Source organism: Salvia miltiorrhiza, chromosome 8 (assembly GCF_028751815.1).
Source record: "Salvia miltiorrhiza cultivar Shanhuang (shh) chromosome 8, IMPLAD_Smil_shh, whole genome shotgun sequence".
Classification (NCBI taxonomy): Eukaryota; Viridiplantae; Streptophyta; class Magnoliopsida; order Lamiales; family Lamiaceae; genus Salvia; species Salvia miltiorrhiza.
Window position 1 is genome coordinate 51,620,080 of NC_080394.1, and position 71,637 is coordinate 51,691,716.

Here is a 71,637-nt window from a genome sequence, read left to right on the forward strand (position 1 = left end):
TAATTACTCTAGGATTATGTTTACAACAATTCATAAATTCGTCGAAAAAAAATAATAAAATTTCGGAAATAAGTAAATAAATAACAATTCGAAAAAAAATCATAAAATTTTCAGAAAAAAAAAAAAAAACAATTTTTGAAAAAATGGAAAAATAGGGAAAAAAACGAAAATACAAAATAAATAGGATAAGATTAAAAATAGTTGAGGAATTTAAGGAAATGATATTTAAAAAAAATCGAAAAAAATAAATAAAATACAATTCGATAAAAAAAATTGCAAAAAAAATGAAAAAAATAGGGAAAAAACGAAAATACAAAATAAATAGGATAAGATTAAAAGTAGTTGAAGAATTTAAGGAAATAATATTTTAGTAAATCCACAAATTAGCAAAAAAAACACAAAAACTTGGGTGAGGTCAACCTCATACCATGAGACGGGTCGGGTCGGGTCGGGGCGCGGGTTTGACGGGTCGGGTGGGTTTTGGGCGCGGGTCTGGGATACCAGAAATAAAGTACACATTCTCATTAATAAAAGTAATAATTATTATGAACAAATGTAATAATTTAGAAACATTACATTTCATCATATCAATAGTTACTTTTCCTCAAGACAATGATTATTTGAATTATTATTTGATTATTTCATCATATCAATAGTTATTTTTCCTCAAGATAATGATTACTTAAATTATTATTTAATTTTTTTTTTCTATATTCTATTTATTTTCTCCGTTATTCAAAGTAATTGTTATTATAATGAAAAGTAATTATTGACATGAAGAAATGTAATGTTTTTAAATTATTACATTTGTTCACAATAATTGTTACTTTTATTAATGATAATGTGTACTTTATCCCAGACCCACGTCCAAACCCGACCCGACCCGCGCCCCCGACTCGAACCGACCCGTCTCATGCTATGAGGTCAACCTCACCCAAGACCTACTCCAAAAAAAATGATCCAATCAAATTAATCCTAAAAGCCAATATGTAACCTAGACACCTAAGTGGCTAAAAATCACTTTTCTTATCATAAATGTGCATCCAAACTATATAGATATGGATCAGCAATTACGTAATGTTGGATTTTACGGAAGTGCCTTTTGGGCTCCCTCCAAGGCCCAAACCCCTTAAAATCCAATGGGAATTTTTTTAGCCTAATGAGTAGTTGAGTACCACTCAAAAAACTTTTTCTTCAAAGAAGATAAATAAAAACTTTTTCTAAAGTAGGAACTGAAATAAATTTGAGTCATTGATCTTTTTACGATTTATTATTTTCTTGAAAATCAGGACCAACTCATATATTATGAATAGTCCTCCGGAAGCAAATCATGGAGCCAACAAGGAAAATCAAAACAATCCAACAGACAGATTATTGACATAAGCGCGCAAACTGCGCGAGACTGTGAGCTACAGTATTCGCCTCTCTATACATATGATCAACACTAATAAGCATAAATGACCGAGCTAAAATAAGGATGTATTGTCATGAAAAGAAATATTAATAAAGTATATAAAAAATATTATTGTATATATAAAGAATCATCATCGTAATAAGGCATAAATGACCGAGCTAAAATAAGGATGTATTGTCATGAAAAGAAATATTAATAAAGTATATAAAAAAATATTATTGTATATATAAAGAATCATCATCGTAAAAGGTCTTATTGTATATAAATGAAAAAAACATGTTTCTAATCTACGTTTTCACTCTAGGAATTGGTTGAAACTTATTCTCCTAAGGGAAACTAGTAACTTTACTTTTTCAAGTAGGAGTTGGTTATTTTGACAATTATATTTTTCATGAAAATATGATGATAATATATTGTTATAATACAATTAATGTATTGACAGTTAAATTTAATGTATTAAAAATAATGAAATTGTCGCTCCTTATGAGATTTGATCTCATATGATACATTCATCCAACAAAATGATGCATCCACCATAAAACTTAATAATCGAAAGATTGGGAATGATTCTCCCTTCTTACAATAATTAAGAAATGAGAATGAATTGTAACATTAGATTTTCAAATCGTATGACTAATATTATCTAAAAGAGGTACGTGAATTTTTATCTAGGTTCGAATCCTGGAGGGAGCGAAAATTTTATTAATTAATTGAATATTGTTATTCAATTATTACAAAAATAGTTTATGCAACACTATATACTGACTTTTTCATTATTTTCATTTCTTACTAAAAATAACATAATATATATATAGAGAGAGAGAGGATCATATAAAAAATATTTTTTAATATAGGAATTAGAAACCAATCTGAATCACAATGTATGAATATGATTGTCATGAAAAGAAGCATGAATATTATACAAAACAACATAATCATATAAAAGATGTTATAGAAATATTATTGTATATATATAACAAACAATTATCCAGAAAACAATTCTAAAATATATAAAACGAAAATTTTTAGTTTTCATGGTATGAAAATTTTCTACATGCAATGCATGGTAAAATAAGGAGAATAAGCTAAGGGGCGAAATTTAAAGTGCCCTTTCTCTTATGAATAATTTGAAAAATGTCCACTCTTATCATGCAAAGCACTACATGCCCTAAATAAGTGAAGAACCGAAAATGCCCTTTGAATGTGATGGATGTGCATTGTTTTCCGCAAAAGTTCTTACACATCTATGACAAAAGTAGTTAAAGTGTAAGAAAAACATCAATTCATCAATTTAAAGATTGAAATCGGTCAAATAAGTGTTGGAACATGTGAAAGACTGACAGAAAAATTAATATTTATTTATTTTTGAATTAAAATCGAAGGTTTTACAAGTAAATCGTAGGCTAATTAATCAATGGAAAATAAATATTAAAAATTAACACAATCGATATTAGCACTCAAAACACATATTGGAAAAAAAAAGAGCGTCCGACCGGAAAAACAAAGTGTCCGACCGGACATAAGGTTTCATCGGTCGGACGCATATATGTTTCGGTCGGATAGATGTTTTTTTGGTTCCGATGTGTGTTTTGAGTGCTAATATGGATTGTGTTAATTTTTTGTATTTATATTCCATCGATTAATTAGCCTTCAATTAAGGGACATAATTTTTTTTTTTTAATTGATGATAAACGACAAATATGATGTGAAATAGCCTTGTCAGTAAAGTATTCATGTCAAACACTCTAATTTCATTGAAATTCACGTGAAATGAAGGAATCTTTGTTTATATATGAGTGAATTCTCTCATCCTCTCATCCGAGCACTCAAAGTGAAAAAACACTCAAACTCATTAGAAATTCTAATATTTTCCAAGTGGTGAAGCTATTATTTGTGAATTCTCACATCCGAACGTTTAAAGGTATGTCATTTTACGTTTGAAATGTAATTTAAGTTGGTTATTGTTTATTTTCAATGTTTTGTTTGATCCTATATGCTTATGTGAATTATTAGCATATTATAGCATACTATGATTTAAAGCCACGTTTGAAGGAAATACATGTGAATTAGAGCACATTCTATCATGTTTTAAAGTATTAATTAGTAATTATTAGTTGCATTTTAGTTCTATACATATATATTGCTACATAACTCATGTTAATATGCTCGAAAATCATGTATCCGCCCGGACAAGTGGCCTTGAAAATGTGTCCGGCCGTGTGTAAATATGTATCATGTAATACACGGCCGGACACATTTCCTCGAAAACTTCCCCGGGCGGATAGATGTTTTTCGAGTGTATTAACATGTTATATGTTGTATTTTAACATTTTATTCCCTTTACATCATATATTTATTTATTTATTATTTTTTCTGTAGATGAATGAATATGGGAGATACTTTGTGGTTAATTATGGAGGTGCCTTCAATGGTTATGAGTACATCAGCGGCTCTTCTAAGAATTTGCATATTTTCGGAGACACAATGGCCAGTACGGTGTACATGATAAATCACCTGATGTTGGAGAATTCATTGAGCACTAATTACAGCTTGTATTATTTGACGAAGAGATTAAATGGGTGGGTATACAGTAAAAATATTCTTGCCGATGACAATGATTTGCTTCAGTTGCTGGCGTCCCAGCCACATTTTCCTGAGATTTATGTTGTCGAAGACGATTACAGTGGAGGAGTGTATGTTCCTTCGTTCGATCTCCCTCAATCTTCCGGGTATGGAGGTGAATCCAGTGCAACATTCGAAGGTGGGGACGGATTGGAAGCAATCCAAAGATATGCTTATTTAGACCTATCAGCCGGAGATTCACCGGCGCAACAAAGTGTTGAACCGTCGGTCACTTGGGGTAATGATCAGTCAACGGGTTGGCCTTCATGGGATGAGCCAAATCCGTACCAGTACGATCGCCCAACAACTGATCGTTGTTGGGGTCCAGCTGATGATCAATATACGTACGAGCCTCAGTTTGTGGAGGATGGTGGTAATGTAGATGAAGATTATGTTCCATCGTCTGAAGCCGAGACTGATACAAGCGCCTCTGAAGACTTGTCGGAGCCAGAGAACGTGAGAAGGGCGGGGATTGAATATGCAGGTTGGCAGAATTTGCAGATCGACGAGGATGATGACGAACAGGTTCCTGGAGCAGATGAACTAACTAATTGGTTAGTTCCGGTGATACCGTTGGACGCCGCAGCAGCGCTTGTGGATATTGAAGATTATCAGCTACTGCCTCGGGAGTTGTCAAAGAATATGTATTTCAATAGCAAAGATGATCTTATCGTTGCAATCGGTCTGTGGAACATGAAGCAGGGCAAGGAATTTTCTGTCAGCAAATCAGACAGCAGACGAGTCTACTTCAAATGCAAGCATTCAGATACGTGCCCCTTCAAGCTCCATGCATCGTCACAAGATGGAGCCATTTGGGGAGTGTATAAGTTCACCAATGAGCACTCATGCGACGGTGAGCTAGGGCGCGTAGCGCGAATAAAGGCCCCCGCAAAAGTCGTCGCAACATATTTAGCACAGAAAATACACAACGATTGCGAGATCTTGAAACCGAAGGCCATCCAGCTGGAGCTGCGACGTGAGTTTGGCGTACAGATCAAGTACGATGTTGCATTGCGAGCCCGTAATCGAGCCACTGAGATGGTTTATGGTCGACATGATCAGTCCTTCGAGATGCTGCCCAAGTACTTATACATGTTGAGACAATCCAATCCCGGTTCGATGGTGGAGTGGGAAGTTGACGATGATGGCCGATTCAAACACTTATTTGTTGCTCTTGCAGCTTCGGCTACCCCTTTCATGTTCAGCTTACGGCCAGTGATTGTCGTCGACGGCACACACTTGAAGGGCAAGAATAGGGGTATTTTGTTTGTTGCAGTGACGAAGGACGGCAACGAGAGTTTGTTCCCACTCGCATATGGTGTTGGCCCGAAAGAAAACGATGAATCGTAGACTTATTTCATGTCACGCATTCGACGTGTTTATGGCCAAGCCGATCCACTTTTGATTGTCTCTGATCAGCATATCTCCATTGCCAATGCTATCAGGAATGAGTTACCAAATGCAACCTATGGCCTATGCTACTACCATTTGCAAAATAACCTGAAGCATTACGGTAAGGCAGTGGTCGAGGTGTATCGACAAGCTGCATTTGCGTACGAGAAGTCCGAGCTCAATAGGGCTATGAACGCCCTGAAGTTTATGAAGAGAGCCGCACACAAGCAGATGAGTCTTCTAGTATCAGGCGTCGTAAACCAAAGAAGTGCAGCATCTGCCATGAAGAAGGCCACAGCAAGAGAACGTGCGCTGGCAGGGCGACTGAGCCCAGGGAGTAGTGGGATGTATTTGTGTGCTGTAACAGTTAATGATATTGATTGAATTATCTTATTATTCGATAAGCTGGAATGATTTACTGGAAATAAATCTCGTTGAATAACCAAATAGAAGCACTCATTAATGTAACAATATAAAACACTATGCAAAACCAAGTCTAGTGGTACGGGCCCTCCAAGTTTCACACAACGAAAATATAGATCTAGCAATCTTGCTCCTATATGCCGCCACGTTGTGGTTACCCCACTCAATGGATGGAGAGCCAGATATCAGTCGTTCTGCATACATGCAGACGAAAGGCCCGCAGCTGACAGAGTCCTGCTGGTGAAACTGAACCTCCGCTGGAGCAAACTCCGACGTCATAAGTGGGTACTTGGCCTTTGCCACTGTCGAATCAATGGATGTGTCGTCTATCCACCTCGACAACTGAAGGACAACTGGCAACAATCTCAGTAAAGGTAGTAGTTCACCAACTCGAGCATCCTGCTGTCGAGGTGATAGCTTGTGGAATACTGGGTCATAGACCTCGCAAACCAATTCTCCTAACCGAATCCGACATAGGATAAAATGGTGGCCAATTATGACTGGTACGAGAACCTATGAAAAACCACAATGAATTGATAAGAAACATCGATAAAGCACAAATGACAAGTAACAATAATTGTTTAACTGATAACCTGTGTGGCATCCATCCATCCTATATGACCAGGAGGAAGTTCATGGCCCCTAACGGATTTTCCACGTACTTGGCAGAGCCAGTCTATCTCAGGCTCCCAACCATCAGCTATTGCTCCATGCGTCAATATATGATACTCCTCTGGAGTAAACTCACTTCCTGCCCACTTCTCCAATAGAGCGTCCCACTCTTTCTTGAGGTATATCTACATATCAAATAAGTAATTAATAATTTATATCCACACCAATGAAAACATATAAATAATGAAAGTTTACTTACAAACCAATCCGTGTCTACTATGATTGTGTTATTCATATCTACGTCATCCAGTAAATCCAGGGAATCTCGAAGTCTATTTCTCAAGGTCAAGAAATACAAGTCAATATCCTGCAACAAAGTTAAAATCAATAAGTTAGTAGAAAGTAATTTAACAATGTTAAAATCAATAGATTATTTACCCCAGTTGTGAATTCCTGGCTGACATTATCCACGCGCGCGAAGTCGTCGTACTCCCGCAAACCACCACTTGCCTTGACATAAATCTCACCACCCCTACCCTCTCGACACCTAGCCATCCACTTCTCATAATGGTCACTGCAGTATTGTGTCACTGGACGTGGCATTCGGCTATTAACCCAAGGCGATCTCTGAAAGTTAGACGGACGCCTCACCCTCTGACTGCGACGCGGGGGCTCTGCTGGTGGCTGCTCTGCCGGCGGCTGCTCTGGCTGCTGCAGCAGCAGTACCTGTGGCTGCTCTGCCTGTGGCTCAGGCTCCTCCGTCTGAGCCTGCCCTGCCGAACTGGACTGTCCCCACTCATGTGGTGCAATAGAAGTGAGCGGTTCAGCAAAGAATATCGGGGTCTCTGTGCTATACTGCGGCTTCAGGAATGGGGAAGACCAATGAGGGTAGACCTGGGTCGACCAGTCGAAAGTCTGCTCTGCCGGTGTGTAGTCGCCCTGAACAGACTGATTCATGGCCCGCCACTGCTCGTTGTAATCCGGGGTCTCTGCTGGGCGGGAATGGGCATAATCTGAAGGGCGTGATGGGTAGACCTGGGTCTCTGGATGGCGTGGTTCCTCATCGCGGGGGTCGTCGTCGCAGGGACGTGAAACGCTTGGCCCTGAAGCGTCGGGCCCTGAAGCACTGGGTGGAGGAGACCGTCGCTGTGGAGGAGCCCGTGGCTGGTAATCATCAGGGGACCGTCGCTGGTCATCATCATCAGGGGAGTCGGGCACTCGGAAATGTTTGCTCTTCTTGCACCTATCCTTTTTACCCTTGCCCTTCAGTTTATCCACGAATTTGCCGAAGGCCAACTTAATCTCCTGACGGATCGTCTTCTTCACCCACTTACGGTCCACCTCACCCTCGCTGGGACTGGATACAGTCCGAGATCCGCTCGACGATGAAGAAGTAAGCGGCGCTGGGCGCTTGCCCGGATCTACTAAATGACGAGCCGGCTCGTAGGGTCGAGCATCCCTCACAGGGCCCCGAACACTGTGACTGCGAGTCATACGAGGTTGTCTAGGTACATCCTCCTCGTCCCCGCGCTCCTCCACAACACGGGCTCCGGTCTGCTGTGGAAATTGGACACCCCGAGCTAATGGGTTGTCGGGGGGCCTGAAGCTCACCGAGAGTTCGCCCGGTGTCAGCGCTGATATGAAGTAGTGACTCGACAGATCGTCACCATCGGGCTCCAGGGGCAGGACACCACCCTAGAAAGCAACAAAGATAATATATTAGAACATAAGTAAAACCAGTAACGGTGAAACACTAAATCTTAAATAACTGATTACCTGTCCCTCGAATAGATCGCGCAGACCGTGAAGCCGGGGCTTACCCCTGAAAGTCCATCTCAAACACCGAGGGTGCGCTGTCGGATCACCGCTAGATGCTGCGACCATGTGTCCGAAGCCCGGGACGCGCTCCAATGCCCAGACATATAAAGCCCACGAAGGACCGTAGAAGTGATACTTCTCGCCGGTTCCTATCTCATGCGTATAATAGTATAACATCTTATACGAATACGCGCCCCAGGAGAATCTATCAAATGTAGCCAGATCATCCACCAAGACCCAAAGCCACGGCTGTACCCGCGTATCCAACCCAAGAACAAGGGTGTGAGCCACACACACGAGGACAGCACGAAGGTACAGGCTCTCATCCTCATCATCCACTCGACGATCCAAATCGCACACGCGTTTGATGAGCGACTGTATGGTCATGCTTCGCGTACCGCAGAATCGTCGGTATGCCTCCACGCGACTGCAGTCGTGCTGTAATGTCGCATCGAACATCGATCCCCCGAAATTGAGCCCAGTCACTAATGCGTAGTCCGCAGGAGAAAATCTGACTCGTGCTCCGCACAGAAAGAAGCACATCTCATCATCTTCTGACACAATCTGCCTCGATACAATCTGGTGTAATGCTTTATTGCTCTTCGGGCCGGGCCTCCAATCAGTGAAATGCCCAAAACATGATGCTCTAAATCTTCCCAATAAATCTGAATTGCACTGTTCGCCGACCACATTTAAAGTTTCAACCAGCTCCGGAAAATGTGAATCCCTATAGTAGGTGCTGATAGCAACCTCCGTCTGGTCTATAGTGTCGCGACGAAGATATGGGACATTCGCCTATTCATTTACAAAATGAAAACATATTAAATTCAGTAAAATATTAAAAAATAATACAAATAGGCATAATTAAAAAAGAATATTAAATTTCAGTAATTCAGTAAAATAGTAAAATTCGAGTAAAATAGTAAAATTCAGTAAAATATTAAAACATTTCCTCTGAGTAATATTAAAATATTAAAATTAAGTAAAATTCAGTAATATTAAACTGCAATTAAATTCAGTAAAATTCAGCAATTTAATATTAAATTCAGTAAAATTCGAGTAATTCAGCAATTTAATATTAAATTCAGTAAAAATTCAGTAAACAATATTAAACTGCAATTAATACCAAGCAATTTAATTAAATTCAGTAATATATGAAAAAACTGCAATTTAATTAATACCAAGCAATAACAGTTTCAATAATTAATAATTAAACAATTATAATGAAATTAAATTCAGTAAAATAGTAATAATTAACGTAAACATACAAATAGATTTAGTAAAGTATTTTATGCCTAAAAAGAAACTATCCGGCCGGTGAAGTGTCCGGTAAAATGTATCCGGCCGGGTACATTTCAGATTGAAACTGTTCCGGCCGGACGCATTATTCCGGGCATAGTGCCGGCCGGATAGTTTCTCTATAGGCATAAAATACTTTATTTTATTAAATTACACAAAAACCACACAAACAATGCAATGTAATACCCAGCAAAACTCGCAATAATAATTCAATAATGATTACTTAAACAAATATAATTAAATTAAATTCAGTAAATTTCTAATGATTAATATAAACATACAACTAATTAAAATGGAATAATTTATGCTAAAACACGCTCGGTCCGGCTGGTGAAGTGGCCGGATAAATCGATCCGGCCGTATGTTTCATTTAAATAATGTTTTCGGCCGGATCGATTTATCCGGCCACTTCACCGGCCGGACCGATCGTGTTTTAGCATACATTATTCTATTATATTCAATTTCGTGAAAATTAAAAATAAATACCTGTGAAGAAGATGCCATGGATGAGTCCGAGGGTGCTTCAATCTTTTGAACTCTCTCTCTCGGTGGGTAAAAGTGAAGAAGCCGATAGAGGTGTGTGGTAAAGTAAAAAGTGTTAAAAAACCCTAGTATTTTAAAGTAAGTGAACGGACCGATACAATCGGCTTTATGTCTATCAAAAGGGAATCAAATTTTGAAGAAAGATATTTTTTACCTTTATGTATCGGTAACATGCATGATTTTTTTGGGTAACAAGCATGCATTTATTTGGGACAGATATTGAGTATATATATATATATATATGTGTGTTAATATATATATTTTAGATTTAAAGATATCAATTGATTTACACGATATATATAGTGTTATATAGTACTATATATCAACATTCAAGAATAACACAATATATATAGAGGTATATATATACAAATAATTTCAAAGAATATATGTATTGAAATTAAGATATTAAAGGGAAAAAAAATAAAAAATTTAAGATAGATACGAATGGATATATATTATTAGCGTCTTGATTTTTTTTTTTTTTTATGAAATTGAATAAAATAGAATATTTTATGCCTAAATAATATCGATCCGGCCGGTAATTGTCAAGGAAAAATGTATCCGGCCGGGTCATTTTTAACCTGAAATGTACCCGGTCGGATACATTTCTCTGGCCATTTTACCGGCCGGATCGATGATATATCGACATAAAAGTTTGTATTCTATCTATTTGTATTTTTATATTAATTTTTACTATTTTGCTGAATTTAATTTAATATATTGTTTAAGTGTTAATTAGTGTCCGGTCTATAATATTTTCAATTTAAACATATGAACACTATATATATATATACAGTTTAAAAAAATCATTTCGGACACTCAATGTGTAATCATTTCGGTCAACATCACAAATTATTGTACAAAAATGCATGGGAACTTAAAAATGTGTAAGATTGTGTAAGAAGACCGAAATGATTACTTAAGATGTTGACCCACTGAAGAGTTAATTAGTAATTTAGGGCATGGATAGCTTTGCATGATAATGGTGGGCATTTTTCAAAATATGAATAAGGAATGGGGCACTTTTGCCTATTAACACATAAGCTAATTCCACTAGATAATTTATTTGAGATGATCGATTATAACTAACTTAGTAACGAACACATCTATTTTACTGTGGATGCGTGTAGTTTGATGAATAAATTTATCATGAAAAAAGAAAGAATAACAAAATTTTATGCTTGTAAAGTAGTACTATCTTTTTTCTTTTATCACATTTTACATAAAAGAGAAGTTCCACAATTTTTCCTTTCTTATTTTCACTTTAAGGATGGATAATATTATCTATTCTTAAAGTGAAAATAAGGAAGGATAATACTATCTTACGCTTGATTAAACGCACCCTGTTAGGTTAGCTTCAAAAGTGTCTCTCATTTTTTATTTTCCACAATAAGATCTGAAGATGAATTGTTAATATAACCTTTTTCTTAGAGCCGAATTATTATATTACCGATAAATACCACTAGGTTAAGGAATTGAAATTAATATTACTGATCAACAACAAACTTTGCAACAATATGTTTTAACTTTTCTTCTTCAATATTCAACTAATTATGTGAAGTACACTAATTCGATTAGGTTAACTTCTCACTGTAATAGCCTTTATTGTGACTCATGTCCAAAGAGAAGTATCAACAACAAACTTTATTTATTAACTTCTCTTCCTCAATTCGCAAGTAATTATTTTTGAAGTACGTACACTAATTCAATTAGGTTAATTTATAACTATAAGTATCATTTATTGTGACATGTGGCTTGTTATTTACTAATATTAATGTTTATAGAAGCTTTATTTTGTTCCTAATAGAAGGGGGAAGCTTACTTTGAAGGCAAAAATGGTTAGGAAATTACAAAATAGTTTATATAAATTTGAATAAATCGATAACCAAACTACCCAACCGAATAACTAAGATTTGTTTATTAGTTCGATTAGATTTTTATTTTTTTTTAAGTTTAACTTTCGATTTTGTATGGAACTGATCGACCAATTATACACCCATACACAAAGTGCTCGTATCATACGGATGATTAATTAAGTTGGTATCTACTATTAAAATCATGAGAGGCTCGTATCAACCATAGACTAGTATATTTTTGTTTGATATAAAACTCATAGTTCTTTATAAATCAAAAACCTAAATATAATATGCTGATTTGTGTAATTTTATAGTATATCAATTGAAAATATACGTATTATACCAATGGTCAATTATATATAAATTTAATAAATCATACCAAACAATGAATTATATATAACAAATATTTTAATACTATCTATCAAATAAGATAATAATATGTTATATAATAGAAAAAAATTATGTATAACTATTCGTACTCAACCTCAAACATAGCACATTTTATCTTATACTGCGTATCAAAACAAGCCCAAAATTTTTTACATATGTCTAGTCGAGCCTCAATCTTCTTATTATGAATAATGTGCAAACATAATTTTATATAAATTAAAAGTTCACTGTAATTGCATAAGTGAAAAAAAAAAATTAAAGTTAGATCAAGAATATGCCATTTTACCACTTTCATTTCCTTCCCGAGTTGGAGAAACTAACAAAATGGTAACAAACCGAACACTAAAAAAATGTCACTAGTTTCCTCTTTTTGATAAAGTGAATCTCTGCACTAACCATGGCTTACTACTTTTGAATGCAAATTTATATATACTATACATTAAAGAAAAATGAAAATTCATAAAGTTGACATCATTAAAAAGCAAAAATGTCTGGAAAATAATTAGGGAAATGAGCAGACAGCCTTTAGTTTTATGTTGGTGGAAATCAAAATTTGGGACCTCTACTTTGTTCAAATTTTTAACCTTTTTTTCTTGTTTATTTATACTTTTTTTGGCTTTCCTTTGCGCTTCGCCCCCACAAATTGGGACCCTTGTCTGCTACTTTTGCTCTTCTTATTTACATTTTCTTTTTTTTTGGTAAATTTGTTAATCCAAATTTAAGGTGAAAACAACAGAACATTCACATTTATTGGGAGTGCATGTGTGACTATTCCAATTTCCAACCATCAAAATTCGCAGTGGATGCTCCATATTAATTTACTAAAGGGTTTGATAAATAAAATAATAAATTATTTTGAAATTATAATTTTAATGTGATTTTTGAAGCGTGACAAATTAAATCATCATCTTTTCAATTTTTACAATTTCGGTTCCTTATTTTTGTTTCTCGATCACTAAAATGCTAAATTGAAGCTTACGTGAGGCTTAAATGATGCAGTATCGTACAATTTTAATTAGAAAATTTCTTAAATTATTAGAGGACTGTATCCTATATTTGCACCATATATAATTTTCAATATTAAGCAATTTTATTACAAACAACGTTGTAACATGAATATAAGGCGATCGCAAAAATGGGGGGCGGGGGGCGAAATTATAAAAACTGAAAAGATGGTTATTTAATTCACCACACTTCAAAAATCACGTTAAAATTGCAATCTCGACCCAGTTCGTAATTTTATCTACCAAAATCTCTTTTATTAATAATAAGTGAGAGACATAAAAAAAAAAAACAACAACATTTTGAAATATACACGAACGATAAATAACTTTTTGAAACGAAGAAAACAATCGGGGGCTTCAGCCACCCTATTCTGTGGAAAGAAAATTGCTGAGGGGGGCTTCAGCCCACCCTTTTGTTGTTTACTTGGCATGAACTATATATAATTAAGCTTTGTGTTAATAGGGGAATCTACCCATCCTTATAGTTTGTCTATGAAAAATACCCACCCCCTTGTAAAAGTACCGAAAAGTAAACTTGATGGTGATGGCTTGCTTGGTTTTTTGTGTAAAAGTTGATGGTGATGGAAATTGTGTAAGAGTTGTGTAAGATGGGTAGTTAAAATTGATACAAAATGTGAGAAAGACACAATAAATGTCAACTCACGTCACTTTCCTGCATTATAAGATGAAATAGATTTGAAATTTTTGAATAAACTAGGGGACGTTTGTGTGTTACAAACATTAATACGAAGGCCAAAAAATTCACGATTATGTGTACTATTAAGCAAAAAAATTTTTTGAAACGAATGACCCACTTACCCGCCAGAAATTCGTAGCCGGCAGCAGTAGCCGCTCACTTTTGTGACCGGCGACTACTGTTCGCCTGCTACTAATTTCTGGCGGGTACTTGGGTTATTCGCTCCTTAATTATTTATTTGTTCATAATTAACATAATTATGAATTTTTATCCTTCGTGAATTTTTATTGTAACATATGTACCGTTATTTTTTGATTTATATTTAATTTTAAATTTACAGTACAAGAAGTACACATGGATGGGAAATATGAGAGATAATGAATCTGCCAAAATTTGGATTATATTGGGGGGTAATAACACTCACTTTATGCATGATTTGATTGCACATAAAATAATAGACTTGCACATAAAATCATAAGAAATTATCGATTAAAAATTTGAAAATTCATATATTCGGAAATGAAATAATATTCTAAAGCCAAAAAGTAAAGTAGCCGCCATAAAACTGTTTTTCGGCATCAGTAGCCGCGTAAAAAAAAAAAAAAAAAGAGGGCGGCTACTGGCTCCGTTGAACGCTTTACTGGCGGCTATTGGGTGTTTTAGGCAGAAATATTTTTTTGTGTCAAAATATGTATAATGTTTTAATTTTTCGGCTTGTTATGAATGTTTCAATATAACATATGCATTCCTCTTTTGTATTTGTTGTTTTTTTTTTTGTTAATTTTTTAGTAAAAATTAAAAGTACACACTGAGAAGGTTACTCTGCAAAAAAATTTGGTTGTAGTGGGGCATTAATACTCATTTTATGCATGCGTGAGGTGACATGCAGTAATAGATTGAATTGTACTGAATGAACACTACACTTCACGTGAACTTGTACTAAGGAATCAAGTTCAGTCCTTATAAGGCTGCATTTGTGAATGAGCAAAACACAAATTGAAATACTCACCCTGAATTTCAGAAAAGAAATTTAAGAATATATACCCTAAAGATTTGAGTGGTTTTGTGCGAGAGCATGCAATTTGTGTTGAATTTCAGCCTGAAAAGGTGATTCTCCTGTATTGTTTGTATAAATTATAGTTTGCATGTTTAATCGTATGTTGTTTTTAACGTTGAGAACATGTTTTACGTTATTTTAATGAATTTATTTATTATCTGAAATTTACAAGCATTTTAGGGAAATATTAAACTTGTTTCTAATATAATTGAATGTTTTGAACACGAAAAATGAAGTAGCCGCCAGAATCTCATTAGTCGACGACAGTAGCCGCCGACCCCACAAGGTCAGCGGCTACTGGCGACGGCTAACAAGATTCTGGCGGCTACTTCATTTTTCGTGCTTATTGTGATGTTTTTAACTTTTTAAGCGTATTTTAATACTATATTTTATGTGGTTTTATAGATTTTTTTATGAGATACATATATGAGAGATACAACGAAGTCGTCGATGGTATATACTATGTTGGCGGGGCTACGGAGGTCCTTCCCCTCTTAAATGAAACTGTTGCGAGCTTGATATACAGCATCAGCAATATAATGACAACACATTCGTTGAGCCCGAACTATCAATTGTATTATTTGGCGACCAATCGATTTGGAAGGGAGACGAAATGTGGCTTGACTGACGACGATGATGTGCAAGGCTTGTTGGCAACTGCCAAATATCCCATGGTGTACGTTGAGCACAACAACGACCCGGTCGAAGAAGCGTACATCCCTACTTTTGATTTTGCCCAGGCTTCGGGATACAGAGATGAAGCACAATCTAGTCAGTATGAGACGTCGTATCATGGTCGCGAGAGCGCGCCTCCAACACAATACTTTTCATGGGATGGGCAACCGTTGGACGAATCCGCATGGAATCTGAATGAAATATGCGGGAGATTCAACCAGGTGCGGACGGATGAAGCCGTACAACCTGAAGACGAAGCCGAAGAACCTGATGACGATTCTGATGAAGAAAACGAAGAATACGATCCAACGAACGAGTCAGGCACAGATTCTACCGCCTCTGAGGATTTATTAGATGATGATTTGATAGAGTTCACGGCGACCGAGCGAGCAGGTTGGATCCGACAAAGCAGAACCTGTCACGGAAATCCGACGGACTCGACCGGTGATCTATCTAATTGGATAGTTCGATCCGTTGATTCCAGTGGACGCCACGACTTCGCTCGTTGCTCGTGAGAGTGACCTGTCCAGAGTTGCTGATTTGGGGAAGAACTCTTTTTACAACAGTAAAGAAGAATTGGTCCTTGCTGTTGGCTTCTGGAATATGAAGCAAGGGGCTGAGGCAAAAGTTGGACGCTCAGATCAGGGACGCCTCTATTACAAGTGCAAGCACTCTGATAAGTGCAAGTTCGATGTGCGTGCATCTTGTCACGGCGGAGGGATGTGGGGAGTGCATAAGTTTAAAGAGCACTCTTGCGAAGGGGAATTGGGCATTTTGAAACGAATAAAGGTACACTCGAATGTGGTTGCAGCTTATGTGGAAAAAAGAATACCCAATGATGGAGAGGTCATTAAGCCAAAATCTATTATGGCGGAGTTGTTACGTGAATTTGGCGTCAGAATCAAATATGATGTCGCGCTGCGTGCAAGAAATCTCAGCTTAGAGAAGATATACGATCGAATTGATGATTCGTTCCTTCTTCTGCCAAAATATTTGTATGCCCTAAGGCAAGCGAATCCAGACACCTCGATGCGCATGGAAGTAGATGAAAACAACCGGTTCAAACATCTGTTTGTTGCTCTTGCGGCTTCCATCTCACCTTTCTTCTTTTCTCTTCGACCAGTGATTGTGGTCGATGGTACACACTTGAAGGGGAAGAACAATGGTATTTTGTTCGTCGCCGTGACAAAAGACGGAAACGAGCAAGTTTTTCTGTTGGCATTCGGTGTCGGGCCGATCGAGAATGATAAGTCATGGAAGTGGTTCCTGTCACATGCGAGACAAACTTTCGGTCAGCCCGACAACTTACTAGTTGTCTCTGATGCGCATGTCTCCATTTCTAATGCTGTGAAGAGCGAGTTATCAAGTGCTACTCACGGTCTTTGCTACTACCACTTGCAGAACAAAATTAAGGGCTACGGGCAAGCTTTTGTTGAGCTTTTTCCGCCAGGCTGCATACGCCTACGAGGACTCCGAATTTTCACGTCCAATGTCGGCTATGGCTCAATTGAAGTCGGCGGCGTACGGGAAGTTGATGTGCGTAGGCCCTGAGAAGTGGGCACGATCACAATGTCCGGTGACCCGTTATAGTTCTCTTACATCTAATGCTGCCGAAGCTTTGAATGCCCGTTTGTTGTGAGCCAGACGCCTGTCTATATGCTCCATGTTGGAGGCAATCAGGATGGTTCTGGAGCAGTGGTTCAATGACAGACTTACGTCTGCGGAAGAGAGCGATGATCTTCTTACTCCGGAGGCAACACAGAAGATAAGTGCAGAGATTTCAAAGAGTCATCGTTACACTGCGAAGAGGACCTCCGAGAGAAAATACAGGGTTCGTGCTGGTGATCGTCGCTTCATGGTTGACCTTCAAACGCGAAGCTGTGAATGCAATGAATTCAACCTGGACGGCATGCTGTGTTCTCATGCGATCGCAGCAATTACGTATGCTAAATTTATTTTATTATAAAATTACAGTTATTAGATGCCTGCTAAATATAATCATTCTTTTCGCAGTGAGGCGAACGAGCCAGTGGAAGATTACTACAAGCGGAGTTCACTGGTTCAAACATACTCCGGTTCAGTAAATCACTTGCCTCCCTTAGAGCATTGGGAAATTCCGTTTGAAATTGCAACTGATATTGTTTTGCAAAATCTTTCTCGGCGACAAGCTGGTCGACCAAGAGAATCTAGAATTCCTTCAGCTGGTGAGAGGCCGACGCAGAGGACTACTACAGTGGATGCATCAAGTAGTCGAAAAAAACGAGCACCCAAAAGCTGTGGTCTATGTGGCTCGCCTGGCCACACACGTAGAGCATGCAAGGGTACGGGATGGGAGCAGTAGTTTAATTTCTTGTCAGCACAATATTCGATGGGTACTGATGTTTTTTCATTCCAGTAATTGATGTGCTGAAGTTGGCAGCATTGGATTCAATATTTTTCGATGCGATATCACTTGCATAATATCTATGAACTACCAAAAACAACAACATTTTCAGTAGCTGCCATAAATTCATTCTTTAGCACCAGTAGCCGCCCAAAAAAAAATTCCGCGGCTACTGAGCGCGGGTAATCATTTTATGGCGGCTACTACAAATTTTAGCATTCTTTTGATGTTTTAGAAGCTGTTATGTTGTTTGATTTGAAATATTTGAAGCATAAAACACACGCCTTTAGTAATGACCAACATGGACATGTCTTAACAATTATGAGTTGAAATTATAAATGAGACTTTGGAGAAGTGAACAATGTTTTATATAAACGTCAAGTAAATAGCATAAGATAACCTGAGATAGTTTGGTTATGCATTAAACTATAAAATAAGATTAAATATACAAGTACCCGCCAGAAATTCATTACCCGCCGTCATTAGCCGCTGACATTTTTTCAAGCGGCTACTGATAGCGGCTACGTATTTACTGGCGGGTACTTGTATATTTCATCTTATTTCATAATTTTATGTTGGCTGCAATTGGAAACTCATAGAAACATACTCAAACAGATACTCCAACATCTAATCAAAACGTCAATGTGCATAATTATCACTGAAAAGTAGAAATACATAATCTATTGCTCCGGGGGGATGCAAAACTCATAGATGCTACTGCCTATCTTGCGCCTATAGTCGGCGGCGTGCCCATTGCCCCACGCAAGGCTCGGCGAGCCTGATATCAGATGCTCCACATATATGCACGCATAAACACCGGAGCTGCATTGATCTGGCTGCTGAAACTGCTCATTCTCCTCGGCATAGCGGATTGTCAACTTTCGCCATGAGAGGTTTTCCAACGGGTTTTGGACAATCTGTGTCCTTTCGAACCACTTGGCCACGTCAAGCAGCCTGCCCAAAAGGCACTGCAGCGGATATAGAGTGGCGATCACATCGAAGCGCTTCTGCGCCAGGGTCTTGAACAACTGTGAATCGAAGATGTCGCAGTAACTGACACCGTCGTGCGGTGCGAGCAAAATACGTGTGTATGCCCGATACAGACAATACACGCTCCTACGTCTCACAACAAGAAACAAGTCTTAGTGGCAATATGGTGCAATGCAGTGTTGCACTTGTGGCCCGGCGTCCAATCCAACAACATACCAAAGCACCCCAACCTAAACGTATTCTCCAGTGCAAAACCGCCAATTTCCTGTAGTATCCCCACTACTGTCGACATGTACTTAATATTGTAGTACGTACTGATCTCAACTGTTGGACGATTGATCGTCTCGGGCCTCGAATAAGGGACCTGTTCAATACAAAAAATAACTCAATTTACAAAACATAATGAATTAACAAACATCAACTAATAATAATGCATAATTAACTACTCCCTCCGTCCCGCCCAAGATGCTACATATTCCTTTTTGGGCCGTCCCAACGAATATGCTACATTTCTATATTTGGCAAAAATAAGGAATTTTAAACACTTAATTAACACTAATTAAGTATTTATTTATTACATTATCTCTCCTACTTTATCACTTTATTATCTTCTCTTTCTTACTTTATCACTTTCTCTCTCCTACTTTATCACTTTATTACCTTCTCTTTCTTACTTTATCACTTTCTCTCTCATACTTTATCACTTTATTATTACACACTTAAAACATTAATCTACAACTCCTTAAATCTCGTGCCGAAAGGTAAATGTAGCGTCTTGGCCGGGGCGGAGGGAGTATTAAATTACTAGAAACATAATTAAAAAAATATAGAACTAAAATTAACCAATACCCGCCAGTAATTAATTGTTTTAAGAAGTAGCCGCCGGGTTTGAAAACCCAGCGGCTACTTCTTAAAACAATTAATTACTGGCGGGTATTTTGTTAATTATGATTTAATAATTTTTATTAATATTTTATAAATTTTTAAATTCTGAATAACCTAAAAAACGTTATTATTTTATGCGTAATACAGTAAAATTAACCTAATGATCTAAATAGACGATTAAATATATCTAAATATGCTTCAACTAAATAAAAATTATAACAACACTCAAACTATACTCAACTTCTAACAACACTCAACTACACTATATCTAACATATACGAAACATATAAATAAATCTAACATATACGAAATAAAAAATCAAAATTCAATACTATACAAAACATATAAAAATTCGAAACATATAAATTCTAACATTTACGAAATAAAAAATAAATACTATATATCTAAATCAATAGTATTTATTTTTGTACGGTATTGAACTTTTACAAAAATTCAATACTATATATCTAACATATATCTAAATATATATATCTAACATATAAATTCAATACTTTTTCGAAAAATACAAAAAATGTATCTAACACATACAAAACATATATAACTAACATATATATCTAACATTTTCTTACAAATACAAAACAAAATTCAATACTATATATCTAACATATAAATTCGAAACATATAAATATATCTAACATATACAAAACAAATAACAAATAAACTCATCTAACATATACACCGATGTATTCACCAAACATATACCAAATAATACTTAAAAATGTAGTATACTTACTTGGTTTGAAGAAGAAGTCATGGCGTGAATGGATTTGAAGAAGACCAAACAATAACCGTGAATTGTCCCCCAAAAACACTTCAAATTTCATAACACAATATTACAAGTTAGAACATGACTATTGTTTTCGACAAAAAAATTCAATACAAACACACGAGACCTTACCTTGTCTTTGAAAATGGCGTATATGCCTTCCCTCTCTCAATTGCCGTCTTTTCCTTCCACTCTCACACGAAAAATGAAGTGCGGCTGCTTCTTTGATGGATAGTGCGGCTGCTTCTCTACCCCAACACCCTAATTTAACGTAAAATATAGTGTAAATGGGCCCTACCCAATTTATCTCTCTTATCAAATCTTTAATGTGGTCAAACAAATCCCACAAAAGCCGTGCCCGCTCAATTCCAATACCCGTGAGTTAATTTGCTGCAAAGCCTATAGATTCCCACCCTATAAAGCTTCCCCCTAGCCAATTGAATTGTCCAATCATAAAATGACTTAGACTTAGGTCTTCAAATTTGAAAAAAATACAACAACCATTAATATGAAGTCTAATAAATAAAATTTATGTATATTGTAATATAAAAACCAGTTATAAATGAAATGGTATAAAAACCCGCCAGTAAAAAGTAACCGCTGGATGTAGCCGCTCCGGGTTTCTTTCACGCGGCTACGTCTTTTGGATACTAAATACTGACGGGTATGTATGTGGTAAGCTCTCTAATGTTTTATTGTTTCATAATATATGATTTTATATTTTTTTACCCAACATTTTCTATTATTTTATGTGTTACGCTATATTAATTCATGTTAAATAAAATAAAATAAAAAATTTGAGACTTATTACCCCACTATAATCCAAATTTGTCAATCTCCTTCTCTATTATGTATTTCTACTTCATAAAATATATTTTAAAAAAAATACAAAATGAGGATACGTTTGTATATAATAAAACAGTAATACAAGGGCTGAAAAATTCAAATTTTAAGTATATTGTGAATAAAAAAAAAAATTATGCACCTAATGGATAAAATACCCGCCAGTAAACCATAGCCGCTCCCAATAGCCGTCGGGATAAAACACCGGCGGCTATTGGGAGCGGCTATGGTTTACTGGCGGGTATTTTATCCATTAGGTTCAGAATTTTTTTTTGATTCCAAATATACTTAAATTACAATTTTTTACGTCCTCGTATTACTGTTTTATTATACACAAACTTATCTTCATTATTTTCAAACTTAGGGCATTTTAGGCTTACAAGGTCACGTGCCTTTACAATAATTGCACATTTATCAGATTTTGTGCATTTTTAACTACATATCTTACACATTTTCTTACACAATTGTACTTGTGTAAGAAAAGTGTAAGAACTTTTACAAAAATTCATGCAAACCTATCAACATCACAACACTATTGTATGGTACATCCCTTGAGTGGGTATTTTTCATAGACATCTTATGAAAATGGGTACTTTAAATTCCACCCCCTTAAGCTTTTATACAATTGTGATAAATATTGGAACGTTTATATTGCATTTACTATTATTTTATATTATCACTTAATGACGTGTAACAAGGTAAGTTTTGTGATACATATTGGAGGTTTGTAATTGGCAGCTTCTGCTGTTTTAAATGTTTTAAGACAAGGAACGTCACTGTCCGAAGCATGGTCCATGCCTTATTCAGCTGGCAATTTGTTTCAATCCTGCCCACAAACCTTCTTCAAAATGAATAATGAATTAATAATTAGTTTGTCCTTTCATAATTGTATTAGTGACAAAATTTAATTAGTATTTGATTAATTGTTATTAATTGTTTAGTTGAGATTATATATATTTAGATATTTTTGCAGAGGACCCTTAAATGTTTGTCATCAATTTTTAGGGCTCCAGTGCTTATTATAGTAATGATTAGAAGTCTGATTTATCCGGATGTTCTCTATGTATATTCCAAATGCATTCGACAGAAAATATAAATGTTTTTTATATATTGCAGCGACTTTATATTGTTAATTACATCCAACAACATAATTTCTATGGTCCACTCGCTAAGGTTGCCTCTTTTCTATCATATCATAAGCTTTATGTTCTTTAGGATAAATCATGTCCAAGGAAATAAAAAGAAATGTATAATCTATCTATAGGAAATAAAAAGAAATGTATAATCTATCTATACTACACTGAAAAGATAATTTTCAATTTAAAAATTGAATGTCAATTTTATAATTATAATAAAATCAAAGATTATCTTTAATTATATTTTTTTTATGTTTTATTTTATTTTTCTTTATTTTTTTCTTGTTTTATTTCTTTCTAAAATTGTGAAATTTAACTAAATACAAAATACTAGTTAATATGCATGTCAAATTAAAATTCACGGTACGAGCTTTAATTTGATATTTTATGTAAATATTTGATTTAAAATGTAAAAGTTATATTTATTTAAAAATTATAAATAAAAAAATATATTTCTCCCCTCTCATATTTTTTTGAATAATTCTATTTTTTTAAAGACTTTTTGTTGCCTTTTCATAATAAATTTTTATTATTGTGAATTCTTCTTTATTTTTTTAATATTTTTTTCAATATTAAGCTCAAATATACTACTTCATCCGTCCCACGAATCTTGACGCATTTCCAAATAAGGTAATAATTAGTCCAAAAATAAGGGGTCTTAATTACATTCTCTCTCATACTTTATCATTTTATTACATTCTCTCTTCTACTTTATCACTTTTATACTTTATTAGCTACACACTTAAAACACTAATTTACAATTTCTTAATTCTCGTGCCGAAACCAAACGTGTCAAGATTCGTCGAAAGGAGTATTAATTTTTTTTTTTATATTTATAAATATAATAATTGAGTTGATATCAATTTTATATAAATATAGATATATATTATTTCCATTGCACGAGGTGCAAATGCTAGTTTAAATTTTATTTCGAAACGATTTTATTGAAGAAGTGGACGAGTTTGTGATTGATTATAAGATCGAATATTCCCACAAATATTTTCTAAATTGGATTTGTTATGCATATCTTGTCTAGTTCGATTTGCTTCTCTTGTGTTATTGCAAAATATGGATATTTCTTCGTCATCGAAAAATTTGAGGGAAAAAATAGGGAACATGAAACTGGAGTATTTGATCCAAATCCTTGTGGAGGATTGAATATTGCGTGCACGGTTGCATTTCTTGATAAATTCCATCAACAATGAGTAGGCAAAGATGAAATTGTTCTAGAAATTAGATGGGCAAAACTTGGACATCTAAGTTAGGAAAAGGAAGAAAATCAAGAAGCTAGATTGACAAATAATTAATCTCAAAAAGTAACACCCTATGAATATATGTGGGAAAAATCAAGAAAATATGTTCAAACATTCGCTTTCAAACATTGATATATTCTTGAAACATATTATCAAAATTGCAAATTACCAAACTTGTGTTAGAGTGATATGTGACAAGCCATGTGTTGTTGAAGAAAACTCCATTTATTCCCCACACATAAAAGGCCTTGCTATATTGTGGCACCAATAAAAAGGAATTCCCACACTTTTTCCACCCAAAATTCCCAGTTTAAAAAACCATTTCTTTCTCCATTTTTCTTCCCAAAGTATCCCATTTCACCATGGAAAACTCCAAGCCATTAGCCACAGAGAGCTTTTCTTACAGTTGGTTAGTAGACAGAAAACAGCACTCTCTTGATGTCTTAACTGAGATCATCAAGCCAAATTTGCCACAAAAATCATATGAAAAAGACCAAAACTTCAACTTTGATGTTTCTTTGACAGCATTCCATGCTGCCCTTGTTCATGCTGATGAAATCTTTGCAGACGGGCAGCTCATGCCGGTCTACGCCTTCAAAGAAACTCCGGCTTCTGTCCCTGCATCGCCTCTCTTCTCGTATGCAACGAGAAGTCCATTTGATGGAGCCAAGAAAGAGTCTTGCTTGGTTGAGAAGTGGAGAAGATCATCAAAGAGGATCTTGCACAAGTGTTTTGGATTGATTAGGCCGTTGTACAGAAGCTCGAGGAAGAACAATAGAGTCGATGATCTCGAGAGAAAGGTTTGTGAGGTCCGGAGCTGGACTAATTCTCTGCAAGCATCACCAAGGCCTAGCTCAGCTGCTTCACTCAAGAAGGTGAGGAGTTGGGGCGCTTCGCCTCAAGCCTCGCCTAGATTGAGCCCGTCTCGTGCTAGTAGTGCTTGGTGTGGTGATGAGAGCTCAATCCATGAAGCAATTCTCTACTGTAAAAGATCAATAGGTAGTTGAGCTGTTAAGTCCAGCTGATTCTTGATTTTCTTTCCTTTCCTTTCCTTTTTTCTTTTTTCTTTAAAAATAGTCTTGAATTAAGACTAATGATTTGATTTTTCCAAAAAATTCAGAAAAGTAGAGGGAATTTGTCACCTGCACAGAGAAAAAAACCACAGGATCAAGCTGGAGAGAAATCAAATTCAAGAAATGCAGCCCTTTTCCTTTAGCCTCATGGTGTATTATTTAGGCTCCTCTTAGTTTTGTCCTATCTTTTTAGTAGGAAAAAAGAAAAAAGAAAAAGAAAAAGGCAAGACAAATTTTTGGAAATTCCTTTACTCAGGGCATTGTGCAATCTGTCAATCCTTGTGTTGTAAAATGAAAAATTCTCCCCATTGTATATATGATTCTGATATCTGTCATGGAGAAAAACAGATCTGTAGTCACTTCTTAATGATCACATCATGATTTAGTTTCACCTTCATAATTTAATTATTTTGTTGTGATGAATGATTCTTGAGCAAAAGAAGAGGAAAGGCTAGTTGTTAGAGATGAAGATACCTTTGGCATCTTGTTAGCTCATGCTTGGTTTTGTTAGGATGAGGTTTCAAAGGGGCCTCACATGTTCCCATTTCTCTCTTTTTGTACCTTTGTGGGATATTGTTTATTCCATTTTGTCAAGTGTTTCAAAATTAACAAAAAATTGATGCTTGGTCCACAACTATTTGTGATCATTCTAGGTAAAGACATTCTCACATTATTACATTACTTCCACCAGATTGAGATACTGCCCATTTTTAACAGTGGTTAACAAGAAGAAACAAAACAGATGAGAATAGCAGAAGATTCATCATTTACTTTCAGACATGATCAATCCCAACTTATGTAACATATCCACATCATTCAAAACAACACCACCAAAAAAAAAAGGTCCCATTTTTTTTACACTAATCTGCTATGATCAATTATAGGAGTGATGCCTAATTCCTGTCAAGTTTGAACATTACATGGACCATGAACTAAAGGATCTCAAATCCTACAAGCAAGCGAAACCTAACTCTTTCGTTTGGGAACATCCGGGGACATAGGGGCTCCATCGGGGCAACACGCTGCTGAAGATAGGCCATAACAACAGCAACACATTCTTGTTTCTATCTGCCATTTTCTCTGTCTGTTTGCTTATCCATTCCCCTTATTGGTGAAGCAGCACTATTTTCATTCGCTAACGTCTAAGACTTCAAGTTTCGAATACATCTCAAAATAGCCTAGATTGTGGGGGACCAACCCCTTAAGACATCCTACTTGTCCTCACTAAGTGTTACTCGGTTCTTGTATTAACCAACCACGCGTTTTTGGCCTTACTCCCAGTTGAAAACTTCACCACAAGAGCAAGATATGAAGAGAGCAAGGCTGAAAAAGTTTCAAACTTTGTGAATTGGTTGAAAACATGAAAGACATCAAGTAGTTACAGACTCAGAGTAATTAGTTATTATTACTGCCAGTTTCTTGATCCAAGAATGAAAGTTTAAGACATTTAATATTGGCAATCTGTTAAGGAAAACTAACTGGAAATCATAAAAATAGAGATGAGCAGATAAGATGAGGACAAGAATGCAAGTTTAAGACAAGAATTTTTCAAGAGAGTTTTTTCCTTGGGAAAAGCAAAGTCTGTTGGCAGGACTATAAGGGCTAGAGACATCGCTATAAGTAGCATCGAGCATGTCGGAGAAGTCGGCTTTGAGCTTTTGTTTTTGCCATGAAAGGACAATACATTAAAGAGGGAAGTCATGCTTTTGCCGTTATGCAGCACATGAAATTAAGTGCTGAATGTTAGGTTCAATGCACCATCATCATCCTATCTCCACAACACAAGTGAGGAGTTTTCAATATGAAGTGAGCAGCTTTGTGTAACAATTATCTGAAATGGATGCATGAGAGAGTTGAGTAAAACAAACAACATCCCTCTCTCTCTCTCACTGAAAAGGATGATATATAATATTCTAAAAAAAAAGGATGATATATCATGTATAATGGGAAAATCTCCATGTCATGTGAAACTGTAGAACCTTGGTGTAATCATGTTGTTGTCAGCGTTCAAGAATTTGGTTCAAGAATGTTTTTGACTTAGAAAATCAAGAATGTTTTTGACTTAGAAAAACAAGAAGGTTAAGAAATTTTAAATTAGACATAAGAAAAAGCATTAAAAAAGTAACTTAGAAAAATAAGAAGGTTAAGAAGCAAAAAAAATAGAAAAATAAGAAGGTTAAGAAGCAAAAAAAATAGAAAAATAAGAAGGTTAAGAAGCAAAAAAAATGATGTCAGAAGTGGGATTTGAACCCACGCCTTCTCACGAAGACCAGAACTTGAGTCTGGCGCCTTAGACCACTCGGCCATCCTGACTTCATGTTTAAGTCTTTGTTAAATTTTAATTAATATGTAAGATATTCTTTTTATTCTTAAACTTTAATTGAAGAAAATTGTTTTTATCTGTTCATAAAAAGAAAGCGTAGAAAACCAATTATTTATATATACATCTACCTTTAAGAATAAAATCCAAAAAGAAAAAAACGTAGTCATTAATAATTTTTCCAACTATTCACCATGCCAAAATAGATATAAATTCAAATTTGAATCGTTGATCTAGAAATGAGAGTCTTCAATAAAAATAAAATCATGCAATGGCCTAGTTTTAAATTTGAATGTCAAATTATTTATGCATTATCAATTATATCATGAATTATTGAAAATAATTTTTTATTCTTGAATTATCAATTTTATATAAATTTTATCATTGGTCTTTTTAGCTCCAAACAATTGACGTGGCTCGCCGAATGCCACTATGTATTATCGAAAATTTGGCGTGACTCGTCTATTTTTTTATATTTCTTTATATACAACACATAATTTTAATTGAAATATATTTAAGTTGCATATAGAACAAAATAAAAAATAAAAAATTAAGAATTGATGTTATGAAAAAAACTTAAAAGAAATAAAAATAAAAATAAAAGAGAATTGGAAAATAAATTTATTCAAAAAAGATGATAGATGAGAAAGAAAATTATTATATTTTAATCAATAAATAAATATAATATTTATATTTTAAATATAATATTTACATAAAGTATCAAATTAAAGTTTTTTATGGTGATCTTTAATTTGTTATGCATATCAAATACTCTATCTGTCCATGATAACGTTTCCACTTTGTGGATGACACGAGTTTTAAGAAAGTGGTGGATAGTAGTGCGTATTGTTGTGAGTGAGTTTGGGTCCACTATTATTGTGAGTAGAAGTTTGTGGACTCTAATGCTATAAATGAAAGTGAAAACAATATTATGGACAAACAAAAATGACAAAAGTGGAAGCGATATCGTAGACGGAGGAAGTATTTTATAATTAACCAAAATTCACAATTTTAGAAAATAAATAAAAAATAAAAATAAGAAGATAAAGGAAAATGAAATAAAAATAAAAATATACAAAAACCATCAAATTAATTATAATTTAAAAATTATTACTCAATTTTAAAATTGATTTGCTATTAATTTCAAATTGAAAATTGTGTTTTTAATATATTATAGATTGTACAAAACGACATCATTATATGCCTTACTAATTAAAAATTTAAAGGATGGAAAATTGATGAATGATACAATTGATACAAAAAAATTGTTAGTTCAAGGTTTAAAAATACATTTTCGGTAATTCAGAATATATTTGATAGTGTAAAAATAATTTGAGATTTAAAGTGATATTTATTTTTTTAAATTTAAATAAATTCTACTACTCCATTCTTCAAATAAAGAAAGCAAATAAAAAACACTGAATTTAATTTTTAAGGTAAATATCACTTTAAACTATTTTCGCACCATCAATTATATCCTGAACTATCGGAAATATTTTTTTAAACCTTAAACTATCAAATTTGTATCCTCCATTCATTATTTCACCCTTTAAATTTGCAATTAGTAAGGCATATAATGACACTGTTTTGTACAATGTACGTTTAAAAAGAATAATTATAAATAGATCGTGGCATTCGACGTGCCACGTCAAATTTTCAAAGCCAGAGAAATGAACAAATGACACAATTAATATAAAATTAATAATTTTAAATGACAAACATTTTTAATAATTTAAAATATAATTGATAATACACAAATAATTTGAGGTTTTAAAATGATATAGTATAATTTGAGGTTTTAGAATGATATTTACTCTATGTTTGTCAGCAACCACCCAACCATACAACCATCTTTAATATTTAAATAATTTCTCTATATTCCACATCACCAATATTCATCACAATCCAACCACCTCTATTTTTGTTGATTTATCAATGACCACCCCAATCACAACATTATATATAGTTATTTTATTCTTATTTTTAATCGTAATAATTTTAGTAATATTAAATATAAATTAAAATACTGTAAAAAAATAAAATGGAAAAAATAACAAACTAATGAAAACTTAAATTACGACAAACTAAAAATATAAATTACAACAATCCAAACAAAAAATTGAAAATAAAAAAACAATTCATACTAAGTATTTAATTATCATCGCCAAACTTTTGCCATATATGCTCGATCAAGTCATGTAATAGAGAGTTGTGAGCTTTTCTATTGCGAAGTTGGGACATAGTTCTCATATAACTCGCTAGGCTTGCAATTCTATTCGTAGAGTATACGAAATCATTATTTTCCTCTCCATGTTCACTTCGACGAGTATTATGTCTTAGTCGATATTCGATAAATTTTATCAGATCATGATAGTTAAGGTAAGTGCTTCTTTCATCTTCCACTATCATATTATGCATGATGATGCAAGCAATTATTATTTTCCTCGTAATATCACGATCTCAAATAAGACATGGTCATTTGATAAAAGCAAAATGAGTCTATAAAACTCAAAATGCTCGCTCACATCTTTTCGGGCAACCTCTTGATGTTGAGCAAACAACTGGTGCTTTCGAAGTTGTGGAGCAGGAATAGATTTGACAAATGCTGTCCATTGAGGATATATGTCATCAGTGAGATAATATCTCATATTCTTTTCGCGGCCATTAACGATATAATTGACCTTTGGTGCTCGGCCTTCCAAGATATCATTAAAAATAGGAGATTGAACAAGTACATTGATATAATTTCTTGAACCTGCGGTTTCAAAAAATGCATGCTAGATCCATAGGTCTTGTGATGCAACTACTTCCAAAATGATTGTTGGTGTACCGCTTCGTCCTGCATATTGTCCCGTCCATGTAGAGGGACAATTTTTCCATTCCCAATGCATACAGTCAATACTGCCCATCATGACTGGGAAACCTTGTCGTTCTCCGACATAAAGAAGAGCTGCCATGTCTTCTTCAGTGGGCTTTATGAGGTACTCAGCTCCGAAATTGGAAATTACACCTTCAACTAATTTGATGACTGATTTACGAATAGCTTGGGCGCTCATTCATAAGTATTCATCATGCAAATCGATTGAGTTGTCGTATGCCAACACCCTCATAGCTGCAGCCTGCAGTACATTTTTGACTTGGAGATATACCAAGATGACTAGCTGCATCAGGGTGTTGTTGAAAAAATTTATCTGTGGCGACGGGCTTGTTCATTATACGTTCAAACAAAGGCTTTCGCATGTGAAACCTTGTTCAAAAAATATTGTGGGGGATAGATTGGATCTTCTGAGAAGTATTGTTCGAACACACCTTTATGACATTTCTCACGTTTTCTTTCAATATACCATCTCGTAGCTCTAATGGCATGATTGATAGGTTGTACATATAGATTTGCGGTATGGATGACCACATCCTCAATGATGCGGTCAAATTGTCGATTATGTTCGGCAACGCTTTGTTTTCATACTTCATCATTGCTAGAATTTGAAGCATCAATATTAGAATTAGATGCCATTTTTTGAAGAAAAGTTGTTATATCAAGAGTATGTAAGAGAGAATTGTTTTGCCATTTGACATAGTACATGGATAAATATATATAGAAGGTAAAAACACAAGCATGATAAGTGTCATATGCAATCTTATACAGAGTTAAATGTAGTAGGGCCACCGAAAATTAATGCTTTTGAAAATATAGTGACAATAATGCAGAAGTCACATGGGTAAGACCACCGAAAGTTAATGCTTTTGAAAATATAGTGACAATAATACAAAAGTCACATGGATCATAAGGCCACCGAAAATTAATGCTTTTGAAAATATAGTGACAATAATGCAGAGAGTCACATGTGAAGTGACACAAATTAACACAAAATGAAATTATACTAAAATTGCACAAAATAATTAGAGTACATTTAAATTAGTTTAATATAAATATATCCGAAAATAATCTATACTATATTAAAAAGAGAGTTTCCAATTTGAAATCAATTTCAAAATTGAGTGACAATTTTGTAGTTATAATAAAATTGAAGGTTTATGTTTAAATTATATATTTTTCTTTTTGTTTTCATTTTCTTTAACTTCTTATTTATTGTTACATTTATTTCCAACATTGTCAAATTCGATTAATTATAAAATATTTAATATGCATATTAAATTAAAGACCACGATAAGAGCTTTAATATGATATATTTTATAAAAATATTTGATTTAAAATGTAAAAATTAAATTTGTTTAAATATTAAAGTTTTATAAATTTCTCTCTCTTCTCTAATCTTTTTTGAATAAATATATTTTAAATTCTTTTTAATTAGTATTTTATTTTTTATTTTTTTAACATATTTTTTTTCATAATATCAAATTTTATAATTATGAATTTTTTTTTATTTTTTCAATATTTAATTCAAATACATGTATTCAATTAAAATTAATTTTTTTATTATATTTATAAGTATAATAATTGAATTAGTATTAATTTTATATAAATATAAATATTAAAAATGTTTTCCCGTGCAAATGCACGGGATGCAAATGCAAGTAGAAATGAATTATACAGTCAGAGAGATCGGCGATTTGAAATTAGGGCACATTGTCTGTTCCCTTTTATCTCTTCTTCTCGAACTCCGGCCACCGGCGACCTCCGCAACCCCACCCCCACCCCCACACCACCAGTTCGCCGCGCTGCCGCGTAGAGCACGCTCACCTCCCAGTGCTCCCACCGCCGCGTGGAGCGCAGCTCCAGGCTCAAATCCCAGAATTTTGCGGTTTGCATTATGTAATTCGTTACCCTCTTTGATTGAAAATGGAAAATCGAGCTAGAAGCGTTGTTGAAGTCACTAGGCTTTAGAGAAGCAGAAGCAATATTTGAAAATGATCATTTTGGTGGTTCGAAGTGTTCTTTTCTAATGCCATTTATACAATCAAAGTTTTGATTCGCATTAGTGAAGAATGAAGATTAATCTTGTGGGATTTTACTGTAAAATTCATTACCTTATGAATGAATGTGTGCGCGTTTATGTCATGAGTTTTGGGCAATAACTGTTTGATGAAATGCTTGTGAGAATGCCATGTCTAAGTTTGTGCACATTGTCTATTCCATCCTGGGTTCGAAGAGCTCAAGATGTCGCCCTCTTTAACGCGTTCTTGAAAAATTTATATCCTTAGCTTCTACAGTTACTAAATTAAGACTTCTACGAAGAAAAGGATTTCATGTTATGCTTGGAAATAGCTGCAGGTAGGCATAAAGCTTAATGTCTCTGTCAAATGGCGAAACCAGTGCTCCGGTCTCTCCTCAGCGTATCTTCACTTCTCCACCGTTCGATCTCTTTCAGGTATATCTCTCACTCGCAGGTGCTATTGTTTCATGCGTGTATATATCTCTCTGCACCAGTCTATGTATAGGAATTATATAATCTGCAATTGTTGCAGCCTAGTAATTTAAATAACACAGTAGCTAAAAACAAGCAAATAATGAAGGTGAAACTAACCCAATTCCTGACAAATATAGATCGGGGTTCAAGTCATGTGAGTGGAATGTGAGTGTGACTCGAAAATCAATGTAAATCGGAGCTCATATAAAACGGAGCGATTTCGTTTTGCTAGCGGTAAAATTGAACGAACACTATGAATCCGATGGGGATGCCTCCATTTAACCAGGCCCTACCGCCGTGGGGCCCGCCACCGCCGCCGCAGCTGCCGCATATGCCCCCTCCATCTGCTTCGTTCTGGACTTCGGCAAACGTGAGCAGCCGCCTCAAAGAACTTCACGACACTTTAAACCTCGCCAAAGCCATGTAACGACATCTCTGTCCTTCAAGCTTCAATTGGTGTTATTTGAGCTGAATTTTTGTTTATTGAATTTTAGCTGATTCTTACATTGAATGACTGTTCTGCGTTTTCGCCGCTGAAATTAGTGGTTTACTATCACGTGAAGCGGTGGTTAGTTTAGGAGCACGGCAAAAGCTTTGATTATATGTTGGCTGGTTAAGAAATTGTTTCCTGAAATCTGAATTTGTTGTGTTACTGAATTTTGATTGAAGTTTGCTTGATCAGGCAGAAAGAGTTGGAGATGTTGATTCGGATGAAAGAAGGGGATGGGAGTAGTGAAGGTGAAGATTTTGGGCGTGGCAACGTGTCGATTAGTAGGTTTTCTAGGTTCATGAAGGACAACGGTATTGGAGTTGAATTTCAAGAAACGATGTCGTTGAGTACTGCAAATGCTGTGATGTCGAAGCTCAGATTTCTTCTGGAGCCATTCAGGGTTGTTGCGGATGAGAACAGTCCTTGGGAGGAGAAGTCTGCTGTGAAAAGGTTGGCTGATAAAATGGAGAAGTATAAAAGAAATAAACTATGGCGGAAAAGGAAAAGGAGGCGCGTGGCGGAGAACTTAGCTAAGGTGTCAAAATATAGCAGACTTTACCTAGAAGAAGTTCCTGTCATCCTGTACGAGTTTAGGTTTTTAATTGGCTGTTTGTCTTTGTTGTTTTAGGAGCATGAGCAATTTGATAAAATAGATAAGGAAGCGGATGAATGGAGGAAAATGGAGATAGCCAAAGACATTGCTCAACAGAAGGTATAGACTGCAGACTTTGTGAAAACTTGGCATCATGTCTTCACTATGTATTTATGTTATGTAATATATGTTCCCTCCAACTCCAAGAAATTGCGAGGATGCAGTTTTAAGATGTTGCCACCTTATTAAGTATAATGTGTAGGCTAAAAGGCATGCTAAATCCCTATGATTGATTTTGAAATTGAAGACTCTTTGACTCAGATCAGACGTGATATATAGTTTAGTGGAGTTATAAATGAGAGATGAGCTTGACGTTTTGTGTACAGAATGATGTCAAATACTTTAAAATATGATGCATAATGTCCAAACTGTTACGACATAAGCAATTTCTGTGTATGCTATACTTCTTCTGGCATGAGCTCAACCTTTCTCTTTACATGAACTTACTTTGCATTTTGGTCTCAGTACAAATACAGAGTAAAATTTGATGATATGTCTGATGATATTTTAGTAAGTATCATGCATACATGTTATTATGGTTTATTTTATTTCACTTATTAGGTTATTTTCTTTTCGTTTTCTTTTCAAGTTTGTTAATCATTGTTTTGTAAACAGGGAAACCTCCTTTTAGGTAATTCTTGAGATAAGACATCCTCTTATTTCTTTTCCTGAGCAAGAAAGTATTAACATTGTGCAGGTAGAAAAAATGAAGGAGATAGCCAAGCTTAAGGCAAAAGAGGAGAAGAAAAGACTGGAATCCGAGGTAAGGACTCTTATATCTTTGTAGGCATTTAAGCTATTTGAATAACTGGAAAGTTGTGCATCTTCAATAGTTGGAAAAGTCTTGATTATTCTACATTACTATATTGATTATAGATTTTTTCACATATATATTTCAATTGTTTTAAGGTTGCTCATTTGATGTGGCTGCATTTGCTGCTTCTGCCTGATCAATTGAGTGTGTTAATTCTTTTTCTTGTTTTCTTTGTTTCTCAAGATATGGAATCATAACTATGTATATATGTATGTTTCAATTTCAGCTTGAGCTGGTGTTGATTGTCGAAAAGCTGCAGGAACTACGTTCTCTCAGAATACAAAAAATGAAAAAACAAGGTGAAAAACATGAACTTATAGATGAGACGGATACTCTGTATTTCTTTTACGAGTAGGACTTTTAGGCATTTTGTCAACTTTCTAGAGAGGCTCTATCTTTTCAAAATAACTAAGAGGTGAAATCTACAATTGCCAAGCATCGTCAGAAAATGAATTAAACAGCTTGCTCAATCCATGAATGGCACCATGCAGGCCATTTTCTTCCAGAAGAGGATGACAAATTTCTTGAACGAGTTAGAGCTGCAGTTGAGGAGGAAGAGCGACTATCAATGGCTGCTGTGGATACAGATGCTGCTAAAGATGCTATTGCTACTATTAAGGAATCAAGAAAACACATCAAGAGTCATACACCAGATGCAAAACAACCAGACGTCAATGATAGTGGAGATACAGAAACCCAAAACCAGAAACCTGATACAGACAGCGACAGGATTTCAAAGAACACCTCCCATGATGAATCTAGAAAACCTAATGCCGCTGGACCTGGTTTTGGCAGTGCCTACGATTCCGTTGCTAATTTACCCATGGAATTTTACCATTATTATCATGGTAGTAACACCGATATGGGCACACTCATCGAGGTAATTCCTATAAGAAATTTTATTGAACTTCTGTCTTGCTATGATATTTTCCCTCATATGGGTGGAGTTGTCATTGTACTGCTTTATAATCCTCCACGGCTCCACTATAGAAGCTTCTTGTTACTATTGGTCTTGCTTCACTTACCTAGTTACCTTTCTCTGTGTAGTTGATTATATTTGAGGATAAGCTATTATGAATCAACTCAGCATCAGTTGGTGAAAATCTTTTAAGATTATTGTTAGTCAATCTAAAGAAATTATTCTGTTGCTATAATTCGTTTTATCCTTTATTTTAGGTGAGAAGAACATGGGATGCATACATAAGACCTGGAGGAAGGTATGTGAATCTCATCCTCGCTGTTCAACTGCTATTTTTTACGACAACCAACTCAATTTATCTGTTTCTTTATCAAGTTTTTTTACTTGTTTTGGAACTTGGATGCAGCCGCACACCAGGGCACTGGGTTCAACCGCCACCTCCAGCAGATGAGATATGGGCATCCTACTTGGTAAAACCTAAATGATCTTAACCTCGGATGGGAAGCTGGCTTTGCCGAATAAGCTCCCTTGCTGGCATGTCTAGCCACTGGACGTCCTTCTTGGCTCTGAGAAGTCGAGAACTGAAAATGACGCGAGGCTAGGAGGTCTTCATCTTGATGGAATAGATTATAGAACAAGAAGAATGCTAATGATCTCAGGAGACATCGTGTTCCCAATTCTCTCTCTCTCTCTCTCAGCATTCAACTTCAATTTAGAAAAAGGCCAATGGAGTTGAAAAGCCTAGTTGCTGTGCATGGTTCTGCTCAATTTTTTGTGCAATATTAGAAGGAGAATTGGAAGCCGCCGCAGAGATAATTTTGAAGGAGTTTATGAGTTCTGAAAACATCTTTTAAATCCTCTCGATCTTGCGATTAATTCGTTCCCTGCTGTACTATAAAAACTTTTTTGCTCAATTTTATGTAAATTGATATCAAGTTTTGCTCAAAATATGTCACAATTTTCAATTAATTCAGTTCGCAGGGATCAATATTGAAAATTGAAATCACAAAGCACGACCAGTCACACACGCGTAGATTCGAAAGAGCGTTTAAAGAAGTGGGAAGTTTGGTTGATGAAATTCCAGCATCCCCAAATCTTAACGAGCATGATTTCATATTTGAAAATGTTAAATGGTGATTCTATTTATAGCGCTCATTTTACTCGCCCATATTAAATTTAGAGTTATTTAAATCAAAATACAAGAATTTCTTCAGTCACTTTTTTATTTTACACACGAATTTTAAAAATTACTCCATCGGTTCCAACTTTTAGTATCCATTTAAGAGTGACACGAGTTTTAATAAAGTGATTGGGTATGTTGTGAGTGGAATGATAGCTGGTATGCAAGAACGAAATTAAAAGGGAATGCAATAAATTTTGGAATGGAATGACAATGAGAATAAAATGGAATGTGATGAGGACTGTAATACTCATCAGCGCTGTGCTTAGCAATACCAGAGCATACCCCAACTCTGCCGAGGAGCCAGAGCAGAGCTAACCGCCCTGCCAGAAGCAGAGCTCAACCCGCCTCGCCATAGCAGAGCTGCCTGCCCTGCAAGAGTTACCAAAGACAGGCTACCAGAATGCCTTCGCAAGGCCTGAGACCAGCAATGAAGGGACTGGGCAGCGCAGACGAAGGGACTTGGCGGCGCAGACTACCCAAGCTACTTGCCAGCACAGACCCGCCTGCGCAGCTCAAGGGAACTACTCAACACGGGCAACGAAGGACAGCGCAGATGGGTCAAATCAAGACTAAAGTTAAGTGTATTAAGGCATTAAAGGGCCTAAATCCAATTATTAGAGTTCATGGGCCTAGCCTAAGGCCTTTAGGGCTCACTCTCACATCTATAAATAGAAGGTTTATAGCATTGGATGATTATGGTTTATTTGGGAGCAACACACTTGTAAAATGTAATTATCTCAAAGCATAGTAGAAGAGCTCGCAAACACCCGTGGATGTAGGTCTTAACGACCGAACCACGTAAATCATGTCTCGATTATTGCTTTTTAGATTAGGTGTTGGTTTCATGCTTCATCCGAATGAAATATAGGATTCTCATGGTTGGTATTTGTAAGGAATGAATGGATATAAATGAAATAAAATTAACACAATAATAATAATAATAATAAAATGTAACAACTAATAATTAATAATAAATAATAATATTAATTATTATTATTATTATTATTATTATTATTATTATTATTTTATTTTTTACAAATATTATTATTATTAATTATTATTTAATAATTTTACTACTATTATTATTTTTATTTTTATTATATTATATTATATTATATTATATTATTATTAAAATTATTTTATTTTTTACAATTATTATTATTTATTATATTAATAAAATTAAATTATTTTACTATTATTATTATTATTATTTAAAATAAATAAATTTTTATTATTGAGTAATATCATATCCGTAGAAATGCACAATACCATGTGGGAATGGACGCATGAGAATAGGTATTCCATCAGAAATGACGATTCTCATCACAAAGACCGTATCAGCCATAGGATTGGGAATAGACGCATGAATCACCATTCCATTCCTACATACCAGCAATGCCCTAAGAGTAGGGCTGACAATTTTCGACACGACACGAAAGCACGATACGAAATCGCACGAAATTAATGGGTTAGTGACACGCACGATAAGGTTCGGGTCGACCTGATAATTTCGTGTCGGGTTCGGGTAACCCGATAGAATTAAATTTTTATTAAATATTTATTTTTAATTTTTTATTCATGATTTTTTTCTACACTTTAGTTTAGCTTTTATTAAATATTTACTTGTATTTATTATTATTATTATTATTATTATTATTATTATTATTGATGTGAATGAATTTGGGCAAATCAGATCAGGTTGTTATCAGATCAGCTCTAAATTCGTGTTGTCATCATGTTGTAATCTGATCGTGTTACTATCGTGTCGTGTCAACACGCTTTGAATCATGTTGTTATCGGATTCGTGTCGGGTTCGAGTTTAGGTAAATCGTGTTGGGTTCGTGTCGGGTTCGGGCATTCCCTTAACAGGTCGGGTCAATATCAGGTCGACCCGATAACGATCCGAAGTGGAACAAGAGTCCACTTACTTTTACTAAAAATAGAAATGGACACCAAAATGTGGGATGACCAAAAAAGGAAATATGGATACTAAAATTGGGGCAGATGTAGTATATTTTAAATCATGAACTGTAAAATTCGTTCAATTTTTTTCATAATTATGTTTCCCCTTAGTATAATGCTCTAATTAGAAGACTAATTTGAGTAAAAACATCAAAACGATGTCATTTAACTATAATACGATTTAGTTTAATTACGCAATGTTGAAACGACACCGATTTTACTAAGACACGTGTATATATGCGTGGCATGTTAAATGACATGTCAGATTTTAGGATGTCGAAATTGAATTTTATGAAAAAAATTGAACTAGTTGTAAAATTCATTATTTAAAATGTACTAGTAAATTTTAAGATTAGTGTGCAAAATGAAAAAGTGACTAAAATTCGTGTTTGTGGGTGCAATTGAGCCTTAAATTTTATGGTTACTCTTCATAGTCCATGGGCCTTAGCTGGCCTAGTGGGCCTAGTGGGCCCAAAACTTGACGAGCGCAGTATATACGATAATTCTGTATACGATGTGGTGTAGTGGGCCTTGTTGCAAGCCTATTTTTGATATAGCCAAGCAAAGGATTGGCCCACTTATCTATTTTATTACATCACCCGACGAATACCGAGATTTGCAAATTCCAGGTCAGATAATATTATTATTTTTATTTGTTTTTATTTATTTTCGTTGTCTCTCTCTCAGTCAGATCTAGCGTAGCATCAAAACCCCTTAAATCAAATCAAAAATTCAATTCAATCTCGTCAAGTTTCCCCCTAAGAATTTTCTCCTCATTTTTTTTGCCAAATTCCGAATTCTAGGTGGAGCGGAAAGAGGGAAATTGAGATTTTGGCGCGTAAATCTCGATGCCGATGTGGAGCTCGGTGGCGAATTTGAAGGAAAGTCTGAGTAAAATCGCACTGGATGTCCATGACGACGACGATGAAGAGCTATCACTGTACACTTCTCCGCCGCGCGATCAATCCGACAACGCCAGTTCAGGTTCGGAGCCGAGAGTTTCTCGCAATTCCAGTGCACCGACGCATTCGCCAATCGTCAATGGATTTGATTCCCCTTCTAATCACGAGGTATTTAGGATTCATTTGTGTTTTATTAGTTTGATCTCACTTTGGATTTGTTTTCGTGTGTTGTGTGTGTGGGTTGGGGGGGGGGGGGATATTTATCGACATCTTATTTTCATCTTAATGTATTTACTTGCCCGATTCTAGAGTTTATGATGAAGGCAGCAAGTGCTGTGGCTTGTGATTCGTGATAAGCAGTTCATCTTTATTTTTGTGCTTCTTTGATGGATCATGTGACTTAATCAGTTATTTTGGACAAGAGTATTTTGTATTATTCTGAACATATTTTTGTTGTCTAAAAAGAAGCGAGAAATATGTTCAAATGGTGCAAGTCATTTATTTGGCCACGGTGGAGCTCTTTTTCCTTTATGCTTCTTGGTTTTGAACATTTTTTCCCCCTAATATTCGTCCGCTATTTTATCAGATTGAGCTGTACAAAACAAAAATTAAGAAGCTTCAGGAATCTGAGTCAGAAATAAAGGCTCTCTCAGTTAATTATGCGGCTTTACTGAAGGAAAAAGAGGTACAACGATCTTCTGCTATCATAAGATTTATAACTACCATCTTCTGATTTATTTTCTCTAAATAAGTACTGTCGAGAGATATTTTGAGTTCAATCAGGCGCGTCCTGATTTTATGTGCGCTGTCAAAGTTTGATGGTTATAAATGCTTATCTATCCCTACCCAATAACAATGTTTCTCATGCTGATTGCTAATGTCTCTCCACTTGGTAAGAGCTGCGTGTCGCCAGTTGCACCGATTATCAGTCTTCTTAATTCTTATTGTATAAATCCTGAGATTGGAATATTGAGTTGACCTCTTGTTGCCTGTTACTCGCAAATTAAGTTAACTCATATGTCAAGGTTTTGTTTGGTGATGGGATTCTTACGTGGCTATGTCCTGGGCTTTCAAGTTGAACTGTCTCTTATGCAGTTTCTTGATTTTATTCTTGGCAGGATCAGATTTTGAGATTGACTGAAGAAAATGGCTCACTGAAACAGAATCTTCTTAGCACAAATGCTGCTCATGGTGCACCTAAAACTGTTCTGAAGGTGGATAGACTAGTTGAAACTGATCGTATTTCAGTTATATGATTTTTGGGATAATATTCAGATCTAATCAAATGTAGTTGTGCTTTTATTCGTCTTCTATTGAGTTAATATTTATGATCACATTTAAATAATTTTGTATTCGACTTGTCAAGAAATATATACATCAGTTATGGAGACAAAATCAACTCTGGTAAGTAGGCATTCTGAAGGTTGTTTTGGATTATTACTGCCTACCTTGTGTAGACGTAGTTAGCTATAGGACTTGAGTGATGAGAAGAAAGTCCAACACAATGTGATAACAACATATATTGTATAAATTTCACCAAACTTCTTTGCAGCAATTTCAGCTTTGATATTGTTTGCTGTCTGATTGATACTAAAATTCCTCAGGGTAATGGTGATATGTCCCCTAATCGGTATAGTAAAGCTGCAACAAAATACCGTGGTGCTGGAAGCACATTGCCTAATGGTATTGTGACAAAGCATGATGGGTTAAGCAATGGGACAACTTCAACCAATTCAAGGGTAGGAGAACCATTCTTTTCCCCAGTTAGGGAGGTTATGTGCCTGTCTCTAATGCTTGGCATTTGTTTGTTTTATAACTCTCAATTTTTTTACCCTCTAATAGGAATTATGAGTAATCTACTACGCATGCTTCTAAACTAATCAAAACTCTTGTTGCTATCAACCTCGTGGCTTTCATGATTGGAAGTCTCTTGTTATTTCTAGAAGTGTTGAATCCTAGGAACTCTTTAGCATTACAGCGAGTTGTTGCTTTTTTAATGTCTTGTAGGAACTCGATGCAATGGAAGACAAAATTAGATCCTTCACAGTGATGCAATCAACTCATGAATCTCAAATGAAACAAATGATGGTGGAACTTGATAAAGAACGTGGCAAGCTGGCAAGTATCCAGCTGAGTTTACAAGGTACACATCTACTACTTGAAGATCTTGTTTCAGAGTTATGCATCTTTGGATATTTGATTGAGTCATTTCTTCTGTTTCTAGAGGAGCAGAAGTTGAATGGATCATTTCAACAGGAGTTGAGCTCGCTAAAAGATGAGAAACATAAAGTGAGTGTTTATAAAATATAGTTGCCTTCTTGCCTCTATTATTGGTACAGCTGGGCCTCTGGCATCACTTAAAACAGTTGACAAAGTTAATATATATGAAGTTATTTGAATGCTCTTCATAAGTGCATAGAGTATGTATTTTTTATTTTTTTTGATATTATCACGCATGTACTGTGTTGCTTGTATGTGGTTCTGTTATGTACTGAAAAAATGAAACCTCTTATAACTATTCATGTATTGCTGTGAATAAAAGTTGTTGACATTTTCAAATTTCAGAGATGTATATTAGATTTGGGATCCATATCAATTATAGTTACTAGTATAACCCCTTTTATTCCGCTGTAATTAGAAATAATTTCCATTAGCATTCTTATGTGGTTACGTTGTTTCTGCCTTATAGATGGTAATCTTACCCATTTCTACTTTTTTCACCTATATATTTCAGATGTTGAAAGAGATAAACAGAACACAGGATGAGTTAAGTCAGAAGATGTCAGAGATAGGAAGGTTGCAAATGGAGTTACAGAGAGGAGATCGAAGAGAACCAGACAACAACGTGGAGAAATTGAAAAAAATAATTGCTTCTTTGGAGAGAGAGAACATAAATATTAAGGTCTATATCTTCCTATGGTTTTCTAATAATTCCTTTCAATAATTGTTTTACATGCTTCATGTGTGTTTCAGTCGTCCTTGTATGTGTATTTTGTTTGGTTTAGCTATGTATGTGTACACATTCACAAGCATATTCATACAGACGTTGGACCTTACCAATTTTTCATGGTAGAAAGAAAAAGAAGAATTTGAGGCTGCGTTAAATGCAACTCGTTCTTCTCCAGTTCGCGACGACAAACCTGATGGCCTGCATCTTTCAAGTAAACATTCAAGTAGTATGAATGAGGTATTTATTTAACCTTTTCCTGTTGTCTGATGAGCATCCCTTTTTCATTGCCCCTTTCCTAAATTCAGTTAGCTTTCATCCAAATAACTCTCTACTTTTGAGCTTTTATCTCATTCTTGCTGTTTTACTCATATGCATGTTGATTAGTTCAACATTCGTGCAATATGGTTTTACATGGATATCCATGTATGCATTTAAATTGTACAAGTTGTGCTTCAGTCTAACCAATAAAGTCTCTGCAGGGACTGCTGGAGAAGGAGGAAATGCAGAAGTCTATGCTTAAACTAGAGAATGACCTTAAGGAAGCACGTCTGCAAAAGGACAAAGCCTTGCAAGAATTGAATCGTCTCAAACAACATTTATTGGAAAAGGTTTTATCTCTTCTCCAACTTCTCTATAAGCTGACCATCATAGACAAACCAGGAAATGTGTTATTATGTTATAGAATCTGTCTGCTAAAATGTAATGACTTAATTAACTTTTAGGAATCCGAAGAATCAGAGAAAATGGACGAGGACAGTAAGATCATTGAGGAACTGCGAGGAATTAATGAACAACAAAAGGTTCAAATCTCACATTTGGAAAAGGCTCTCAAGCAGGCAATCTCCAGACATGAAGAAGTAAAAATGTCTAACAACAGTGAACTTGTGAAGGCCAAAGAAACTATAGACGAGCTTAATAGAAAATTGACTAGCTGTTTTAGCACAATAGATGCCAAGAATATGGAAGTTCTTAATCTGCAAACTGCTCTTGGCCAGTATTATGCTGAAATTGAGGCTAAGGTATGCTCTTTTTCATCAGTGACATAATATGAGCAAAGGGAAAAGAGTACATGCTTTGAATTTTATCTTTTTTCCAGGAACGTCTTGCCGAAGAGTTGTCAGTCACAAAAGAGGAATCAGCTAGACTTATCAAGCAGTTAAAGGTGTGCCTTCTTAGCTTGATCACAATATTAACATTGTTGTTATGATTTGTCTGCTCTCTACTCTGTATAAGCAAAGCATAATGAGCTTTGTATTTTATGAATTGTTTTCTACAAAGCTTGTGAGTTATAAATGAATGTTCATGCACTTGTCGTTTCTGGATTTGTATTTCGGACCGCATTCTGTAAATTTATTTAAGTTTCCGTTGCGTAAACTTCCAGGAAGCACACCAACTAGCAGAAGCATCAAAGAGGGAGAAGGAGGAGCTTTTAGGAAAGCTTTCACATGCTGATAGTGTGTTTGCTGAAGGAAAGAACAGAGTTAAGAAACTCGAGGAAGATAATGAAAAACTCCGTCGAGCTCTCGAGCAAAGCATGACAAGATTAAACAGGATGTCTGTGGACTCCGATTTTCTTGTTGACAGGTTAGTCTGCCCAGACTAAAGCCCTCATGCCATTGGAATATTTATTTATTTTTATTTATTTATTTTTATTTGGGGGGGGGGGGGGGGCTCTATTACTGGAATTTGGAAAGCTAGCCTTAAAGAGCAGCAGGTGTCATCAATCAACAAATAACTGCCTTGTGATTTTTTGACAATTTTTTCGTTGCTGGAAGTTCCATTATTTTGCAACTACGTATCATGCCAATACATTTATTTACAGCCCATGAAGGCAGTAATATTCTGTTATTATTGATGGTCACATCTGCAGGCGGATTGTTATCAAATTACTGGTGACATACTTCCAGCGAAACCACAGTAAAGAGGTGCGTCTGCTTCATTCATGACTGGCCTTCCAAAACATTAGGTGGCTCGTTGAGAGCTAGTAAAGCTGTCCCAATGATGGTTTTCAAATTCCTGCCAGAATTCCCTGTCCGTCCCCTATTTAAGGAGGTGTATTTCATGCTAAGAGAGAAGCAAACTGCTGTCCTATATACAACCTTGATTTTTATTTGACTGATCTCTCCAGGTTCTCGATCTAATGTGTCGCATGCTGGGATTTTCTGATGAAGAAAAGCAAAGAATTGGTGTTGCTCAGCAAGGGCCTGGCAAAGGTGTAGTTCGGGGTGTATTAGGCCTTCCAGGTCGACTTGTTGGGGGCATCCTGGGCGGCGGCAGCGCCTCTGAAGCTCATTCAGCTATGGCATCCGATGACCAGGTATTTCTTGTCCACTGCCTTTACACACTCCTCTCTCTCACACACACGCTCACATGCAAACATAGACACTATTCCTTGAATGCATGTTCAGATTAGTCTTTCTCCTTAACTTGTAATTTGCACTTGTCCACTTCCATGAATATTGCGTATACAAAAAGTTTGTAATCTCCTCTCACTATGTGCCTCGTTCATATGTGAACATAGACCGTTTTCTGATGCTGTCGATATATTTTCTAAACTATTGCTGGAAAATCCTTGTTCCAGTCGTTCGCGGATTTGTGGGTGGACTTTCTTCTCACTGAGACGGAAAGGGAAAAGAGGGAGTCTGCCAATAATTCAAATCCAGATCAAAAGTCAACAGGAAACACACTTCCTTTGCCAGATTATGGAAGGACTACGCCTCCTTACCTCAACCAAAACCAAAGCCTAAATCAAATTCCCTCTTTATCTCACGGCAACTTCTTGCGACGCGAACCTTCAGATTCAGAGTTTTCGACGGTTCCCCTCACCTCATCAGAGAGTAGTTTGCAAGGCTCGAGACTACCACCGAGATACTGATTATTTATGTAAGTTCCGACTGTAAATACACAATTTTTCCACCTGTGATGCCTAAAAGTTCTTTCGATTCTTTGTCTAATTTGTTGAAAAAAAAAAAACGAAGAGAAGCAGCAGCAGCGGCCCATGGGAGAGTGTATGTACGGGCATTGTAAACCCTGTATGAAGGAGCCACTCACTTGAAACTTTTGGTAGACCAAAGATGAACAGATATAGATAGATTTGCTAAAGAATGTGTGAATTGTATATAGAAACACCATATCGAAACCGTAAACACAGAATTGTCCAAACTCGACATGATTTCTTTTGTTATTTGTACAAGTTCATTTGTAGCAGTAATTTTTTTATTTTTTTTTGCCCTTTTTTTTGAGGGGTTTTGTAGCAGTAAATTTATTTTCAAAGGATTATCATGAGAAATACAAAGGTGGTTTACTTTTGAAGATTATTCTTAAAAAAATAAATAAAATAATATTTCCTTCGTCTTATTAATAATGTTTTAATTACCATATTGAAATGTTTCATTAATAATATTTTATAATGTTTTTAATAAAAAATAATTATTTAAAATATTAATAACAATTGATTCAATTAAATTTATTTAAAATAATTTTTAAATATCTTTCATTTATGATATGAGACGGAGGGAGTAAAATTAATTTATTACTCTCTTCGTCCACAAAAAATAATCCGTTTTTATCATTTTAAAATTTTCATAAAAATTAATCAATTTCTATTTTTGAAAACTATCTAAACACATGATGTGGGCTCTATTATCCACTTACAATATAATTAATTATTATTATAAACACTACTTTTTAAATAGAACACTTTCTCCACTCACAATACAATAACTATTTTTAATAAAACTCGTGAATGACGTTCCTTACTAGGATAAATTGAAACTTCGAGAACTCTTGATAATATAATTTTACTTGATTCATAAGTCATTGAAAGGGTGGGATTAAAAATATCCTGATAATGAGAACAAGAATATTTAACCACGAATCTTACCAATTAAGAAAGCAAATGTCCCCCTAACTATGATATGTGAAAGAAAATTTATGAATGTAGGGTAGAAATGAACCTCAAATTCCCCTGCACATTAACTGCTTAGGTTTTGTGCTCATCTGAACATGCAAATTAACGGTAACCACAAAACCCTTTCACATCAAACTAAATGGAACTGAAGAATGCAAAATTAGACTGGAATCTGCAAGCGAAAGCAAAAAGCATATATTTGAATGTCACCATAAATCTCCCTAAGCTCGTTTCTTGTTGGGTATCTTGCTCAAGATTTTGTGGTCAAAGACGGCATACTGCTTCTGGATTTCATGCATTGCTTTCTCAGTATATGGATCGATCTTATCACCATACTTTTCGTACAAAACAGGCACGGTGTGCAGCGAAACAAATACTATGAAAAATAAGAGAAGACAAGGAAAGTCAGTTTGAATGAATCACTACCTAATAACCTGTTTATTTTGAGGTGCAACTATTCTTACTTATGTAAGACAATGTCAAGAAGCTGCAGCAGCTGCCCACAATCGAAAGAAACCAAAGGCCAAATACAACCTGATAATGAATGTCAAAATATTGGATGAACGAGAAGTAACCAAGCAATCCGATGAAATAAGGGAAGAAATGTGGAAATCAGAATTTTGAAACACAAACAAGGATCCTTAACTAAATTAAAATCTGAAACTAATTGCTAGATTTGTCATGAAAAGTTTGCAATTAAGTTTCAACACTAATTTCATCATCATTACCCATCCATAGTAAATTATATATGATCTCGAGTAAAGATTAGCATGCATCGTGGGAAGGAAAATTCCTCAAGGTTCGATCACCAGCAAAGGGGTAAAGGTAAAAGCATGAGAAAGTTATTTAACTTTAGGACTTGAAGATAAAAAAAAGAAAAAGAAGTTCAATATCCAATTAATATTACCCCAAGGAATTTCTTAAGATCCCTGCCAGATGCAATTTCTCTCATCACTGCAAACGCATGATTGATCTCAGAACGAAGAGCTGAAGCAATCTCTACAAATGGTTCCTGGGGGAGGCGAACTTCTGGAATATGGGGAGGCCACCTGCAGACACAAGTCTATATTAACTGCAACATGACATTTTCAGAGAATGAACTTACAAGGAAGCTGTTTCATGAGCTCACTTGTTAACGAAAACTGATGCATTGGACCATAAGAACGACAGAGATAGCACAAGGATAGCAACGTGGCAGATCAGAGTAAGCAAATGGTATTCGACTATTTCAAAAAGCACCCAGACTGCTGTTGCTACACCAAGCAGTGAGGCAGATATTTTCTTGTTCCTCCACAAGAACACATCAGCAGCTACAAAATAATTTCACCACACATTTGTTAGGTTTTATATTTAGATGAATACTACAGCAATCTTTTAAAACACTAATCAAATTTTTTACCATATAACGTAACGGACTACACCAACATGAAAGGTCAAAAAACCACTCAAAAGCATTACATAAGTAGCAAGCAAAACCATGAACCTAAATTAAATTCAACACAATCCTCAAAACAGTAGAAATGTATCACTAAACAGCTTGTCAAACAGGCAAGGTGAAAGGCAAAGCACTAACAGAAATGGCAACATTGATCATAAATTCACTATTAAAACCTAGCAAATTTTTAAGCCTAATTGCAAATACAGCTCAAATTCATCAAACTATTAAATGCTAATTGCGAACTCACATAACCAACACAGCACCTTCGCTCGAATGGAATCTCAGCATAACTCATCATATGCACATAAAAAACGATAAGCGAAAACATTAAAATAAACTTTAAAAAAATCACAGGAAATAAACTACAATAAAAAAAAAGGCGAGCAGATAAGGTTACAAAGAGTGAGCGCGTGATACGTACGCTTGCCTCCACCAAAAACCTTGTGAACCGGCTTTTCACTGCCGAACACTTCATAATTCTTCTCCTTCACCGAAGATTCCGACGCTTTTTTCTTATCCTCGTGGTCCGATTCAGACTCCGACGAAGAAGAAGAACTCGTGTGGACGTCACCGTCGCCGTCTCCGTGAATCTTATCGGAGATTTTATCAGTCAACGACTCCGTTCTCGGATCCGATATCTCCTCCTGCTCCGCCATCGATGATCACACACGCCGATCCAAATTCCGAAATCGAGCCAATATTACTGAAAATCGAAAAATTCGAACAGAAAAAGGCTTCTTCTCAGCTAAGCAAAAAGAGCAGATGGAGTGCGTGGGATGATTGTTGAGTGTGGGTTTTATGACCGAAGGGGAACCCGAGCCTCATGTTCGGAGTTCGCTTCGGAAGATTTTATATTTATTTATATGGGCAAAATGAGAATAAAATGTACGGGAAATGTACCTTAACCCCATCTATATGTATTAAAAAGGGTAAATATCATGAAAATATTTGAAGTATACCCGCTTCATCAAAAATACCGTAAAACTTTTAAAATGTTCTCTAAATTCTCAAACTATCAAATTTTTATCAAATATACCCCTCATCTATTTTTCGGTCACAAGATGCCACAATATAATTTATGTTCTATTTTTTAAAAATGTAATGACAAAAAGTACGTTTTCGCACCATATCAGTTAAAAAAATCACTGTAAAATTTAAAATTCACTCATATCATGTTTGAAATTCACGCTAATAACTTAGAATTATGGATAAACGCGAATGAATATGGTACGAAATGAAGTCGTTTTTTCCACGTCATTAAAAAAATAGAATATAAATTACATTGTGTCATCCGGCGAGCCACATCACGTTTCTGGTAACCAAAAAATAGATGCAGGATATATTTGATAAAAACCTGATAGTTTGAGGGTTTAGAGAACATTTCAAAAGTTTCAGGGTATTTTTGATAAAATGGGTATAGTTCAAGGGTTTTCATGATATTTATCCTATTAAAAGCAGAGTTTCAATTTGAAATCAATTTCAAATGAATTTCAAAATTGAGTGACAATTTTGTAGTTATAATAAAATTAAAGTTTTATGTTTAAACTATATATTTTCCTTTTTATTTTCATTTTCTTCAACTTCTTATTTGTTGTTATATTTCTTTCCAAAATTGTGAAATTCGATTAATTATAAAATATTTAATATGCATGTCAAATTAAATATCACGATAAGAGCTTTAACATGATACTATATTTTATGAAAATATTTGATTTAAAATGTAAAATTTAAATTCATTTAAATATTAAAGTTTTATAAATTTCTCTCTCCTCTCTCATCTTTTTTGAATAAATCTATTTTTAATTTTTTTAATTAGTATTTTATTTTTAATTTTTTTAACTTATTTTTTTATTTTGTCAATATTCAATTCGAATATATTTAATTAAAATTAATTTTTTATTATATTTATAAGTATAATAATTGAATTAGTATTAATTTTATATAAATATATAAAAATTAAAATATTTTCTCGTGCAATATACTAGTTATTTATGTACACAACACTCTTTTTAAATACAATTACTTAGTAATTAAATACTTCCTCCGTTCCACCTCAATTGATCTAATTATGTTTGGCACAATTATTAAAGAAAGTAAGATTATAATATAAAATAAAATAAAGTATGTACACCTATATTTTTATTGTAGTGTAAATTTATTACTAAAAAAATAGGTCAAATCGGATGGGACAGTCCCAAAAAAAAAAATAGGTCAAGTAAAGTGAGATGGATGAAGTACCATAATACACATTTTCATTATTTGATGTATAGCATTTTACTACTCCATATTTGATTGTATATTATCTATATCCTTATTTAATTTTTTATTTATATTATAATTTTACAAACTCCTCAAATTCCCAACAATAATCAAAGGTGAAAATCATAAATCTTCTCAAATGTTTATATATATATATATATATATATATATAGGGAGAGGTTCAAATAAGAACCACTAAATAAAATTAGAACAAAGAACCATTTTAAGCCATTCGATCATCAAGATCTACGGTGGATGCATCATCTTGGTGGATGAATGCAGATCCTGGGTTCGAATCCTGAAGGGAGCAAAAAATTTATTATTTTCGGATGCATTAAATTTAATAGCGAATGCATTAATTTATATAGTAGATGCATTGATTTTAATGGTTCTTATGTTCTCACGATAAGTGTGGTTCTCACTATAACCGCACTATATATATATATATATATATATATATATATATATATATATATATATAGGAAAGAAGAATCCGATGCTGTTAATACATTAATTTATACTATCCTATCTAATTTTGTTGGAGCTAATGAGCTTCAGTTAAGTAAATCTCAAAAACAATTAATGAATTTAAAATGCTCAAAGCTTTCTGATTACCAGTGGTATAAAGATGTTTTTATGACCAAAGTTCTTACTAGAAATGATTGTAATATGAATTTCTGGAAAGAAAAATTTATAGCTGGTCTTCCGCCACTCTTTGCAGAAAGAGTTAACAATAGATTAAAAACAAAATTTGTTAATGGTAATATTGCATGGGAAAACTTAACCTATGGAGATATTTCTGCAGAAATAGTTGCAGAAGGAATGATACTTTGCAATGATATCAAGCTGAAAATATATATATATATATATATATATATATATATATATATATATATATATATATAGGGATATATATGTTTCAATGGCTGACAATATTTATTTGAAAATAGATACTAGAGCCGCGAGTAATTAGATTACATGAGAAAACCAAGGAATAAATGAATAACCCAATCATAAGATATAAAACATTATCAACATATTTTGTGAAATATAGACATTGGGCGCACTCATTAAATTGCACGGCGGTAAATTATGGTGAGGTGTGAGGAATAGTGTTTGGACGGTCAGGATTATGTCTGTGCTTTATGTTAGTGGGTCACCGACAACCGTACACATGTCGGTCGGCGAGATTAGGATATTGTGTGATTTGGACTGTCACCGTCTAAGCTCGATATCGGACTTTTAACGAATTTTAATGGGCCCACCATGTTTTGGGCCACATTCCAACTATAAACATGTCTTGGGCCTCATAACTAAATGAATTTTAATTAATGTATTTATTATAAAGAATTTGAAATTATAAGAAATTGTATATCTAGTTATAGATTTATCAACCAATCAGAATCACTTGTCTTTTTTATATATATATATAAATTAATGAGTATTAAATAAAAAAATTTAAAAGTCGAGCCATTAAAAAATATTCTTTTGACCTTTCAGAATCACCCGTCTTCACCATTGTCGTCGTTGTTCCCGTTCTTGGCCTTAAAGTTCAACTGGAATTTCAATCGGAAAGCTTGCACAAGATTTTTATTATTTGCTGCGGTCAAAATTCATCACATTACAAATCTTAATAAACTATTTAAAAAATAATATAACTAAAGTGAGAGATCCCTCCCCTTTCCAACCATATGCTCACCCACTTCGCCAACAAAAAGAATAAAGTATTAAAGTAGTATATTGTATTGTGGACCAAAGATGTGTTACAAACGGGGTGCAAGATCGAGGGAACTATTACAACTCAAACTAAAACAATCGGAGCTAGAGAACTGAACTAAGAAAATAAAGAAATTAGAAGTAACAAGGAAACTGGAATGAAATTACAATGGAAATAAAACAAACGTGGAAAGCGTCGAGTCGAGATGAAACTCTTCCCGCAAGAAGATTATCGCTCCGGTAGTGCTCACGGTGTTGGCGAATCTTCCCCAAAGGTAAAACGACGACGTCTCGTTGGATGTAGCACCACAATCCGGCGAGCTCCGACGAACGTAACGGGATCGAGAACTGAGTAATATGCAGTGAGAGTAAGTGAGCAATATGCAGATTTTCGTAGTGTTCATGCTTATGCCCTAAGACCTCTATTTATAAGCCATTCACCATGAGGGGAATTAAAACTGCATAATGGGAAATTAATCCACCATGTAACTGTCTGGATGTTACAACATTTGAAGCTGGCTGCAGGAATTCAAAAGAATTCAAAACTGTTCGTCAGTTTCTGAATTCAAACAGTTTCGAAACTGCCATGCTGTGTTGCTACTTCTGCTTCTCTAACGTTAATGGGCTTGGGCTGATACAAATTGGTTGGGCTGGAAACAAATAATAAACCGTTGGGCCAAGAATAAAAATAATCAAAAGCCCAAAAGTATTTTGTCCAAAAAATTATATAGTTTGGACCCAAACACCAATTGTTAAGATCCAAGTCCTTGGCCGCGGCCCGTACCCGACCCGCCCGACCCGCCCGTCCATCCGAGCGATCGTCGGCGGCGGCGCGCGTGTGTGTGCGCGCGAGGCCAAGGCCTTCATCCAAGCCCACTAGCAAGCCCACAAGTTATTAGCTCCATGAGCATTGCTATTCTTATACAAGAGTATTCTTCCCTTGTTTTCCAATGTGGGACAATAACACTTTACAAGTGTTATTTCCCTTCTCAACATCCAAACTTTGATATACAATATCTCACTCACCGGAAATCAGTTTTGAGACTTCAAGTATACCACGTTCATCTACTCGAGACGTAGATTAACATCCAATAATTATTTCAATTAAATAATAAATATTTAATTAAATAATTAATTTCAGAATGGTCTAAAAACCATATTTCCAACAAGATGTGGCTTTTCAATACATTAATTTGTTGGGTTAGTTTCTAATTTTTTGAATTGATTCGTGTTGTGTTTCAATAGAATGTTGGGAAGATATGACATTGCAAAATTATACACTTCGTGGTTTTCGGCGGTAATAATAAGATATGGTGGAATAGTTTACTTCGTACAATTGATTCCATTAAGATTAAGTTGAAGAGTCATGCATGAATTTACCAACTTGTTTAATTCCTTGGTAATTACAATGGATATTTGCCGTAAAATAGATGAACTTTCAGTAAATTTTGATTTTTGTTTTATAATTTTTAATTTTTTTTCATACTAACACCTTTAATGTACCGATTTCAAACTCAATTCACAATACATTCATCTAATTTTTTTTAAAGTCCGCACCGAAAAAAGTGGGGAACATCGATCATGGACGGAGAGAGTATATATATATATATATATGTGTGTGTGTGTGTGTATGTATATAAATAAGAAATACAATAAAAAAAATATACCCCCTTTGTCCCATAGCAATTGTCCTAATTTCTTATTTGAGTTGTCCCATAACAAGTGTCTTAGTTCTAAAATTAGAAAGTGAGTTTCGCCACCTTTTAACTTTAATCATCTTCACTTTAATTTTATTTCTCTCACAAAATAAAAGTGGGTTCCAACACTCTCCACAACTTTTTATTTTTTTTCTCTTTAATCATACTTACCTAAATTCTCGTGCCGAAACAAACTTGGACGTCATTTGTTATGGGACAGAGAGAGTAATAGATTGTTTTAATAACAATAATATCCATGTTAATTGCTTAATATTTTACATTAATTTGTTAAATTTATGTTAGTTTTATCCTATTTTTCTTTCTTAGTTACTTTTTAATATTGAATTTAAAGTCAATCCCTAAAGTTAAAGTAAAATTACATACTATTAATAGTGAAAAATAGTTTATTTGTTTAGAAGATGAAACTACGGACTTTACTTCAGGCCCGTGCAAATATTTTCAGATGTCGTAGTTCAATAAATTTAGCCCCCCCTCCCATGGTTTAGTCCTGGATCCGCCCCTGATACTGGTCATTCCTTCAAACTTTTTTTTGTTAAACTGAAAATTGCTTCCAACTCATCTATTTGTTAGTAGATAATAGTTCCTCCATTTCATTAATAATATTTAATACTCTTTTTAGTAAAAAGTTAATTATTTAGAATATTATTAATAGTGAGTCGAGTTCATTTTATATATCAACTCATTTCAAATAATTCTTAAATATCTTTCACTTATTTTATACAATAACTACATTTTTCTTAATCTATGTGCCCAAAAGTAGTGGGACAATGCTAATGAAACGAAGGAAGTAAAAAATAGGATAAATCTCATATTAAATTTTAAACTATATTCATTTCATTAAAAATGACACTTAGGTTTATATTCCACGTTGTTTTATGCTATATCAATTATAAAAATTAAGTCGACGTTGGATAAATTAACCTTAAAAAGTGAGTTAATCAATTCATATGGCACAAAATGACATTGTTTTGTGTCATTTCATTCAAAAAAATAAAATATTAATTATACGGTGGCATTCAACGAGCGATGTCATGATTTCGAGGATCGAACAATAGACACGTAATGTTTTTGATATAACCTAATTTGGGTGTAATATAATATTTATCTTGTGAAGTGACCCAGGTTCGATCCCTCTTGGGAACGAATTGGAGATTGGAGATATAAGGTGGATTTGGTGAATGGAGAGATAAGGTGGTTCTTGGAGTGGACGGGGAACTAATTACTAACATCTAAGATGACTTTGCCCGATAAAAAAAAATAAAAATAATATTTATCTTGTAAAATATGTTTTGCCTATTGTATCTCTTTCATTTGTTAATTTTTTTTAAATAATACTATCTTCGTCCATGAAAGAACTTCTTATTTTTCATTTTTGGTATGTCCAAAAATAAATTTCATACCTATTTTTACATTATACCCACCATGGTGGCAGGCAGCACAACTGCGGCGCGCCTCCCAGCCCCGTCTCCTTCGATCGACAGCAGCAGTGCGCGACTTCCCCGTCGCCCCGCCTATGTCAGGCAACCTCCGCAGAAGCAGCAGCTTTCTTCCCCCGCCGTCTGCAGCTGTTCCTTGTCAGCCGATCCCAGTCAGATCCGCCACCAGTGACCGCCTCCACCCCGGCTTCTCCTTCGTTGGCTCGCCTTTGACGACGCAACACGAGCAGTCTTACAGCTGCGCGTTCACTGTAGCAATAGCTGCAGCAGATCTCCGACGCAGCAGGTGTCTCAGCCGCGGGCCGCGCCGCTCTCCAGCCTTCACGGCAGTCGCCGCTGCCCAGGCGCATCACAGTTGCGGCCCAACCCAGGCGCGAGTCGTCACAGCCGCTGCCCAGGCGCCTCTCCTCCGGCTACGGCTTCGCCAACAGCCCAAGCACCAACAGCCCATCCGCCACTCCTCCGCGTCGCCAAGCACAGGCGATTCCGACGCCCAGGCACGAGTCGCGCGACTTCCCGGCGCGTGATACTTTGGTGGATCTTTTTTTCAGATCTAGATCTACCCACCTCTCCCAGTCGCTCCCACGTCAATCGCCGCCGGCTGTCATTCAAGTCCGCCGGTGATGGACTTGAGTTCGCCGACTTTCTATCGTGAAAAGGGGGGCCTCAACCTTCCCCTGGTATCATCTAACTTTGACGGGTTTCGATCGAAATCCCCTGTTCTGTATCGGCAACTGTCTTCCGACGCAGTGGCTGCTAGGCAGCAGTCGACGCCTCATGCTCATACAGAAAAGCCTTCTGGAGGATTAAACGACTCGGAACAGGTAATCCCGTCGTCCAGCGAACCTATCTCTTATGCCGCGAAAGTTCGGCCTACCATGATCAAGAAGCCGGATTTTCCTGCTTATGGTCTTCGTACTCTTCATTCGAAACGTGAGGGGGAGGTCGTTACTTTATCGATCCCGAAATCAGAGTATCAACAGCGTCTTGATGAATTCCAGTTTGCTTTGATCGGGAGGATGATCCTTCGCAAAGGCGACAAGCCGCGTACGTTCGCGGATATTACACTAGAGTTGCAGCGTATCTGGCAGTGTTCGGATTGCCAATTCATTCCTATGGCTAAGGGTTTCTTTACTATCAAATTCAAGACGCTGGAAGCAAAAAAGAAGGCAAAAGTAAATGCGGTCCTCCAGCTTTCAACAGGTCACATACGTCTTCGAGAATGGTGCCGATACTTTGATCCTTATAAAGAAACCTCATCTCTTGCGCAAGTGTGGGTAAGGGTGTATTATCTCCCGGTGGAATTATGGACTCCAGTTATCATTGCTAATATTGGTCGAGCCCTAGGACATCCATTGCGTATTGACAACGTCTCTGCTAATGGCCAAGTGGGGCACTTCGCCAGGGTCCTTGTGGAAATCAATATGGCGTTGCCCCTTCTCAATTCAATGTACATTGATGATGGTAATAATTCTTTCTACATTGAATTTGGTTTCGAATCTTTGCCGCTGTTCTGTTCTCGTTGTAAAATCACTGGTCATTCCACGGACAAATGTCGGAGAGCTGCAAAAGAAAAAGGCAAGCAGAAGAATGAGGAAGCGGCTGATCAAGTTGAGGAGAATCATAAAGGAGATGCTAAGGTGGATCCCAAGTCTGCTTGGCAGCCTAAGGAACAGGTTTATTACCCTAATGTCAAGGATAGTGATCTTCCGCCGATTGGATTGGAAAACCGTTACGGCGTGTTTCATAAATATGATGAGAAGGTGGCCGAAACAGATAGTGACAGGGTGGACGAAAACTTTGTTGTTGAGTCTCCCGATATGTCTCTAAATGAAATTGGGGAGGTTAGTGCGGAGCGTTTGAATGCGGATGGGGCTGATGATTTTCAGGAGGATCATTGCATCACTAAGCGACATGATTTGTCGGCTGGTAAGGGAGCTACGACTTTCATAGGAGATGAAGACTCCGGGAGCAGCAAAGGTCAGCATGGGGAAGAGGTTGTTACTTCTCCAAATATGCAGTCGGAGGATATTGATGAGGTTCAGAAAGCAGCTGCCATGAATACACAACGGGAGAAGGACCCTACTCCTGATTTGAAGGATAGGGCGGAGTCTCAGGGGATCATTCCGGATCAAGAGGATATTGCTAATCGTATTAGCAGGCTCGAGGCGCAGGTTAGTCAAGGGATGGAATTGCTCGTTGAGCAAGTTCCACCTAAGCGTGGACCGGGTCGTCCTAAAAAGGGTATGGAACGTTCGCGCGTGCCACTGAATCCGAATCCGGTAGATTACATAAAAGGTCGTCTAAGAAATGCTGAGGAACAGGGATATAAGCCGACGGACTTTGTGGTTGATCATAGCAACAATAGTGCTATGCGTGCTATGAACAATATCGCGCACGGCCGTTGGTCGGATGAAATGGAGTTGGACGACTTTCATTCCAACAAGGATTTTCCTTATTGATTTTGTTCCAAGTGTTGTCTTTTGACTTAAGATGTCCTATGCGTTGATGTTTTTGTTTTACGAGCTCTTTTCGAGTCTCGGGCCCTAAGTTTGCTTTCTTGTGCCTTCAAGGGTTTTTTCTTTTTCCTTTTTATATAAAACTCTATTAAATACATTATACCCACCACTTATAATACTCTATTTACTTTTTTTTTCACCTATTCACCTTTTCACCACTCTCAAATATTAATTATAATATATTTTCACTATTCGCAATACACTCAATAATATTTCTCTTAAAATTTGTATATATCACTCCTAGATAATTCTTTTATGGACGAAGAGAGTAACATTTAGTAACATTTGTTGGGTTAGTTTCTAATGTTTTGAATTGATTCGTGTTGTGTTTCAATGGAATGTTGGGACTTGGGAAGATATGATGTGCATGTGATAGTAATATTGCAAAATTATATACTTCATGATTTTTGGAGGTAATAAGATACGGTAGATTAACATATTATTAAATTGAACTTTTATTAAAGAAAAAAAATTCTAATAACTCCTTGATAGCATAATGACGCTAGAAAAAGAATCGAGCCTCATTAAAATCTTTCTGATGAAATTCCAAAACACCGATAAAGGAAAAAGAGTATCCATGTATTACAATCAAAAAAGAAAAATAAGATAAAAACCTGAAAAGCCCGGCTCCACCAAAACCAGATCCTAGCTCACCGAGCATCTGAAAAAATTACAATGCAGCCACTACCTAGGCCACCGGCGCTCAAAGCCAAATAGAAAGGCCAACTGCATTTCATCCATGCAAGAGCAGACTCGTACTTGACCATATGCTCAACATGCTGCTGTTTAGGCCCCCAAATTTTTGGAGATCATTTTTATAATAGTATGTAGATAAATTATTTTTTCTTAAAAATAAAAATAGAATTTCAAAACATATGTTCGTGTTATGAAGGTTCTTTTCATCATTTAGATTACACCATTAGTGTTGATTTCTTGGTGCATTCTCTTTTCTTTTATTTTGGTTGAAAACTCTTTTGAATAATTGGTCGAAAAAATTATGTTAGTATACTGTTACACAAATACTCCTGTGCAACTAGGGGTGTGAAGACCCAACCCGAACCCGCCGAACCAGTCCGGACCGGCCCAAGACCTATGTTCGGTTCGGTTCGGGTCAGTTTTCTTGGACCAAACTTTTATCAGGTCGGTCCGGTCCGGGTCGAAACCCGATCGAACCCGGACCGAGCCATGTTTTTATAAATTAATTATTTTTTTATATATTTAATATTTAAAATAGTATTAATAAAATTTAAAATTCAGATTTCTAACCCTAAAGATTGAGTTGTGGATTGCGAATGGTGGGACTATGATATTGATATGTGTTGGTATCGTATTTATTATATGTTTTATGTATGAAAATTAAGTGCGAAACAGGAAAAGAAAATAATTTTGGCCTCAGCGGGTTGAACCCGGACCGAACCGGACCCGTTGCTCGGGTTCGGTCCAGGTCCGGGTCGGTCCGCACATATTTTTCGGTCTGAGTTGGTCCGTCCTCTCAAAATTTTCGGTCCAGCGGACCCGACGGGTCGGTCCGGATCCGACCCGCTGCACACCCCCATGTGCAACTGGTTTCCAAAATGACACTACTTCATTCGGGAAATTACACTACTTCATTCGGGAAATGACACTTGAACATTTCCGAATGACACTACTTGAACATACAAATGACACTTGAAGATCTTCAAGTGTCATTTGCATGTTTAAGTAGTGACATTCAGAAACCAGTTGCACGGTGCAACCGATTGCACGAGAGAGTGCCTCATATTGTTATTACACACACACACACATATATATATATATATATGTATCTATTTTTAGTTAACTCTTCAAAAATAAAATTGTGGGAAAATGGAAAATTTTATGTAAAGAAAATCTACATTCGTCCAATTGCTGTGTTTTTTTTAGCTACAACACGAGTCTAGAAAAAATTTAAATCAATCTTGACCAAAAAACTTTAATAATTAGAAGGTGCGTGCATTAGATAAAAAGAGGTCATATGCAAAGTGATCTGATATGATTGTGGCCGTATTTGTAAAAATATTTCAATGAAATGTCAAACCAAATCAGTGAAGTATCTGTTTTTAGTTAACTCTTCAAAATAAAATTGTGGAAAAATGGAAAATTTTATGTAAAGAAAATCTACATTCGTCCAATTGCTGTGTTTTTTTAGCTACAACACGAGTCTAGAAAAAAAATTTAAATCTATCTTGACCAAAAAACTTTAATAATTAGAAGGTGCGTGCATTAGATAAAAAGAGGTCATATGCAAAGTGATCTGATATGAATGTGGCCGTATTTGTAAAAATATTTCAATGAAATGTCAAACCAAATTAGTCATCATTACCCAATATGAGACACAAATAGCATGAATCTCTGTTCTAAACCGAATCGTCAAATCGACATTTGAGTTGGAGAAACTCGCCTGAGAAAAATTAAGTTGCATAGGACTAATCGTGGATAAGTCTTGGCACCTTTCGACGTGGGATGCCCTGTGATTCAGGAGAGACATTTAAGCTGGAGAAACTCGCCTGCAAAATTGGAGTGGATCAGTAAAGTATCTATTCTAAATCAGGTGAGTGAAATGGCTTTGTGAATATCACCTAAATCAGTTATCATATACCTTAGTCTGGACATTTTCATCTGCAGGTTGGGTTTCCTTCACGGCATCATCATGGAGTTGATAAATAAGTGTTCTAATATCATCACGTTTCTTGAGAGAAACATCAGAAGAAACAAACCAATTCTGATCAAGCTATTCCATCTGAAAAGAAAATTAGAGATATCAGTGCATCAACAAATCCAGCTCTTGATATGAAGAAAAAGTACAAAACATAATAACAACTTACAAAGTCAGTTGTCCTGTTTGAAGTCAGCTCAAGAAATTGTTCTACATAGTGAAGCAGGAAAACGCCACAATCGTACGAGTTCTCCTGCATTGGTAGCTGAAACACGGTATATACAGAAAAGAAACAAAATTGAGAAGCTTAAAGATGGTGAGTAAAAGAACGGATGAAATCGGGGAGTTCAAGATCACAGTTAGGCAGCTCACGACATGGGCTGTCCTGGGGGAGTTCAGGATCACAGTTACGCTCTCGACATGGGCTGTCGTGGGCTTCAAGAGTGACACTTGGGCTGGAGAAACTCGCCTGCAAAATTGTGGATCAATGAAGTATCTGTTTTTAGTTAACTCTTCAAAATAAAATTGTGGAAAAATGGAAAATTTTATGTAAAGAAAATCTACATTCGTCCAATTGCTGTGTTTTTTTAGCTACAACACGAGTCTAGAAAAAAATTTAAATCTATCTTGACCAAAAAACTTTAATAATTAGAAGGTGCGTGCATTAGATAAAAAGAGGTCATATGCAAAGTGATCTGATATGAATGTGGCCGTATTTGTAAAATATTTCAATTAAATGTCAAACCAAATCAGTCATCAATACCCAATATGAGACACATGCATGAATCTCTGTTCTAAACCAAATCGTCAAATCGACATTTGAGTTGGAGAAACTCGCCTAGGAAAAATTAAGTTGCATAGGACTAATCGTGGACAAGGGTCTTGGCACCTTTCGATAGGGATGGCAATCTACCCGCGGGTAGCGGATATCCGCGAAAACCCGAACCCATTAGGGTGGGTTTGGATACCATTTTATATCCACGGATAGTTTCGTGGGTACAATTCACTATCCATTTAGTTCGTGGGTATGGGTTTGGATACTTACTATCCATACCCGCGAAACCCGTTTACCCGCGAAAAATACCCGCCAATTACCCGTCAATTATCCGTCAATTACCCGCCAAATATCCACAAAAAATTCTATAAAATATGGGCTTTAAATACATATTTTGAGATTATGGGCTAGTATTTTATATTTTAAAATAGGCCAAAATCACCACAGTGGCTTCCGAATCAGCTTTAGCACTAGTGGGAGGGTTCTAAGTGAGCATCGCAGTCGTCTCAAACCAAAGCTATTAGAAGCATTAATGTGTACTCAAAATTGGCTACGAAATCAACTTGAAGGTATGTAAATTTGTAATTATAATTAATCTTTTATTTCATATATCTAATGTAAATAATTGCTTATTTCATAGGTCAAGGAAAGAATTGAAGCTTTTGGACTCGTCTTGAAGATGAAGATGAAGAGTTCAATGAAGAGGGTTCTATTTATACTGTCGAGCAATTATAGACATTGTTCTTTGTTGGATTTTATATTTTAGTTGATGAATTTGAACATTGTTCTTTGTGAATTTGAATTTAAACATTGTTCTTTGTGGATTTAAACTATGCTATTTGTGTTGATTTTTTTTTTCTATTAAATTTGTTGTAAATTTATATTTAAATTCTATTTCGTGGGTATCCGGCGGATAGCGGGTATCCGTCGGATAGTGGGTGACGGATACCCGTCGGATAGCGGGTTTCGCGGATACCCGACGGGTAGCGGGTATCCGCGGGTAGCGGGTTTGGATACCATTTGATATCCATGGATAGTTTCGTGGGTAGCAACCACTTTCCATTTAGTTCGTGGGTATGGGTATGGATAGTCACTATCCGTACCCGTCGTACCCGATTGCCATCCCTACCTTTCGACGTGGGATGCCCTGTGATTCAGGATAGACATTTAAGCTGGAGAAACTCGCCTGCAAAATTGGAGGGGATCAGTAAAGTATCTGTTCTAAATTAGGTGAGTGAAATGGCTTTGTGAATATCACCTAAATCAGTTATCATATACCTTAGTCTGGACATTCCCATGAGAAAGTAGAGATTCGAAAATAATTCTTTGGTTCAGTCTGTTGAATTTAAATCTGTGCCACATTGCTTTTCTTCAAGGAATACCTTCGACTATTGGAGACGATGATTTGGATGGTTCATGGTAACTTGCAAACGGGACGTTTGTAGGAATAAATGTGTTTGATATGGAATGTATAACCAACATAAATACAAACGTCCACAAGTCTGACTTCCCCGTGGTGGGATAGTATCCGAAAATGGCAAATGCACACTCTTGTGGAACGTCCGAAAATAGTGTGAGCACATATATAATAAGTCAATAATTAATCGGGAACAATCAATCCGCATGTTGAGAACCGTCGAAAAAACATACAACTTACATAAAATTACCGATAATTTGAAAAAGAGAGAGAGATCTGCATTGGAGTTGCAGAGTCAAGTTGAAGGAGAGATTCGGTGAGAAAGATTTGATGGAATTTTTTTGCAAATGGTGGTGTTGATTTGATCTCTCTGCCATTTTATCGAGCAAGTTGTGTCCGCAAATCTTAGTATAGAAGACAAACGAGAAGTGTAGTATAGATCAAATACCACACCAAAGTTAATATTGCACTAGCATATGAAAAGAGAAGCATAATTAATATATAAAGACATGGCACAAGAAATCAAACATTAATGTGCAACAACGACGATAAAGTGACCTTCTTAAAGCATTGTCGGATGTCAAGTGATTCAAGGCGTGGACAACCATCAAGGATGGCTTTAAGTCCTTCATTTCGCATCTCATTTGCAATGAGTTGAAGATGATGCAAATTAGGTATGCATTTTTCGATTGCTTCAGCACAACAAGATGGAGATTCGATAAAATGGCAGAGAGATCAAATCAACACCACCATTTGCAACATTTCCCCATCAAATCTTTCTCATCGAACTCTCCTTCAACTTGACTCTGTATATCGGTAATTTTATGTAAGTTGTATGTTTTCCGGACGGTTCTCAACATGTGGATTGATTGTTCTCGATTAATTATTAACTTATTATATATGCGCCCACACTATTTTCGGACGTTCCACAAGAGTGTGCATTTGTCATTTTCGGATACTATCCCACCACGGGGAAGTCAGACTTGTGGACGTTTGTATTGATGTTGGTTATACATTCCATATCAAACACATTTATTCCTACAAACGTCCCGTTTGCAAGTTACCATGAACCATCCAAATCATCGTCTCCAATAGTCGAAGGTATTCCTTGTCACGACCGGCCTTAATTAAGGATAATTAAGTCGGGAAACCATGACCAGGGAAGGGAGGTTAAGAAGCAGGTTTAGAAAGGGCGCACAAAAAGGATTCTAAAAGAACTTGAATATGCGTGAAATATTCCTTAAAAGGAAAAAGGCATAGTTTGCATAAAAAGGATACTTAAAGAACTTGAATACACGTTATATTCCTTAAAAGGAAAAAGGCATCGTTAGAGGCTTGACTAAAACATTATCAGAGTTTACAGCGGAAAGCATAACTGAGATACATGTATGAAGACATATATCCTTTCTGAGCCTACTTTACGTTCGACAAAAACTCCACTCAGCAACACTTCATCGCCCATCACAGCTCAACCTGCACAAACATAAACATACGAAGGGCTAAGTACAAGAGTACTTAGTGGGCAGTTGCCAAAGCTAAAGCATAAACTTAACATCATCAACAAAACACAACTTCGCATAAGAGGCATAAGTTTCTTTCATATCATTTGCTCATTAAACATTTCCAAATTCATAAATAGCATAAGGGCATTCTTCATCATTGACAATCATAAACAAGCATCGTGTCGTGGAGAAGGCCTTCCCCAACGAACACGGGCATCGCGCCGTGAGAGGGGCCTCCCTCAGCGGTCACGGCATCGTACTATTGAGGGAGGCCTCCTCCAATAGACGCTAGTATCGTACCGTCGAGGGTGGTTTTCCCCAACGGACGCTGGAACACTGGCATACTGGCATCGTGCCGCGAGGGAGGCCTCCCTCAGCGGACACGGGCATCGCGCCGTGAGGAAGGCCCTCCTCAGCGGACACGGCATCGTACTGTTGAGGGAGGCCTCCCCCAACAGACGCAAGCATCAAACACATGCATAAACTTATTAGCGTAAAGCATTCAAGCGTAAATAGGCGTAAATAGCACAGCGTAAATCATTTAGCGTAAAGCATAATGAAGCTTAACTCATTTAAGCGTAATAAAGCATAACACACTTGAAGATCCAATTGCATTTTAAAGCATAACACTTGCATAGTCTTTCAATAGCATTTTATTTACGCGTAAGAAATTGCCCACCTGATAGCAAGGTTTTGCTAAGGTACTGACTCCTTGAGTAGTTCTTACTCTCGCGCTTGACCTTAATCACGAGAATGTAAAATAAGACATTGGCTCGAGGAAAATTCTCAATTAATGAGAAAGCGTAATTTAACTATGCATGAATCTTGTATGCATGAACTTAACATTTCCGAACGATACTCGGGGTATTGCAGGTGAACGATGGTTCTTGTGTTATTGCAGGTGAACTTAATCAAAGGAGAAGGAGCATTGAGGCCAAGCCTTACCTCGATGCTTTGGCAGAACTCGCTGCTGCTCTTTGATAATTTTTGCTGAAATGAAGTGAGAGTGAAAGTTTGCATTTGCTGGTTGGGATTTATGCTTAGTGGAAGACTTTGTTGCTGCATACTTGAGTATGCTAGCAGGATGTGCAGGAAAATAGGGTGGCTGGAGGTTGAGGTTTGAGGGAACATTGCAGCCATTGGAGGCAGCTTGAAGAGATGGGGTGCAGAGGGTGGTCGGCATCATACTCATTTTCTTTCTACTAGCTTTATTGACTTTTCTATCTCTCTTCTTTCTTTGTAAATAAAAGTATCCTCCTGCAGCACTCTACTTTTAAACCTTCTCTCTTTCTTTGATTGTTGTGCCAACTTGAGTGAGTGGCAGTAAGGTGGCCACGTAAATTCAACCTTGTAATATACTATACGATTTTCCCCAAGCTGGGGAGTAGACTGTATTCGTGAACTGTAATAAAATACTGGCTTCTATTCTCTATCATCCGTTACTGTATCTGTTTGATATTTGCTTCCTTGCTTCAAATATTGAAAAACTGTAATATGACTTAAATTAAATCCGTGGATTTAATCTGCTTTGTAGTCGGAATAATTCCTCGACTTCTAGTAGCATTAATAAAATATAGCTTCTTGGTGCGTCGTTTTACACCAAAAATATCCGGCAGTCAGCCGGTATGCCCACACTGCGCAGACAGCAGTAAGCAAAATCGTCTCCCAAGGGACTGGCGAGAATTTCTCTAATTAAAGTCTGCAAAGTAACCACGAAATTTTGAGAAGAAAATATAGAAAATACTAAACTTAAATAAAATCCGAATAAACCAATTTTTCCAATTAACTAAAAGATGAATAAAAATTCCAACAATTAATAAAAGAATTCCAGCAATCAATTAAGTCCACCCTAGCTCAATTCTTCCGATCATCGATGCAAAAATAACTTTAAATTATGCAAACAAACCAGTTATAACCACCGAAGACGCTTCTGACGTGATCTTATTTGTCGCAGCCCGATTCCCAAACGCTAGTGATAGCGGGGTACGAGTATCGATACGACTAAAATAAATGGATAAAGAACCATAAGACTTGAATTGAACATCGGCGCGGAAGCTTACATCAAAACATGCCAAGGCAAAGACTCATAATTCGACTCAAGGGTGTATTCATCAATATCGTTATGACTTCTTGAATATTAGGAATTTCAAGAAGAAAAGCAAAGTAGGTACTGCTTATTTTCCATAAGGAATCATAATATCAAGAGTAACACAGCAAAAGACGTATCAATTATATGTATGAAGACATATAATCGCGAGTATATTGCTTGATTTTAAAAGATTAGTATATCATCTCACTAAGGTTTTATCAACATCAGAAGGAAAACAAAGTACATCGTCCTTAAGACTTCAACATCAAAGAAAAACAGCAAGGAAAACTTCATCGGTGAAACCATCCCCACCAGCACCAGTCCAATCTCGCTCCATTGCTTAGCCTGCACATTTAGAAATATATGCAGGGCGTGAGTAATAATACTCAGTGGGCAATCGCCGGAAAAACATCAAAGGCGCTCTTAGAGCTATATGTTTGAAGCTTGCCATATCATCAGCAATACACAGAAATAAGTTTATCATCAATGAAATCTGTGCATGCAGTTTTAAACATCATAACATCATAAAGAAATGACTGCAGTCAAAATATTCGTCATGTATGTACCACGTCTACAACATTATCATTATTATCGATACTGAGAAGTAGGCCTCCCTCTCAAGTACCGTGACTGGCCGACCCGAAGACGGCTCACAGTCACATCTGTGCACAAAATCCCGCTTGTGGCAGGACCGAATTCGTCTCATCAGTAGAGGGTAACATACAAACTTATCATCAAAATTTTGGCAAGTCAAACAGTTCATAAACATCATTTATCTCAAAACATCAAAACATCTTATAATCTCATCATCATTTAAACAGTTTAGAAAAAGCTCTTAAACTGAATACTCAAAATAATGCCCACCTGGAGTCCTTCGCTTAAACTCGGATAGGAACAGGGGACTTACTTCTTCGTCTTGCTCGGGTCTTCATAAATCATCAACATCATCACGAAGGTTCATGTGATAAAACAAACTTCAGTTAGATCTCAATACTAAAATCCAATCTCGTTTCATCGATAACTTCTCACTCAACGTCTATTTACTCAGTAAAACTAAATCCCTAGGCATACTCGACTTCTAAGGATTCTCACGTCTTACTCTCGACTTAACTCTTAACTCGGACCATACTCAAAGCAAAAGCACATCGGCATGCACAATCATATAAGCATGCAACTTCACATATAAACATATCACAAACAATCAGTCATAAGTCTGACTCGGAGACCAGAGCAGAGAAATGCTCGGTGGTCAAGGTGGAAAAACTCAGCAGAACAGAGCGGAGCAGCTTGGCAATACTGCGGAAAATACTCGCCAGGGCAGAGGAATCAACTTGCCAAGGCAGCGAAATCATGAACTCTCTGTCGCCAGAGGAATGGTGAACGTCAGAGGAATCAATCATCAGAGGACTCGATCGTCAGAGGAATCAGACGTCAGAGGAATCGATCGTCAGAGGAGTCGAAAATCAGAGGAATCGATCGTCAGAGGAATCGATCGTCAGAGGAGTCGAAAATCAGAGGAATCGATCGTTAGAGGAATCGATCGTCAGAGGATTCGAATTCAGAGGACTCGAACTCAGAGGAATGAACTCGCTGGCAGAGCAGCGGGGAAATGAACTCTCTGTCATGCCAGCGGGGAAAGCGACTTCTCTGGCATGTCAGCGGAAAAACGACTTCTCTGGCATGCCAGCGGGATCACAACTCGGCATGGCAAAACTCAAGGCAGAACAAAGCGAACAAGAGTAACTTCTAAACTTCATCGACTTTTCATACCCAGAAATCATCAAACATCACATTAATCCTTTCATCTATTCATGCTCATCGTCAAAACATCATTCAAGACATAACTTACAGATTTTTCCCAAAATCTTACATCAGACTAAATTTTGTAAAAACTCATGCTCAAGACTCAGTTTTGAAAAACACCTCTTAATCACTTCAAATCATCACGTATAACATACATCTCATCACATATAACTCATTTCTCACCCCATTTTTAGAAAATAATCAGAAAGATTTTTGAAGGGCATGAGCCCACATTTTCGAAAATGGCGAATAAAGTGAAGGGGGAGTTTCTCATGCTTCAGTCATCCTTCTAAACACATATATCACATAAAAAGTCTAGATCCCAAAGGATTCAAACACTTACTCAGGTAGTTTCAAGAAAAGGAAAGCTTCGGTCTCTATTCTTCAAGCATCAAACTCCACTAAACTTCTTGATTTATGAGTAGTAAGTGTTTATGGACTAGATTTAGTGGAGGATTTCACTATGGTTACGTCTGTGTAAACTCGAGCTTGGTCTCCCATGGAGGAGAGAGTAAATGTCTTGAGGGAGAGAGAAGAAGTTGAAAGGCCGAAATGAGAGAAATGACGGAGAGAGAGAGATGCTTCGGTTTTATCAAGATTCTTATTCCATAAGATAAGAAGCATTAAATGCTCAATAGTAGTTTGTCTCCTCCCTTAGCAGCAAGCCTAAATCGGCTATTTCCACATGTGGGGAAAAAGATTAGAATAATGGGTGTGAGTGTAGGAACGTGTGGTGGAAAATAAATCATGTACGCTAATTTTCGAGAATCAGACTAACTCAAAATAATATTAGTGCGCACATATCACGTAAATCACATAACGTCAATTAAATAACTCACACCGTTATCACATTAAAAACAGATCATCACTCATCATCACTCTAACTTAATCCTCTTTATAGTGATTCACAATCACTACCTCGACTCTATCTCTCGTCTTTCATCTTATCATCAAAATCAAATTACCATCTCCATCTCAACTCGCACATCACTCTCAATTCTATCAACATCCCCATTTTACTCATCTTGCCATTCATCGGTTACTTCCTTGACTCTATGTCAAACTCATTATTCCTATTTTCTTAATAGGACTGTCAACCTCTGATATCTCGGTATCCGGAAATTCTAATCCCGGTAGTCGGAAATAAATAAAATCCCGACTCAAATTAATCGGCATCTATAACTCGACTCGTTTCTCTAATCTCTTCACTTTAACTCCATCATGAGTTTGTCCACTCATAACTCATAATCTTCACATCTCGACATCTCAGTATTCTCAGTAGTGTTAAAACACTATCTCTTATCATAGGGAAAGGTACGGGGTGTTACATCCTACCCCCCTTAAAAGAAATTTCGTCCCAAAATTTGAGTTATTCATCTCCGGGATAAAGCTCTGGGTACTTCTCTTTCATCTTCTCTTCAATCTCTGGGGAATACATTCCCGTTAATTCCAAGTAGTCCATCAAATGTGACTATCAATTTCTTCGCTTTTTAGTCATCTCGAATTTTGTGCTCCGTAGCCATTCGAGGTTATTGGAGATTGGCTATTTTGTAACTGTTGCTTTAAACATCTGTTTACAATCATCTTTTCTTCACGTTCCCATGTTGACTCTCCTTGACCGTGATGTCCCCATTGGATTTTCACCAAAGGAATCGACTTGGTCCTCAATTGTTGGATCTTCTGGTCCAGTATAGCATCAGGTCTCTCTCTTCGTAGCTCAAAACTTGTTCCAGGGACTCTTCTTCCTGGGCGACGTGTTTTGAAACAAACACCTACTTTCTCAGTTGAGAAACATGGGAAAACGTCTTGAACGTTCGCGAAGCTCGGAGGCAACGCTAATTATAGGCTACTTGGCCTACTCCTTCTAATACGTCGTAAGGTCCTATATATATATATATATATATATATATCTCGGTTTGAGTCTTTCTATAACTCGAACTAACACGCTCCCCGAGATAGGGAAAACTTACGTAAACATCGTTTCTAACGTCAAAAGAATCTATCAGTGATTTCTCAACTATCGAATTTCCTTCTCTCAATTTCGCTAATCGATGTCATAACCCTTTGTACTTACATCATCTTCATTCATAATACTTCAGCAGTCTTCTCTCGAGTTCTGTCCGCAGTTGTCAGCGGAGAAGTGGTGACCTCCCTGCCAGAGCAGAGGAATCACTAGTCAGAGCCGCGAATTCGTAAAGCCAGAGGAATCGGATGCCAGAGCAGCGGACTGAAACGTCAGAGAAATGGCTTCCGTTCTGGCGCAGAAATCTCTCATCGTCCTATCCTTATGTTTATATCTCAGCGCTCTAGTCTTATCAAAAGTGTAACTCAAATGCTCAATATCTCTATTTATCATCATAACTCCATCTCATCTTAATGAAAATCTCATATCTCAGTACCGTAGTACTCTCTGCAGTGTCTCGATACTACTATAACTCATAAAGGTATGGATTCACTCGTGATTCTATTCTTCAGCTCTTCTTTATCAGGCACGCTCAGTCTCTTTCCTTAAACAAAATGGCATTATGCCTCCTCTTAATAATTCTCTTCTCTCTTTCGGTTCGAAACATTATTCGAAAACTTTCCACATTCTCATCTTCTCATCCTTCTCTGCCAGAGCAGAGGAATCGAGATTTCTCTATCAGAGCAGAGGAATCGGCGTCAGCTCTGTCTAAAACAAAGACCGCTCAACACATAGGCTCTATTGGTAGAGTGGAGCTCTTCGGTCGTGAGTCTGGTGTAGTGCTCAGTACTTTGCGGGGGTATTATTACCTTCAAATTCATCTTCTCGAATTCCTTAATTCACTTCTCGAGTAAGGAGAAATCTTAACTCTCCCCGATTCTCTCTTCTTAACGCGTCAGTTACAACGTAAAAGGGATTACTTCGTCCGCGGAATCACTTTGTCAGCGGAATCCCTAATTCTCTGCCAGAGCAGAGCTAAAACTCAGCAGCACTCGGCAAAACAAACAGAACTCATTTCAACACTTCTAATCATCAATCCAACTAGCATTTAACATCATAGCATGCTCGAGAACTCATATACATTTAGATCCTCAAATCGACTTATGAACTCCAAGATTTTTCCCAAAATCTTGGGTAACTCATCTCACTTAAATCATCATCATCCTTCTATAAACTCATGAATCATGCTCGTAGTCCTTCATTGACTCTGATCGTCTCCTTCGTTGCTCAAAGAAAAATTTGAGACTTTTACGATCAGTGTACATCTCACATCGTACTCCACAAAGATGGTGTCTCCATGTCTTCAAAGCATGCACTACGGCTGCTAAATCTAAATCTTGCGTTAGATACTTCATCTCGCGTGGTCTCCACTTGCTTTAACTCCTTTCGTTCTAACATTAGTTCCGCACGAGGGCAGAGAAATCGGCGCTAGTGCAGAGGAATGCTTTCAGCTCTGTCGTCAGAGCAGAGCAGAGCTCAACTTCAGTTCTGCTTCCAGAGCAGAGCTCGGCTATAACTATCGAAAGATAAGATATCTTTTCTCCCTTGTATCAGCACACATCTTAGACCATCCTTCGATGCATCAATGTAAATTGCATACTAAGTCTCTTCTTTAGCTCTTGAAAACTTTGTTCACAAACGTTCGGCCAACCAAACTTGACCTCTTCAAGTCCAAGACTCGCATTTAACTTCTCAATTCACAATC

At 36.2% G+C, this 71,637-nt stretch overlaps 6 protein-coding genes, 1 long non-coding RNA gene and 1 other non-coding gene across 10 annotated transcripts; 3 read left to right on the plus strand and 5 right to left on the minus strand.

Moving 5' to 3' along the window:
• Nucleotides 1–5,866: 5,866 nt before the first annotated feature.
• Nucleotides 5,867–8,418, minus strand: LOC130998953 (uncharacterized). Its single transcript, XM_057924396.1, has 5 exons — nt 8,240–8,418; nt 6,902–8,158; nt 6,723–6,830; nt 6,445–6,648; nt 5,867–6,364 (listed from the first exon to the last, which is right to left on the minus strand). The coding sequence occupies exons 1-5, from the start codon at nt 8,345–8,347 to the stop codon at nt 5,909–5,911; spliced, it is 2,133 nt and encodes a 710-aa protein (XP_057780379.1). The 5' UTR covers nt 8,348–8,418; the 3' UTR covers nt 5,867–5,908.
• Nucleotides 8,419–8,459: 41 nt separating this feature from the next.
• On the minus strand, nt 8,460–10,159 carry LOC130998641 (uncharacterized). Its single transcript, XM_057924056.1, has 3 exons — nt 10,067–10,159; nt 8,537–9,076; nt 8,460–8,486 (listed from the first exon to the last, which is right to left on the minus strand). The coding sequence occupies exons 1-3, from the start codon at nt 10,082–10,084 to the stop codon at nt 8,460–8,462; spliced, it is 585 nt and encodes a 194-aa protein (XP_057780039.1). The 5' UTR covers nt 10,085–10,159.
• A 14,034-nt stretch (nt 10,160–24,193) lies between these two features.
• Nucleotides 24,194–25,543, plus strand: LOC130998954 (probable membrane-associated kinase regulator 6). The gene is made up of 2 exons (XM_057924397.1): nt 24,194–25,078; nt 25,200–25,543. The coding sequence occupies exons 1-2, from the start codon at nt 24,442–24,444 to the stop codon at nt 25,205–25,207; spliced, it is 645 nt and encodes a 214-aa protein (XP_057780380.1). The 5' UTR covers nt 24,194–24,441; the 3' UTR covers nt 25,208–25,543.
• A 1,838-nt stretch (nt 25,544–27,381) lies between these two features.
• On the minus strand, nt 27,382–27,465 carry TRNAL-CAA (transfer RNA leucine (anticodon CAA)). Its single transcript has one exon. It is a non-coding gene; the product is annotated as a tRNA-Leu (tRNA).
• A 4,624-nt stretch (nt 27,466–32,089) lies between these two features.
• LOC130998955 (U11/U12 small nuclear ribonucleoprotein 59 kDa protein-like) lies at nt 32,090–36,664 on the plus strand. Of its 2 annotated transcripts, none has more exons than XM_057924398.1 (10): nt 32,090–32,246; nt 32,700–32,802; nt 32,979–33,264; nt 33,524–33,866; nt 33,960–34,043; nt 34,681–34,746; nt 35,024–35,096; nt 35,289–35,677; nt 35,974–36,014; nt 36,123–36,664. In XM_057924398.1, exons 3-10 carry the CDS (start codon nt 33,095–33,097, stop codon nt 36,199–36,201), a joined length of 1,245 nt encoding a protein of 414 aa, XP_057780381.1. In that variant the 5' UTR covers nt 32,090–32,246; nt 32,700–32,802; nt 32,979–33,094; the 3' UTR covers nt 36,202–36,664. The 2 variants fall into 2 exon arrangements, with proteins under 2 accessions (XP_057780381.1, XP_057780382.1); XM_057924399.1 differs by having other exon boundaries at nt 32,100–32,246; nt 32,706–32,802.
• A 2,853-nt stretch (nt 36,665–39,517) lies between these two features.
• Nucleotides 39,518–45,931, plus strand: LOC130998957 (golgin candidate 4-like). 2 transcript variants are annotated; one of them, XM_057924401.1, is made up of 16 exons: nt 39,518–39,931; nt 40,350–40,448; nt 40,882–40,977; nt 41,368–41,502; nt 41,771–41,906; nt 41,988–42,052; nt 42,498–42,665; nt 42,837–42,950; nt 43,193–43,321; nt 43,436–43,732; nt 43,810–43,875; nt 44,095–44,297; nt 44,584–44,638; nt 44,842–45,030; nt 45,295–45,596; nt 45,692–45,931. In XM_057924401.1, the coding sequence occupies exons 1-15, from the start codon at nt 39,710–39,712 to the stop codon at nt 45,586–45,588; spliced, it is 2,268 nt and encodes a 755-aa protein (XP_057780384.1). In that variant the 5' UTR covers nt 39,518–39,709; the 3' UTR covers nt 45,589–45,596; nt 45,692–45,931. The 2 variants fall into 2 exon arrangements, with proteins under 2 accessions (XP_057780384.1, XP_057780383.1); XM_057924400.1 differs by having other exon boundaries at nt 45,295–45,931.
• Nucleotides 45,932–46,578: 647 nt separating this feature from the next.
• Nucleotides 46,579–48,945, minus strand: LOC130998958 (reticulon-like protein B5). Its single transcript, XM_057924402.1, has 5 exons — nt 48,483–48,945; nt 47,753–47,933; nt 47,531–47,672; nt 47,088–47,157; nt 46,579–46,999 (listed from the first exon to the last, which is right to left on the minus strand). Exons 1-5 carry the CDS (start codon nt 48,715–48,717, stop codon nt 46,845–46,847), a joined length of 783 nt encoding a protein of 260 aa, XP_057780385.1. The 5' UTR covers nt 48,718–48,945; the 3' UTR covers nt 46,579–46,844.
• Nucleotides 48,946–59,901: 10,956 nt separating this feature from the next.
• On the minus strand, nt 59,902–60,653 carry LOC130998959 (uncharacterized). Its single transcript, XR_009093357.1, has 2 exons — nt 60,553–60,653; nt 59,902–60,467 (listed from the first exon to the last, which is right to left on the minus strand). It is a non-coding gene; the product is annotated as an uncharacterized LOC130998959 (long non-coding RNA).
• Nucleotides 60,654–71,637: the final 10,984 nt, after the last annotated feature.

Coding starts and splice junctions, on each gene's coding strand:
- LOC130998953 (XM_057924396.1), bottom strand. CDS start 8,347: ATGGTCGCAGCATCTAGCGGTGATCCGACAGCGCACCCTCGGTGTTTG. Junction 6,649..6,722: donor TAGTAGACACGGATTGGTTT/GTAAGTAAACTT, acceptor TTTGATATGTAG/ATATACCTCAAGAAAGAGTG. Junction 6,365..6,444: donor GATGGATGGATGCCACACAG/GTTATCAGTTAA, acceptor GGTTTTTCATAG/GTTCTCGTACCAGTCATAAT.
- LOC130998641 (XM_057924056.1), bottom strand. Junction 8,487..8,536: donor TTCTTGGGTTGGATACGCGG/GTACAGCCGTGG, acceptor TACATTTGATAG/ATTCTCCTGGGGCGCGTATT.
- LOC130998954 (XM_057924397.1), top strand. CDS start 24,442: ATGGAAAACTCCAAGCCATTAGCCACAGAGAGCTTTTCTTACAGTTGG.
- LOC130998955 (XM_057924398.1), top strand. CDS start 33,095: ATGAATCCGATGGGGATGCCTCCATTTAACCAGGCCCTACCGCCGTGG. Junction 34,044..34,680: donor AAGACATTGCTCAACAGAAG/GTATAGACTGCA, acceptor AACATTGTGCAG/GTAGAAAAAATGAAGGAGAT. Junction 36,015..36,122: donor TACATAAGACCTGGAGGAAG/GTATGTGAATCT, acceptor ACTTGGATGCAG/CCGCACACCAGGGCACTGGG.
- LOC130998957 (XM_057924400.1), top strand. CDS start 39,710: ATGCCGATGTGGAGCTCGGTGGCGAATTTGAAGGAAAGTCTGAGTAAA. Junction 41,503..41,770: donor CAACTTCAACCAATTCAAGG/GTAGGAGAACCA, acceptor AATGTCTTGTAG/GAACTCGATGCAATGGAAGA. Junction 41,907..41,987: donor TATCCAGCTGAGTTTACAAG/GTACACATCTAC, acceptor TTCTGTTTCTAG/AGGAGCAGAAGTTGAATGGA.
- LOC130998958 (XM_057924402.1), bottom strand. CDS start 48,717: ATGGCGGAGCAGGAGGAGATATCGGATCCGAGAACGGAGTCGTTGACT. Junction 47,673..47,752: donor GCATCAGTTTTCGTTAACAA/GTGAGCTCATGA, acceptor TTGTGTCTGCAG/GTGGCCTCCCCATATTCCAG. Junction 47,000..47,087: donor CTTGACATTGTCTTACATAA/GTAAGAATAGTT, acceptor TATTTTTCATAG/TATTTGTTTCGCTGCACACC.